At 41.6% G+C, this 72,089-nt stretch overlaps 1 protein-coding gene across 4 annotated transcripts; it reads right to left on the bottom strand.

Moving 5' to 3' along the window:
- Positions 1 to 26,032: 26,032 nt before the first annotated feature.
- On the bottom strand, positions 26,033 to 66,602 carry RAB11FIP2 (RAB11 family interacting protein 2). Of its 4 annotated transcripts, XR_009612829.3 has the most exons (6): positions 65,399 to 66,602; positions 59,259 to 59,701; positions 58,046 to 58,514; positions 54,382 to 54,984; positions 36,228 to 36,273; positions 30,334 to 30,391 (listed from the first exon to the last, which is right to left on the bottom strand). XR_009612829.3 is itself a non-coding variant. In XM_060641372.3 (5 exons), the coding sequence occupies exons 1-5, from the start codon at positions 65,749 to 65,751 to the stop codon at positions 30,164 to 30,166; spliced, it is 1,539 nt and encodes a 512-aa protein (XP_060497355.1). In that variant the 5' UTR covers positions 65,752 to 66,395; the 3' UTR covers positions 26,033 to 30,163. The 4 variants fall into 4 exon arrangements, 3 of the variants coding, with proteins under 3 accessions (XP_060497355.1, XP_060497356.1, XP_060497360.1); XM_060641372.3 differs by lacking the exon at positions 54,382 to 54,984 and having other exon boundaries at positions 26,033 to 30,391; positions 65,399 to 66,395; XM_060641373.3 differs by lacking the exons at positions 30,334 to 30,391; positions 36,228 to 36,273; positions 54,382 to 54,984 and adding an exon at positions 47,584 to 49,530 and having other exon boundaries at positions 65,399 to 66,408.
- Between the last annotated feature and the right edge of the window lie 5,487 nt (positions 66,603 to 72,089).

Here is a 72,089-nt window from a genome sequence, read left to right as displayed (position 1 = left end):
ATGCGGGTGTAGCCTTCGTGACTGAATTAGCGCCCTTATGACGAGAGAGCTTGCTGTCTGTCTTCAGGTACACTCACCAAGGAAAGGCCATGTGAGGATAGAGAGAGAAGGGCGCCATCTACAAGCCCAGAAGGGAGTCCTCGGCAGGAAATGACCATGATCATCAGACTTCCAGCCCCCACAACTGTGAGAAAACGAACATCTGTTGCTCAAGCCAACCAGCCAGTAGCATTTTATTGTGTAGCCTGAGCGAAGACAATATACCTTGTCTGATATTAATATAGTCTAATGCTACCTCTTCTTGGTTAGTTTTTTTGTTTTGTTTTTTTTCATCCTTTCAGTTCTAATCCATCTGTGTCCTTATATTTAAAATGTATCTCTAGTAAATAGCACATCACTGGTTTTATTTAAAGCCAACCTTCCATTTTTTATCTTTTAGTTGGACTGTTTAGTTCATTTACATCAAATGTGGGTACAGAAATGTGACCTTTCCATTTTTGTTCCTTCCTCCCTCCTTTCCTGGTTTCTTTTAGATCAACGAGGTTTATGTTCATCATATTCTTATGATGGTATCTTCCTTCTGTTAGCATCTTATTTTCTTATTTATTTTCTTATGGAAATTTTCGAACATAAAGAGAAACTGAATTATATAGTGAACGCACGAATGCCCATGACTTGGATTGAAAATTAACATTTTATTGTATTTGTTTTCTCAAAACTATCCATCTATCCATCCACTATTCACTCATCAACTCACTTTATTTTTTAAAGGACTTTTTTTCACTTTTTTTAACATGTATTTATTTCTGAGAGACAGAGACAGAGCACGAGCAGAGGAGGGGCAGAGAGAGAGGGAGACACAGAATCCAAAGCAGGCTCCAGGCTCTGAGCTGTCAGCACAGAGCCTGACGCAGGGCTCGAAATCATGAGCGGTGAGATCATGACCCAAGCCGAAGTCAGGCACTTAACCAACTGAGCCACCCAGCAGCCCCTATTTTTAAAAGGATTTAAAGTAAGTTGCAAACATCAATACACTTCACCCCTAATCACTTAAGAATGTACAAAATTACTAGAATTCAACATTTGTTTATAGTTTTTAGATAAAATGTGTATACAATGATATGAACATATCATAAATGTACCATTAAATGAGTTGTGATGAAGGCATACACCTGTATAACCCAAACCCCTAACAAGAAAGAAAATATTATTATTGGAATGTTCTTTCAGGACTCCTACCCTTCTCAGGCAATCCCCAATTTCACCTCTGAAGAGAAAAAACACTGTTCTCAGTTTGTTTCTACCATAGAATAGTTTTTGTCTCCTTTAGAATTTCATAGAAGTTGAATTATAAAATATATACTCTTTTGTATCAGGATTCTTTCACTCAACATAATGGTTTTGAGATTTAACTATGGTCTTATTTCTATGAGGAGTTTGTTACTTTTTCATTACTTAGTAGTATTTCATTATATCAATATACCTTCTGATAGCTTTATGGTGAGATATATATATATATATATATATATATATATATATCAGTATGTGTATATATATATATATATATATATATATATATATATCAGTATGTATGTATGTATATATACACACACACACACACACCCCATATATATGCCATATATTATATACCATATATGCCATTATATACCGTATATATGCCATTAAATAACCATTCATTTAATACCATTTAATTAAATACGATTAACCATAAAATAATGGTACTATGTATTATATACCATGTACATGGTACTAAATATATTATGTAGTAGTATTATTTTACATTTTTTAATGTTTATTTATTTTTGAGAGAGTAAGAGACAGAACATGAACCAGGGGAGGGGCAGAGAGAGAGGGAGACACAGAATCAGAAGAAAACTCCAGGCTCTGAGCTGTCAGCACAGAGCCCGATGCGGGGCTCGAACTCACAGATCATGAGAGTATGACCTAAGCCAAAGTCAGATGCTTAACAACTGAGCCACCCAGATGCCCCTACAGTATTATTATTTTAATGGTTACCCTAAACATTTTAAAAAGTTAATACATTTATCTTGAGATAATTATAGATTCAAATGTAGTTCTAAGAAATAATACAAAAAGATACATTTACCTTTACACAGTTTACCCCAATGGTAACATCTTGCAAACCTCTATTACCCTACAGTGAATGCAACAATCAGGGTATTTACAATGATAGAGTTGAAACACACAAGATTTCCACCCTTACAAGGATGCCTCATATTACATTTTTATAGTCATATCCACTTAACCTTTGCCCCAACCTCCTCTTTAATCCCTAGCATTAATTTGTTCTCTGATTTCTTTCTATCTCTTCCTTCCCTCCTTCCTTCCTTCCTTCCTTCCTTCCTTCCTTCCTTCCTTCTTCCTTCCTTCCTTCTTCCTTCCTTCCTTCCTTCTTCCTTCCTTCCCTCCTTCCTTCCTTCTTCCTTCCTTCCTTCCTTCCTTCCTTCCTTCCTTCCTTCCTCCTACCTTCCTTCCTTCCTTCCTTCCTTCCTTCCTTCCTTCCTCCTTCCTCCTTCCTTCCTTCCTTCCTTCCTTCCTTCCTTCCTTCCTTCCTTCCTTCCCTCATGCCTTCCTGCCTTCTTGCCTTTCTTACTTTTCTTACTTTCTTTCTTCTTTCCTTCTCTCTAGAGAGCGTGTGAGCAAGGAAAGGGGCAGAGGGGGAAAGAGAGAGAATCATAAGCAGGCTCCACACTCAGTGTGAAGCACAACACGGGGCTCAATCCCAGGAGTCATGAGATCATGATCTGAACTGAAATCAAGAATCGGATGCTCAACCGACTGAGCCACCCGGCGCCCCACTGTTCTGTAATGTCTATAAGTTTGTCATTGCAGAATGTTCTATAAATGCAATCCTGTGCATGTCACCTCTTCGATACCGAACGCTGACACTAAGTATAATTATCTGAAGATTTGTACTGGTTGTTGCATCGATGACTCACTCATCTGTTTGTACTGCTGAGCAGGGGTCTGTAGTATGGGTTATTGCCATTTGTTTAACCGTCCCCCTGTTAAGGGACATCAGGGATATTTCCAGAAATTATAAATAAAGCTATAAGCATTCATGAATGGCTTTTTTTGTGAACATAGTTTCTTATTTCTCTTATTTATCCTAGAATGCCCAAAGACTTGAGATTAACTCATTAAACCAGCTTGACTCACATGCCTTCCTTAGAACCAGTCGCTGGGGGAAGAGCACCAGGGGATAAATGTAGGTGTGAGTTGGCTGAAAGTACATCAGGAGCTTCACCTCAGGATGGGAAGCTGGGGCTACCTTCCCTGGAACCACAGGGAACCCCAAACAGAAACATGGGCTTCCAGGAAGGTTGGAACCTAGAGAATTGACCAAGGCAATATCCCTCAGTGAGAATTCTATGCAGAGAGTAGTTCTCACTCCTGGTGAAGGCCTACCCTCAACTTAAGCCTTTCCCCAGAAATTCTGCATGTGAATTTTGAGATCAGATGGCCACCAATCCCCCTTTGTTCCACACCCCTCAGCACATACTAAATGGCCCCGATCCTCGGTTCCTGTCCCGTAACTTGTGTTCAATGGTCCACCACGGTGAACCTGTTTCCTTCCCCTGTCTCTTCCTGTTTCCCTCTTTGTACAACTTTATTCTTCTTCACTCTGCATGGTTACATGTTCTGTCTTCTGCAGGGGCAGAATATTCCAGAGGGCTGACAGTCTCTTCTTCATGAGCATCAAAGTAAATGTCACTCTTTATAATTTTGGAATATTAAAGAAATGAGGAGAAATGGACCACCACCATTAGAAACTCTCCCAAGTGCCTTGGCGCTGGGGAATAGGTCCAGTCTTTTGGGGGCAACAGCTCAAACTTGCCTTACTTCAACTTAGTCTCCATTCCTGCCTCCCACCAACCGGGTCCCTTCCATAACAGTAGCTGACATTTATGATGGCTTTACGATGGCTTACTGCACATCACCCACACTTCTGAGTGTTTCACCTATATTAGCTCACGTAATTCTCATGGCAGCCTGATTACTCCATTTTAAATATCAAGAAACTGAGGCTGTGCAAAATTCAATGGCTGCTTAAGGCCACAGAGATAGCGAGCAGTAGAGTCAGCACTCGAATCCAGGCAATCGGCTCTAGGGTTCATGTTCTTCACCACTGTGCTGCCTCTTAACCAGTGTGCTGGCTTCTCCATCGTTCAGAATCGTCACAGCTTATCGCTCGCACTCAAATTTTTCAGGCTAACCGGTAACTTCCCTCGGTAATATGATTAATTATAAAAGAAGGTAACAAAGGACAATAATTATACACTGCTTACTCTGCTCTAGGCTCCATGCTACACATGTTAAATATAAAGTTGCTCATGTTATACAACAATTGGTAACATGTTCAAGGTCACCAAGCTAGTTAGTAGGGAAGCCTGGGCTTGAACACCCAGGTCTCCTGATGTCTACAACCTTGGCCATTGGCCTGTACAAGGGTTGCAGTTTGGTACCCTGGTCAGGCTTAGGTCAAGGGGAACTCAGAGTTCCTCTCTCAGGAAGCCAAGACAGGGCTACTGGGGGCTCAACCTTTCCCAAAACGGACATGCCCAATGGCTGGTTTCTTTGAAGTCCAGTGTGTAGAGGGCATCACTAAACTGGAAGATAGGCTCCATTCTGATCTGTGTAATAGAAGACCATGATAATCTGGCTTTGTAGATGAAAGAAAACATCCACATTATATGCAGTAGGAAAAGACATCATACATCACTCAGGGTGCAAACCAATGGGGCCCCACCAAGATGCCAAGCGGGGCGTCTTGAATTCAGATACAACGTGGCCACCTCAGGACTATAGACAGAATCAAATGATGCCCAAATTAAGGAAGTGCCGTGTTAAATGAGATAATTAGGTGGGAACCATTTGTGAACCCTGATGCTGCCTGGGTGTTTCGGTGATAGGGATCATTGGGTGTCTCACCACTGGCATAACCTAACCCTTCTGATGGTGAACTCTTGACCCCTCTCACCCCATCACCTCCTCCCTGTTCCTCCCCAGTCTCCCTCATCTCAGGAGTAGCCCTACCGTCTACCCAGGCCCTCCATTCGAAAACAATGTCTCCTCTCTATCTGCTTTCTCAATCCAATACGTGAGCAAACACAGTCAATTCTGCCGGCAAAATATATCTGGGACCCACCTACCTTATCGAGCCTCCATCCAAACAGCTCTGGCAGGAATATTCAACTTACTTTTTCCTTCGGGTCTCCTCTGGTCCCCTTCAAGCTCTTCTCCATGCTGCAGCCAGGATTGGAATATCAGCACTTAAATTTTATCTTTCGCCCACGTCCCATGCTTACCATGCTTCAAAGGCTTCGTAATGTATTTCAAGTTAACTCTACCCCCCTTACCAAGGCATACAGAGCCCCGTACCATCTGGCCCCTGTCTCTGCCTCCCACCCAACCAGGGACCCCCTTCCCAGTCCGCCCCTCTGTCATGCCCACCTCTCAGTCTCAGGGCCTTCAACTCCGCTCTCTTTCATCCTTCAGTTCTCAGTTCAAACATCACCTCGTCAGAGAGGTGCCCACCCGGTTGCTAGATAAAACACAGGACACCCAGTTAAATTTGAATATCAGATAAGTAACAAACACAACAGATTTTTCTCAGTATAAGTCAATCCCAAACATCGTGTAGGACATAATTATGCCAAGAATTTATTCATCATTTCTTTGAAATTAAGATTTAACTGGGCATCCTACATTTTTATTTGCTCATCTGGCAAACCTATCAACAACCTAAATAGTTATCTGTTTACCCATCACAATCTAATTTTTATTTTTTATTTTTTAAATGTTTTTTAATGTTTATTTATTATTTTGAGAGAGAGAGAGACAAAGTATGAGCAGGGGAGGGGCAGAAAAAGAGGGAGACACAGAATCTGAAGCAGGTTCCAGGCCCAACACCATTATTAATGCCATAGTATTTACTCTCAAATATTTTCCTTCTTTTTAAATTTCTTAAACGTTCATTTATTTTGAGAGAGAAAGAGAGAGAGACAGAGTGCGAGTGGGGGTGGGGCAGAGAGAGAGGGAGACACAGAAACAGAAGCAGGCTCCAGGCTCTGAGCTGTCAGCACAGAGCCCGCCGCGGGGCTCAAACTCACGGACCATGAGATCATGACCTGTGCCGAAGTCGGAGCTTGACCGACAGAGCCACCCAGGCACCCCTGCCTGCCACGATTTTAAATTATGTGTCGCGCTTTTGCCTGGTAATGTCTGCGTCTCCACTCAGACGTAAGCTCCTCATGGGCAGGGCTGATGTTCCTTTTATTCATCAGTTTATACACCATGATGATCACGGTGCCTAGCATACAATAGAAGCTCAATAAATATTCAATGAATGAATACGTGGGTATTATTTTGGCTGAAGAATTAGTATCCTCCTTCTCTTTAAACTTCTTTGCAGGCAAAGAGGCAAGTTTTCACCTCATTGAAAATACACTTCACAGACCAAAGGAGTGGAGTATGTAATCATAATCCACTTAGTGCAGCAATTAGACTTTAATGTGACTAAATTCAGCCCATGGTGCGTTGCAGAGACTACTAGGTGCTTAGTAAAGTTAATGCGATTTTGACACCTTTCCAAACGGTGAAACCACTGGGAAAAATAAAATCCGAGGGAAGCAATGATACAGAGATGCGTAAGGGGAAAGCCACAAGAGCCAAAAGTTCAGGTCAGAAGTTCAGAAGGAAAGAAAAGTAAAGACTGATGCCAGTAAGACAGAAAACACAGAATAATCCCGGGCAAGGGGGAGATCAGGAAGAAGCTTAAAACAAACTGAAGCCAAAGCAAAGATTACAGAGGAACTTTGCAAAAGCAAGAGGTCATAAGAGAAGCAAAAGTCAAATAAATAATGAAAACTGCGCTGGAGTCCTGAAAAACGTAACTTGTCGCACCGGAAGGAAGGGCTGGCAAACAAGGATGCGAAAGCATAGAAAAGATAATCGAGGCGAAGAGTTTGTTTTCAGAATTGGATTTGCTTGCTTATTTTTAAAGGGAAGGTGAGTGCAGATGTTCAGTTTGCCACGAGTGGCTGGTGTCCGTTTGCCTACCCACAGATAAAAATAAAGAAAGCTCCTTAAATCCCTGGCCTATTTTACGATAGCCTTGAAGACAGGGCGAAAGATATACTGCCATTGAATGAGGACGGCATAGAATTGATGCATCAAATGCTTGGAGATTTGTTGTTGAAACGTTCTTATCATTCTCTGATGGATGCGGGGCTGTTTCTCTGCTCTAGAGTTGGAGTCCCTGACATCCACACGGGGGTCTAGCGTTTACTGCGCACCTGACAATGTGGCTTACCTTGCCCCACCTCCCTCATGAAGGTCGGACAATCAAACATTTTCACTGCCTTGGATGAGGTCTTTGGGCTCCCTGGTTTCACTGAAAAGCGGCCAAAGTCATTGCTTTGTGGTGCCATCCAGTCTCTTGCCTTTGGAGCGATTTTTCCAAATGGGGTATTTCCTAGGAATGTGTGGGGTGAAGTCAAACCCTAGGGTCAGTTCAAACCACACCCTTTCCCCCCTCTCCTCAGTGGGAATACTCAGTCGAGACCTAGCTACAGCGGTAGATCAAGAATGACGTTGAGGGGCGCCTGGGTGGCTCATCCAGTGAAGCATCCGACTCTTGGTTTCAGCTCAGGTCAAGGTTTCATGATCCGTGAGTTCAGGCCCTGTGTCGGGCTCTATGCTGACGGCATGGAGCCTGCTTGGAATCTCTCCCTCCCTCTCTCTCTCTCTCTCTCTCTCTCTGCCCTTCCCCGCATTCACTGTCTCTGTCTCTCCCAAAATAAATAAATCAACTTTAAAACAAAAAAAAAAAAGAAAAATGATTTTCGGTAACAAGTGCAGTTATCAGGGCAACTTAGGGATCAAAGAGGTGTGTGTTCACCTCCACTCCAAAGGGCTGCCTTTTTGAGTCTCCACCAAATATCATAAATCTCCCTTAGCCCCACCCAAAACGTTGAATAAAAAGATTTATCGAACTCTCTTCTGCCTTGGGGCCTTTGCACATGCTGCTGCATTTGCCCCTCCCCCATCACTGGACCGAGCCTTCCTATCTTCAGGACTCCACGTAGAGGTCACCACCTCAGGGAAGCCCTTCCAGATTCCTGGGCTGAAGCAGATTCCCTGACTTTACTGACTCGCAGAGGTCCAGTCTTCTCCTTCTCAAACTTAACACTTGCAATCATGTACCACGTTGTCTGTGTCCTCGATGTTAACCCCCGAGTCCCCTGACCTGGAAACCCCATGAGATTTCAAGGACCTTGTCCTCATCCTCCCCAGCATATTCTCAGAGCCCAACGGTCTGTCTGGTGCACAGGGCGAAGCTGGTACACGTTACCCTATTTCTTGATCTGTCTAAATCCTAAAAAATAAAAACAGGACGTTAGAGATTGCTACAGTCCTGTTGCCTTACACATTCCTGAGAAACAAACTGGATGGCTTCACGTATTCTTTTCAATACGGAGTCATATCCACACACTATCGTTCCATGCGTAGCCCCTTCATGCATATTTTTAATTACGTTTTTTATTTACTCCTCATGCCCTGCTCCCATCACCCACCCACACCACATGCAACCATACCAATCGGCTGGTGTCCTTTGCTTGTATGCGGTCTTGTAAAACGCATGCTGTTGCTCTGCACACAAGTATTGTTGATTTACATAAATAGTTCTGTCGTATAGATCTTACTCTGTGTCTTGCTTGCTTTTTTTTTTGGTCAGGACTGTGTCTTTCGAGACAATTCATCTTGCCGTGTCGATAACTGTTCTGTGACTTCGAGTTACCGCACAGCATCTATGATACGTCCCACCGTATTTGGCCGGCCCACACTCTTCGAGTGGCTTCCAGGGTCCCCTGTAAGAAATAATACTGCAATAAGCCATCCTCTACCGGTCCTGTAGACTGAACTGAACGAGCTCTGCTTGGGATGCACTTTGCAAGGCAGAATTGCTGAATGGTCAAGTATGTGGGCTTACCCACACGGCACCGCCAGCAGTGTGGGACTATGCTTGTATTCCCGCGTCCCCAACAAGTTCCTTATTCCCAGCCTGATGGAAAGTGACACTTCATTGCTCTATGGATCCAAAGAGTCCTTCTAGAAGAGACCCAGTCATTTTTTTCCTTTTTTTTTTTTTTTTTTTTTTTGGAAAGCTCAAAAGACTTGAAACGCTCTTCGTGTTTATCCTCAGACCCGGAAGGGGAGAGTGATCCTCCTGACTTGACGTCGATTTAGTTCTGCACCAAAAACTCTTATCCCTCATAAATTCTAACTTCCACCTACTGGCAAGAAGGAAGGGATAAAGACCGCTTTCCTTAGCACTGTATCCTTCCATTTAATCAACTCAGTATGCTATCGCTAGCACAGACTCCTCGGGTGAGAATAATAACACCTACTTCCTACCACGATGATTTGTCAATTAAAAAAAACAAAACAAAACAAAACAAAACAAGGATTGTTCCATAAATAGACTCTAAAGCAAACCTTAAATGGCTTTTAGGAAAAGTCACAGCCCCAATTTGAGATGAAATCGCTCTGGACACAGAGAAGTCCCTCTGCTTTGGTAACAGAATATTGTACCGTGACGCTCTGGTCCAAAGTCTTGACGAATGGTGGCTTGTCGTTACAGAAATTATGTTCTTCCTTGTCTTTCGGCATCATGTAATCCCCCAATACTTGGGTGCTTAAAAAATTCTTTCCCTAAAGCGGCAGGAGTGATCACCACGACTGATAAGGAAATTTGTCAGCCTTAGCGTACCAGAATAGCCTCCATCAGCCTAGCGGAGACTTGCCTAGGGGCTGGAAGGATGCTGCGGAGAGGGGCTGGTGGGTGCACGTCGTGTTTTGTTTTCCGTTCTGACATCGAGAGAATATTATAAGTAATTTAATGTTTGCTAAAATATCGAAAATCCTTTTAATTGAATAAATTCACTGAAAAGCTTCATAGATTTAAATGGTCTTACGAGTCATTTACTAGAAAAGATTGATTTCTTTAAGAGGATCCAGCTGTAACTTGCCTTGAGCATTGTACGAATTCTTCAGGGGGGACGGATGGCTTTTTTTTTCTTGTCAGTCTAGTTGAAAATGATACTCCATAGTTCTATTTATCAGTGGGGAAAACTTGTTTAAACACATTCAGAATGCTGCTCCTGTTTTTCTTGAATCTAATCCTTCTGTTTCCCTTGTTAAGAAGGTTTAAATATAAACACGATCAAATTTGTTCTGTGTGAGCTGTTAAAACCCAACAGTAATACAAAGAGGACCAAAATAGCTCCACCATAATTCACATTAGAAACGCAATGCTATTTATTTTTAGGGCAGAATGATAACACCCAAAGAGATCAAAAGGAGAGTGAGGGAGAGAACGCTGTTCACAATTATGATTGATCAACCTGAATTTCATAATCCCAGACTACAGGTTGCTCAGGACAGGGGCCACATCTTAACCTTCCTCATAGACTCAGTTGTTCCTGGGAACGAACCTGGCTCCCCATAGGGAAGTGTTGATTGATTCATTGGAGTTGCAAGGACCGCGATAAATAACACCCCTTTCTTCCCAATCTGAGACACACGGGGGAACTGGACAACCGGAGACGAAAGTATCAGCTTCGTTAAAGATAAAACCAGGGGCGTCGTGCATGCAGAATGGGCTCCTTGATCCTTCATTCTGCAGTAGATAGAACTGGCCACTCAGTCACAGTCAGCTCTGGCCAGCTAGAGGTTCCTCTACAGGTGGGGGGTCTGCCCCATGGGCTACTATGTGACTGAGCCACCCCAAGAATGCATATGCCTCCTGGGGACAGCCTGCCTCTGAGTCAAAGATGCTCACCTCCCTTCCCGCACCCACCAATCTGGTAAGCCGGCCCCGCTCCTAGCCCAGAGAAGCTGGAAGCGTTCCAAATGCCTTTCCCTTCTGGAAGCAGAGTGGGAAGTGCTGCCTCTTTCGTAAAATGGGGGGAGGGAGGGGTTTTAAAGGGATATGTTTTATTATTCTATATGGGCTTCACTATGGCTAGAATTCTCAAGCCCACTCTTACTGTGGGAACCGGAGTATAACTATTGGCAAATACGGGCACCCCCCGCTTTTCCAAAGTTCACCTTTTGCCACTTTGCTCTTCGGAAAGAACTGCGTGAGTACCTGTTTTCGCTGAGTGAAAGAAATCCAAAAAGGATTTCCGTTTTGGAAAAAAAATAAAATAAAAAGGGGGGGTGTGTGGAGAAAGCAAAAACAGCGTTCAGCACTTTTTTTGTACGGAGCCCCTGTTCAGGCAGCAAGCACCAGGGCAGCGGGAGTGGCATTGCCCAGCTCCTTCCCTGGGAATGACATCAAGCCCTCGGCTCGGAACTCTGTCTATGACCACCTGTGCTTTGTCTTGATTTGTCTTGCTCATCTGTTAACATGATGCATCCTAAGATATCAGAAAAGCCCAAGATGGGTTATTTTTCAGGTCTGGAAAGACTCAAAAAAAGATTTTTTTTTCACGTCAGTCAATCGTAATTGATTCTTCGCTTTGTGCCTTTTTGGTTTATGAAAGTTTTCGTAGGAGCACTCAACTTTCGGATAGCGGGGGAAACCTGTATTCCTCCAACTAACTTTAAAATTTACGTCCTTGCTTAGATCCACATTTTAGATCTGCCTTCTATTTGGATTAAAGTATGTTGTTGTCAAAGGAGTGACTCGATCGCACTTTCATTTCTACATTTATCTTTTCCTTCTGTCCTCTGACATGATTTGGTATATACTCTTTTTGTAATTTGACGCCGGGGAAACTCACTAATTCTAAGCTCAGGCAACTGTTTGAATCAGGACACTGTTCTTTAATGACCTTAATTGGCTGGGAAGAGAAATCCTTGTTATAGTGCTTTCTATTCTGTTTTGGGTTTTAGAATTTCCGGATGTGTGACAAATATTAAACAAACGATCACTTTGATTTGGAGTTTCAGGCTCAGATCAAAGTTCCCATCATCAAACACTTGGGGAGAGGTGATGAAACCAGGCACGGCTCGGTGGTATAGAATGTAGACACACAGGCACGGGCATCCAGGGATGTTTGCAGAGGGGCTCCTCTGGGATTCAGATCAAGGAGGACGATACCTGGGTGTTGATGCACAGCCGTGCCTCCCCCCACGCTCCCGTCTTGGAGCGTCACCCGGTTCCTTTTATATTAGCCTCACCCTGGGTTCTGATCAGGGTTGGCTGTTCAAAACTGAGCTACCAGAATCATGAAAAGCACAAAGGCCCCTCAGTGTTTAAAAGGTGTTTTCTAGAATCTATACAGGGGAAGCACGTAAAACCCCAAAACCACCGTATTGCATCGTCAAGGAGCTTTAGGGCTGGAGGAGGCTGTACAGGTCATGAAACCCACCAGCCCCTCCAACCCCCTTCCTCGGTTTACAGCAAAGGGGAAACAGACACAAACCAGTTTGGTAACTTGAACAAAATTACAAAGCTCGTCACTGACTAGGTCAGGGCCGGATACTCACGTTTTCAGGTTCTCCAGCTTTACTAGTCTCTGTTTCTCAAACGTTGGAAACTTTAAGGAAGAATACCCAAGGGTCAGGAGAAGAAGTGCCAATGCCAACAGGCTACCTGTATTTTGTGTATGGTGCTAACTTGGGGAAGTACTTAACGAAGGCTGCATCTACGTTGCAGATAGTATGTTCCAGCCTGCGGTGTGACTGTCCCTCGGTACCCACACTTTGCCATTTCTCGTCTCCACAGATTTTACACTCCAGTCGCTGTACTAATAGGTCCAACACATTGGACGGATCGCAGCTCAAACCTGGGAAAGCCAGAAAAGAACTTACCCACGATTTGCTTCCTGACGTAGGTGTATGAAAATCATTAAATTGGCCTCAACTGTTTTAAGATTTATTTGCTTTTGGCGTTATTTGGGAGGTCTTGGGGATTCCAGGAGAATGATAGGAAAGGTTTGGGGCATTAAATTTCAAAGGGCGAGACGGAAAAGGTCAAACGAGGGTGAGGAGGGGCGACAGGGCCCCCAGGAAGGAAGAGACAGACGGCACGTTTCTTGCCACACAGGCTACTGACAAGTGGTAACACACACCCCCAGACATGCCCCGGCTCCAGAAAACAGATGCTGATGATTGAAAACACCTACCGGGGCACCCATGTTTGGAACCTGGGTCTGGAAAGGCATGGGGCCGTCTCCGCCGGGCCTTCCTGGTTTTGGAAAAGGCCAACAGCAATTTACATCATGACTATGAACTGGGCACCTGGGGAAGCCCCAGCCCCAGCCCTGGGGCAGGGAGGGCAGGAAAGGCCAGTGGTGCTGACAAGAAATTCATGACAGCCCCAGAGGGGAAAAAGGAAAGAAAAAAAAAAAACCCACCCAAAGAGGCCCAGGAAGGAAGGCTTTGCCAGGTGGCAACACTTCAGTTTAATTAGACAAAGGCTTCAGGGGTGGGGGTGGGGGGGTGAGGTCTGAAAGCAGAGACACCTGGGGAGCGAGAGGAAAAGGGGGGTCGGGGCAAAGGTTGAGAAAAACAAGCCACCTGGGACCCTGATGGAAACACTCCCCGCGGCGGGAGAAGGTGTAAGGAGGCCGGTCAAGGAGGCTGCCCGGGGGTCAGCCTGCTGCTGGTGAAAAGAGGTCAAATGAACCAGGACAAAGTGAAAACACTGATAGGGACCTTTACCAAGCGAACGTCCTCCCCCTCGGGAAATAGCGGTAACTGTCAAATCCGGAGGGATGGCAGAAAGTAAAGAATCTAAGCTAAAAAAAAATCTTTCTTCTTCTTTTTCATTATTTTATGCTTATGCTATCTGATACTCCTAAAATTAGATACTATTATTACTATTTAATACTGAGCGATATGACTAAACTTTTAATTTTAGTACTCTTTACCATCATGTTATTGGGTTTTGCTGTAGGTATTTCTCTACGAACAGTATGATTTTATGAGTCCAATCAGATTCCCCCCCCCTCCATTTTTTTCATTTGAACGTTTCAAACTTCCTTAAAAGAGTTACAAGAAAGATACACTCTGCACCCATATAGCTTTTGTCTCAATTTATAAATTGTTGCCATTTTGCTACATTTGCTTTAGTTTTCTGGCTGCGGGCTTTTTCCTGAGCCCGTTTTAAAGTACATGGCAAACACCAAAATGTTTCCATCCCAAATACTTTAATAGCCCCTTACCTAATAAGAAGGCCATTCTATTACTTAACCATCAACATACCTGAGAAAATTAACATTAATTTTACTTAATAATAGTTCATATTCAATTTTCTCAAATGTTCCCCAAATATATATATTTTTTGCCTTTTTTTTTCCTAATCCAGACCCAATATCTGTGCAATAGATTTGGTCATGTCTCACAAAACTATTTTAACCTGAAGCAACACTTTTTTTGTTTATTGTTTTTCATGACATTTAGGATTTCAAAGATAACTGCTTAGAATGTACTACTCCTGGATTTATCTGATTATTTTCTCATAACTAGATTAAGATTAAATATCTTTGGCAAGAACACTCCATAGGAGATAGCTGTTTTTCCCAGAAGGAAAGCACGTCTGAACTACATCTCACCTATATAACAGCAAACGTTCTCATCAGAGAGGCATTAAGCCTGATCATTTGTTTACAGTTTACTTTGATGTCACGGTTTCTCCCGTAAAAGATTTACAACAAATGTCTTGGTCACAAACCGGATCCTTAAATAGTTATTAAGCACACAGATATGTACTGAACTCTGAATTTGGTGCTAAGATTCCAGGCAAAAAAAAAAAAAAAAAGCAATCCGGTAAAGAAACTGAATTCTAGAACTTCGCCATCCAACTCCTACAGAAAATTTAAAGAGAAATTCCTAGACTGATATCTGCCGGAAATCTATGGTAAGAAACATGATGGGCAGTGCCTTCCCTGTGGCTCCCCAGCGGAGGCAGCGTCAGCCCTCATGGGGAGCCTGGGTCACAGGGATTCTGTGCTCTAAGGGGAAGGGCCCCATGTGTTGTGGATACCAGATGTGAGAATAGGGAAAGCTGACAGTTTTGGAAATGGAGGAGCCTGACTCTTGTTCTTGGCCAGATGGAGAACCACTCACCTCAGCAGGGCAGTGGTTTCCTTGAGGCTCTCCGCATGATACGTTCCAAATACAGACACCCCAAATTCTACAGAGTGGCTGAAGTCTATAATCAGATAATGGTGAAATATTCATGAAATTGATCAAAAGATGTATCTTATTTAATTCTGAAGTTGGCACCTGGATGTGATGAAAAATTAACACAGACCAAAAGACATTACGAAAAGTTAATCTGTCTCCTTATGCAAATACCCAGTCCTATTCTTCATAAATGACCACCATCTCATATATTCCTTGAGGAATGTTCCTGCAAACACACATACCCATACATATTTTAATAGGAAAATTACTGGGAGCTCTCTATACTTTTCTGTTGCCTCTCCCTTTACCCCTAACAATGTGCCTTGAATATTTCGGCATATCAGCTTATGTACAGATTTCCTGCTTTTTACTTGCTGCCTAGTACTCCATTAGATACCAAAAATGTTTGGCTGGTGGCCGATTTTCCGGTTTTGTGTGATCATCAACAGTGCTGCCAGTCAGCATTCCAGCAAGCGCTTGTTTGTAGATGTTCCAGAACATTTGTAAGATAAATTCCTAGAAAAAAAGTTAACTGGATCAAAAAAGTTATGCATTGAAGATATTAACAGATATTGTGAAACTGTCCTCCAAAGAGCTCGTCTCAAGTTTTGCTGCAAATGACCTCTCCTGGAAAGCTTGTGCATTAACACCGCCAAGTAATCTGCTAGGTGAAATACGGCACCTTCTTTGTTTTTTCTAATTTGCAGATGTTTATAAGGATATTTGGGTTTCTTCTTCTGCCTGTTTGTCTTCTGAATATTTTCCTAATGGTTTACCTTTATCTTACAGGTATGTGGCGGCTCTTTATATAATAGAAAAGTTAGACCTTTTTGTCATGTGTGAGGCAATCTTTCCCCATTTTACCATTTGCCCTTTGACTTTACTTACGGTATTTTGTTGTTGTTCAAATGTTTTAAAAGGCTCATGTAGTCAAATATATCTATCTTTTCCTTTATAGGATTCAGGCTTTGTGATTTGAAAGAAAGACCTTCTCTGCTCTGACATTGTTAAGAAACAAAACAAAAACAGAACAAAAGCTTCCACACTTTTTTGGTACTTTTCACTATCTATGTTTAAATATTTAAACCATAGAGAATTTATTTTGGTATAAAAAGTGAGGTTTGGATTTGAATTTGTATTTTTTCCAGATGGCGTTCAGTTGCCGTAAGTCTATTTATTGATCGGCTCATCTTTTTCCCATTGCTTTGATGCTTGGTTTTCATCTTTTGAAAAAGGTAATTACTCTCAATAAAAAGGCTAAATCAGACATCATTAGATCCTGAGTATGAAGATTTTTCAGTTAGTTTATTCAGTCTAGAAGCTACTGAAAAGAATGTCTGTTATATACAACTCTTAATCCATTGGGCAGTTTGGTACTTATTTTTTCTGCAAAGCAAAGAAATCATGTGTCATAAATGTTGGTGAAGTTTTCCTAAATAAAACAGACTTTCTTCATCTTTCGTTTCTAAATGATATGTTTGCAGTTCTGAGTGGAGAATGATAATGAGTTTTCTGCAACGCAGAAAAGGATAACAATAGTCCATTTACATCATTACTTCTAATTATTTGAGAATTGTCTGTATACTGGAGACAATTTAGTCTTTCTTTCTTTCTTTCTTTCTTTCTTTCTTTCTTTCTTTCTTTCTTTCTTATCTGGTTTGGAAACATCTCCCAGGTTTCGACTACATTTTTTCAAAATTAAACTTCATGAATTAACTAAGAGACTCATGGAAGCATTGCATATGAGCTCATCATTACTTCTTTGTGATACTGGATACATCTATCATTAACTATTGTCTCGTCTTGGTATCATCAGATGACATAAATTTCTACCGTCATAAAAAGATAACAGCTAACTGGTTATGGAGTAGACCCTAAAAGACTCAAAAATGCCCTTTAAAAATGGGGTGGGGGGGCGCCTGTGTGGCTCAGTCAGTTGAGTGTCCGACTTCGGCTCAGGTCATGATCTCACAGTTCATGAGTTCGAGCCCTGCGTCGGGCTCTCTGCTGACAGCTCGGAGCCTGGCGCCCGCTTCAGATTCTGTGTCTCCCTCTCTTTCTGCCCCTCCCAGCTTACACTCTGTCTCTCTCTTTCAAAAATAAATAAACGTTAAAAAAATTTTTTTTTAAATGGGATGGGATGAGGGAGCAGGGACTTCCTGAACCCTTGGTAGACATCACTGATTGATTACAGTACTATTTGTCCATCGTGTTCAACTCTGTATCGTTTGTGTTTAGAACAGTGCTTTGCACAGAGCAGGTGTTCAATTTGTTGAGTGGAAGGAAGGAGGATAGGTGGACACGGGTTCCGATCAATGGATGATGGGAGAGCCCAGATGAGGCTTTACCAATGTCCGTGACATAGCAGTAACTGTTCATTGATCAATTAACACTCAAGGGGAAACCTATTTACCATGCTGCACTGAGGTTTTCTTCTGGACTCATTTTTCCTGACTGTTCAATGAAAGACATGTACATTCAATAAAACACTTGAGTCAGAAAAGCCTATCTTGCTTAGTGTCCTCAGCAAGATGCTTTATTTATTTTTTGCATCATGATACAATTAAGTAAACTGTTCTTATATCTAGAATTTCCATAAGACTCCTGAACAAAAGTGGACCCATGTACTCTCTGTTTCAATTAGGGACCACTCCAGGTTTCTTTCTTTCTCATTAATTACAAATACAAGCCATATTAGGATGGGAGCTCCTCCCTTCATCAAGGACAATGGAAAGTGTTTTTATAATAACCATGGTTGCAATATTTTAAAGTGCAGATAATTAAAATCTCAGCATGCTACCGCATACAACAAAAAAAGTAAAACCTTACATCCTATTTCAAAGAATCAGCTACTGAGCCCCACCCTCCCTTCCCTTCTCTAACAGGCATCCAGGAAGGACCTGGAACGTGATGTGTGACCTGTAAGGGGTGGGAAAGCAAAGGTGAGCAGCTATTTTGTTCCGTTCAGCTTGCATACAGATGAGCAGGGCACGTAGACAAGGAAACAAGAATCCACAAAAAGTTATGGCAAACCCTCACTAAAGTAGTGAATCAAGGAGTTGATTAAGCACGCTTATTAAATTTTGACGGGTTGCCTATAATTCGAGATGAATTTATTTCTGCGTCCTGCCCGTTTCCCCAGGCAATGCGTTGCTACCTGTTGTTTCTCCTCTAGACCCAACTCCCACTACCTGTAAAAAACCCTTATGTTCATCCATTTCAAAGTGTGTGTGGGGGGGGGGGGGTGGGCTCCCTTATAAGATAAAATCACTATTTATAATAGATATTCGTAACGACTGTATGAATCTTGGTTAAAAAACCTTGCTCACTCATTCAGCAATCATTTATCGAGTCCCAACTATATAGCGAGCATGGTGCTAGTTATCCATCCGTGCTACGGTGTCATCCGAGACTCAGCTCTTTGCCAGGAATTCTTTGTGTCTTTTGGGGATATTAAAAAAAATATATAACTACTAGACTCAAAAGAAGGACAAATGAATGTGTAGGGTGGGGGTTTGCTGGAGGTTGGCAGAGATCAGACGGGGCAATTTGTATGGAGGGAAGTCAGTGCGATCGGAAGAAATGTATTCCTACGATGGAAATGTATTCATGGTAACTCATTTCACAAAACAGGTGGTTTACAAACATCCACACGATTCAAATGATGAAAGTAAACGAGTCAGGAGAAAGAAATAGCGTCTACAAATCATAAAAGTAGGAGTAAATTTATCATTGAGAAATGCAGACCAAGGGGCACCTGAGCGGCTCTGAGAGTAGGTTAAGCATATGACTCGATCTCAGCTCGGATCTTGATCTCAGGGTCATGAGTTCGGGCCCTGCACTGGAGGTGAAGCCTACTTAAAAAAACAAAACACAAAAATGCATACTAAGATTTGTTTAGTTACTAGGGAATGCCAAACACTAGTGATTGCCAGACTGAAAAATAACTTAGGTGGAATCTGTTCAACTCGATGATTCACTACGCAAATAGGAAGAACTCAGTGCAGAGAGAATTAAAAGGCATTTATGAAGTGATTGGCCAGTTTGTGGGAATCCGCAGATAAGAAAGTCCCAAACTACTTTAGGTGGATAATAATATATGCCTAGGGAGTCTGTAATAATGTTGAAAGAGTAAGGATCAGACAAAAGGTTGAAATAATATGTTAATATCCCATAATAGTGAGATATTTGCAATAGCGAAATCAGAAATTAAGGTGTGGTCCATTGCTGTGGTTTTAGTCTGGCTTTTTTTTTTAAGGTGTATTTATTTATTTTTGAGAGAGAGAGTAGGGGACGTAACTAGGGGAGGGGCCGAGAGGGAGGGAGACACAGAATCCGAAGCAGGTTCCAGGCTCTGAGCTGTCAGCACAGAGCCCGACATGGGGCTCGAACTCACCAACTGTGAGATCATGACCTGAGCTGAAGTCGGATGCTTAACCGACTGAGCCACCCAGGTGCCCCTTAATCTGACTTCTGACAGGAGATACGCTTTGGGAGTTTGCAGGACACCCACGAGTGAGGTCACTCCTGTCGCTGTGAGACCAGCAAATAACAGACACTAAAAAATAGGTTGAATTCCAAGGGAGCCTGGTTTAGACATCAAAACACAAGAGTTGAAAGCCGTTGGAGAAGGCCCCACTGGAGAATGAATACCAGGATTAAGATTTATAATCAGTGAAACATTCCCTAAGTCTGGTGGGAACTAAGTTTTGTCCCATGGATACAGCATTCTGGCACATTCTTAGAGGAGGCATCATGATAGGTGTCTAGGCCACAGCTCCTCAAGTGGTGCGACCCCGAAGTAACAACAAGCCTCCCAGGAATGCACAAGTCTCCCTGGAATCTCTCGTGACTAAAATAACATGCGGGTCGTGGAAGAATCCGGGTGCCTCCACGCAGCTGAGTGACTTAGGAAACCTCCGTTTTCAGTCCTTCACACGAGGTCCCTTGCTCTGGGGGACCCACCCATGGTACCAACCTGCCCCAGTCCTCCATCAATTCGGAGAAAAGAAATAAACAAATGGCCTCAACTCCAAAGAGATTAAAGACCTAGGATTCCATAATAGAGTCACCGCAGCCAGCTCAGTGTTTCTCAGACTGCCAAATTAAACCCGATGCTCCCCCCAAGCCCTTCCTCCAAGGATGACCCCGAGACCCTCAAGCCGTCCCTGTCACAGCCTCCCGACCTGGCCCGCTGCCCAACACGGTCCGCTGTCCATGGATCCCATGCGGCTGTTACCATCTCTCTGCGAGCCCTCCTCTCACTTAACGGAGAGCTCATATAAGCACAGTTCCAATTAGTATGAATTCCAGTGTTTTCATTTAAAATCTATTCGCTTAAAGTCAAAATGACATCTTAATGCCACTCAGCAGAGCAATTTGCCCAGAATAAGAAGTGAGCTGCTTTTTTGGAAAGACTTACTGCTAGATTTCAGTCCACTTTTTTTTTTTTTTAATTAAAATACATGGATTGTCTTCACCAACTCTTCCTGAATATTTCATGTGTTTTGTGCTTTACTTGCTGTACATATCTTCACAGCATGCATATTATTCAAATATTCCGAACAGATGGTCTCAAGTGCTACATATTATATAGCATTAAGTGAATAGCTTGGTAAACAAATGAGTCAAGGATTAAAATATTTTACAGCTTATAAATCATGAAAGATGTTCAATAACAGTACATTAATAAAAAAAAATCTTTAAATGTAAACATAAAAACATTTAATGCCGCTATTGGATCAGTCAACTGTTTATGACAAATGAATTACTTTTTTTTTTTCATTAAAAAAAATTTTTTTAAATGTTTTATTTATTTTTGAGACAGAGAGAGAGCATGAGCAGGGGAGGGGCAGAGAGAGAGCGAGACACAGAATCCGAAGCAGGCTCCAGGCTGTCAGCACAGAGCCCGCCGCGGGGCTCGAACCCACGAACCACGAGATCGCGACCTGAGCCGAAGTCAGACGCTTAACCGACTGAGCCACCCAGGCACCCTGACAAATGAATTACTTCTTAAAAGAGGTGGTCGTCCCGTAGGGTCTCAGATTGTAACCTAAACTAATCTGAGGCTGGCAACCAGTTTACCTGCGGGCCTGGCTCACTCTGGCCTGCACCCAACTTTGGTGGCTTCCTCTGCCATTTTCCTCTCATTAACCCCTCCTTCACAGCGAGGAAAGGAAAGGAGATAGGTAAGCCGATTTTGGTACTCTGTAGACTAACTTGAGCAGAATTTTGCTGAAAGAGGTTCAAGCTACAGGGTCACGGTGAGGATTCTGAACTGGCCGTGACTTTATGCCCTTGTGCTCTTAGTTCTCCTTCCACAACTCGCCAAGTTTGGCACCGATGTCTCCACGGGGGGAACTCGCAAAGACTAAACCCCAACCCCAACAACTTTTGCCAGTGTTCAGATGTCTCTGAATCCATTTTCCACTGTTAATGTTCTAGCCATTTTTCCACCAAGGGATAAAAACCCATAGACTCTCCCTACATTAGATGCTCTCTCTCCTACCACCCTTATTTTAAATCATGTTGCTTAAATTTAATGCATGATGGCCTTTTCCTAATCACTTGGTGTTTCTAATAATTGATGCAGGATCCTACAAGACTTTTTAAATTTCATTCTACATTTCCCTGGAAATGAGAGAAGTCAACCCAGTTTTAATTGTGAAAATAATATATGCTTTCACAACTATTTGACAAAATGGTTCTAACCAGCAAAGTAATGAGGTGGCTGTTAAATAAAGCCTCTGAGCTACAGTCATAAGCTGGCTTCATTTGTTCTGTTAAGGTTCGCTACCCAATTTCACACATAGAGTCACAACTTTATTCTACCACATTCCATATCCAGCAGAGAAAGATACTGCCTTCCTTAACCAAACGTAGAATAATCACCAAGTCAGAACAAAGGGAAGACATTCTGGCATTTTTACACGGAGGCCCATAGCCTCAATTGCAATCCAAAATCTCATCGTGCGAACCAAAACATCGTATCGATGAATCCATAGTATTCATTATGTGTCTCCTTTGCATAATGCACTGTGTTTATCTTAGGAGGATTCTACTCTATTAAGTTTCATCAATCTTGACGACTAAGTTTCTTTAATGTAAAGTAGTCACCAAGGAACTAAAGAAACAAAAAATAGGTTCATAAATTCAGGACTGGTGAGGAAAGTTACATTAAGTAAAAAAAAAAAAAAAAAAGATTATAATAAGCTACAAAAAGAGGGTGGGGTCTCTATCTCAGTGGTTCTCAAATTTGAATGTGGCTGGAGGGCTTATTCTAAGAACATTCTGAGTCCTACCCCCAGAGTTTCTGATTCAGTAGTTCTGGAAAAGGGCCTGAGAAAGTGCATTCTAACAAGTTCCCAGGTGATACTGACATTGCGTTAGGGACCACATTTTAAGAACCAGTGATCTAAACGATTCACCTTTCCTGATCTGGCTGGAGTCAAACAGTGTGGTAGAATTTTAAATGGCTGATGTACAAAAATCAGACAAATTATGGAATCAACAGCCGTTATATTTTCATTGAAATACGTATTTCATATCCTAACAAAGGCAACATGAGAACACAGAGTCAATATAAAGTCAGTATTACTGGAAACTCACATACCACATGACCTTAACAGAGCACAATATTATGTGCATCACTGATCTTTGAGACACTAAGGAATTTTAACACAATTTTTGCCAAAAGGCAAGGACATCATAGATAAGATATCGAAAAATCATAATTACCACAAAAAAGGTATATAAGAGATCCTGAGAAAACATTCTAAAAAGCTCTAAACACTAGAGCAGGGGCCTTCAGAATGCAGTTGGACTTACCTGGACTGTTATCCTTCTTAAAAGCAACTCGGGTTCGGGGACAGGCTAATCAGGCAAGGCTCTGTTCTTTGTTGTAGGAAGAAAATTTAATGAGACCCACCCTCCTGACAAATTTTGTAAGTGCACAAAACAGTGTTGTTAACTGTAGGCACAAGGTCGTGAGCAGAGCTCTAGAATCTATTCGTGTAGCATAACCGAAACTTTATACCCACCGAATACTCTTTCTCACCCCCTGCGAGCCTTGAACAGGGTTGTTACGTCTCCCACACAGCCCGCAGGGCCCTTGGCCAGCCCAGGTTTTGATGAAACACAGAACCATTTGGGGGTGGGGGGTGGGGAGTAAAACATACTCTGAATTGGTCCGACAATGACTCGATGGTACCTCAGAACCAGTGACTAAGGACGAGATAGTACACTGGTGACCGCTTGTTAAAAAAACCAACGAACTAGATGCTAACATCTGGAAATCATACTCCACGTAGAAATCTGTATCTTCATTTTCTCTAGGCAGATCGGATTTGGCGGCCCTGGCCCCACGTTCATTTCCATATGGCCGCATGAGCTAGAAAACGGGCTGTCCGGATTGCCGTTACTGTCCCCGGGAATCCCTGCTCTGCTACCCCGGGCCTGCCTTACTCGCCACCATACCCACCGGACCCTGTCAACCCTGGAGCTTGCAATCCGTGCACTGAGGCTACTGTACAAATGAGTAAGTTCGCTGGGAACCGAACACGACCTGTGGACTCGGTCTCCTACACTCTCTGGTCATTTGCCGGAGCCTAAGAGAGTGCACGTAACGTTACAATGGTGAAACCTTCGCTCCATTCTAATTCGTCAACAAAGAAAAAAAAATCACGTGCAAACTTGGGCACTAATATCAGTGACCAGCTGGGCACACCTTACGTTTGACCACAACGCACTACAATGGAAAACCCGCTGGAGAAATCTGATCGCTGGCTTCCCAGCATAAATGCTGGTATGCCCAACAAATGATGAAACCATTGAACGTTTGACAGATTTTAGGATGTGAGGAGTAAAAGAAGGGAGTCAGGCATTCCTAGTGCATGTAATTACAGGTTTATTAAAAAATGTCGCTTGTAAGTAGGATCTCTGTACAATCATAAAAACGTGAAAGCGTGCCATTTGTGTTACCGTGTAAAACTATTCGGTGGGGGGAGGAAATGTAGAATGTTAGACACCCAGGTCACAAGCCCCTTACCTTGAAAAACTGAACAGGAACATTTCTGAGACAGGCATCGCGTTACAACAAACGCTAGGGGGAGAATGGCCCCGTTAAGAGGATGTCCCTGTTCCTGGGGCACCCGGTTGGCTCAGTCAGTGAAGCGTCCAACTCTTGACTTCAGCTCGGGTCATGATCTCATGGTTCCTGGGTTTGAGCCCCGCGACAGCACGGAGCTTGCTTGGCATTCTCTTTCCCTCTCTCTGCCCCTCCCTTGCTCTCACTCTCTCTCCAAATAAATAAACACTTGGGGCTCCTGGGTGGCTCATCATGCATCTGCCTTCAGCTCAAGTCACGATCTCGCGGTTTGTGAGTTCGAGCCCCGCATCAGGCTCTCTGCTGTCCTTGCAGAGCCCACTCCAGATCCTGTCTCCCTCTCTCTCTCACAAAAACAATAAAAATTAAACACTAAAAAAAAAAAAAAATATGTGCCTCTTCCCAAATGACCCCAAATATCTTTGTCTCAGTAGACTAAGGGAACATACGTGTGGGGATAGGCAGAAAGGGGAGCAATGTGGGGGGAGCGCAGGGATACGTTAAACGGACCCTCCCAGCAGTTAGAGAACAGGAAGGTGTTCTGGTCTGCAGAGAAATCCCTGGCTCCAAACGTGTGCAACTTGTGGCCCAAACTACTACACACGGATCCCATCTCACCGTCTGGAGTAACACAACTGCCTCGTACGCTGCCATATACATAACCGCACCCAAGCCATCCTCCTTCCGTTCCTGCCTCCTGCAGCCAGCACCTGGACGGGCAGGTGTGCCCTGGGACTGCTGGGCCGAGAGGGTGGAAGCGGTGACGGGTGAGTGATTTCTGCTGGACGGTAAGGGGGGAGAAGTGCTATGGGTCTGCCAACTTACTCTCGAGTTTCACGCGTAGATTTTTCCTTAGTCGTCTTCACTTTCCTCTGCGAGCCTGTACGGTTCTAACCGTACAGGGCTGTTGTGAGGAGTAAAGAAAATAACGTCTAACGAGGGGCGCCAGGGTGGCTCAGTCGGTTGAGCGTCTGACTCTTGACGTCAGCTCGGGTCATGATCCCAGGGTTGTGGGATCGAGCCCCGTGTCAGGCTCCGTGCTGAGCATGAAGCCTGCTTAGGACTCTCTTTCTCTCTCCCTCTGCCCCTCTCCCCCACGCGCACTCTCCCTCTCTCCCTCTCAAATTAACATTTTTAAAAATGCAGAAATAGAAAGCCTTCAAGAGGGGCCTTAGCCTCCATCTAAATACTAAAATGTCATTCACTACCAAACCGTAAGTTCCAGTTTTGTGAGGGGATGCCTCACACACAGAGGGCACTCACACATCTGTTGAAGAACGTCCACTCTAACTAAGAAACCACTCTGAGTCACTTTGCAAAACAACTTCCGCAGTGAAGTGAGCTTAGGCCTTAAAATACACTTGCTATTGTAATACATCAAGTAAGAGGCATCCTAAGTACTTTTCAAAGGCAAGAAGGACTCACGTACAAATGCGTACATCCTACAGTCTTCTCTGCAGTAAGAAATTATGACAACCAGTGGTGCCCGGGGGGCTCAGTCGTTTGAGCGGCCGACTTCGGCTCGGGTCACCATCTCATGGCTCGTGAGTTCGAGCCCCGCGTCAGGCTCTGTGCTGACAGCTCGGAGCCTGGAGCCTGCTTCGGATTCGGTGTCTCCCTCTCTCTCTCTGCCCCGTCCCCACTCTTGTGCTCTGTGTGTGTGTCTCTCTCTCTCTCTCAAAAATAAACAAACATTAAAAAAAAAATTTTAATAAAAAAATAAAGGAAATTATGACAACTGAATTAAGATTAGACACTTTAATCAACTATAATAAATCAATACTTATATATTATATAAAATTCTGATTCATGCATCAGATTACATAAATTATACAGCTGTCACGTATGCAATGCTTACAGACTTTTGAGTTTGTACCTGCAAAATAATGTATACAAGTTTCCAGAGCTTTTTACTTAAGTGTAATACTCATCAGTTATAAATAATGCTTTTATCTTTCAAATACCTGCTAAATATATACACTTACAGATCTGCAGCATTTTTTTTTTTGTACCTCGAAAAACGAACCACCTGGGAGCTTCAAGGATTAATGAGTCCAATGTATCGTTTTTTTACAGACTTCCATTCCATCGTAAGAGTGGAAAATGTCAATGTCGACATAGGAAATAAATGAAATAAAACGTCAACTCTAGTTTAATGCTCGAAAGCTTCTACACTTCCTATTAGATACATCAGAAAACCCTTCATATGCAGATTAATTAGTTAAGGTGCTACCTATTGCATATTAAGTACTTCCAATGATTGCATCTGGATTATTCAGGTTATAAAGCTGTGGAAATGGGGGCTTGCGATGTGTGCTGACAGACCCCTACATCTCCATAAACCGGCGGCACCGTGGTCCTTTACCTCCTACTTCAAAGACGTCAAGTGAATGAGCATGCTTTATGCGCACGCACACACACGACACCTAGCATATCTAGAAGACACGTGAACACATGGACAGCAAAAAGTTTCGGCTGGATTTACAAATCCAAGGTAGGGTGCTTCTCCTAAAAAGGCTACAGAGGGAAAATAACAAGCTCCAGCGTAACAATGACTAGATACATTGAAGACAGCAGTTTTTTAGTTTCTGTTTTAAGATTCTCCTTGCTAAACAATAAGCACTCTGATGGGGGTGGGAGGCAGGAGGGAGGCGAGGCTGGAGGAAAAGGTGATGGAAGGATGTGAGGAAAGCAAGTCTGTCACTAATGCGCTGAGTTTTACTTAGGTGTCCATTCATGAAATCCTTTTCAATACGAGGCAACGTCTTCACAGCTGGAAAATTACAAGTAAATCTTCATTTACTGCCAAAAGCAATAGACGTAGCTGTGCATAATCTATGGATAATATGACATTCCCGGGAGGACGGCAAACTAGGCTCAATGTAGAATACAGCGGCACAAAGAAATACCTAAACGTTTTCATGAATGGGTGACGTGTCACTTTATATACGTTTCCCAGGTCTGACCCTGGTATTCAGAAAACGAAACCTGACGCATGGGATGGCAGGACAGACAGCGTGTTCAACTTTCAAAGCCAAATTGTGGAACTGGAAGGGAACCAACTGTAAAACACTGTTATGAAAATAATAGCAGAAATACTTTTATCGGTAACAGAAGTACGTTCGCCGAAGATAGGTTTAGGATAGATACCCATTCTGGGATTTCAGGAAATTCTCTCACAGTGGGAATGCCCTACCGCATGCAGTTTTCAGCATAAAAGCAAAAGTAAAATCTGTTTATAAAGTCTATTGTGCTGTGCATTATTTAATGAGCACACGTATTTTATTTCTATTTCTACGCTACTAACAAAATACACCATTGGAATGCTTCAAAGTCACATTTTGGAGAAATTAACTAAAGGTGATCTCGATGGCCTTTTTCCTACGACATTAGAAACTAAAACTACTCTGTTTGCACTTCTGTCCAAACACGGAAACACTGATGTGTTTACTTGGGAACTCATTTTTACTTTTTGACTTTAGCATATTGTAGTGACCAATTACGAAAACATACAAGAAGTTGTACTGTGGGTCATGAGTGGAAGTTCATAAACACTGGAACGACACTTGGACTCAAATGCCGACAATCAGCCATGACAAGTGCTGATTCAGTTTTCAATACAAGTCTTGTCTTAGATTTAAAAACAAAAGTATCGATTCAGTTATAACCAAATCATTCACATCTGATTGGTCTAATCCTTAACAGTTTCATATTGGCAAAGAATCTCTCCTCAAAAGTAAACTTCCTCATAAAAAGAGCAGTATTTGAGTAATGCTTTTTAATGAACTCGATTTACATAAAACATATCCCCGATACGAAACTGACATCTTTTGGCCAAAGCATATTGAAATATCGGCAGATAATCTATCACAATACTGCAAACACATGGACTTTAGTATTTTAAAAAGTGTAAGAAGAGCTTCGGTTGGACTAACATCAGAAAAAAAAATGCTGAAAGTTTTGTAATATTTAATAAAATGTTAACTAAAAGTGGTACCGTGTTAAAAAAAAATGACTCAGACCTCAAATGGGAAAATAAAATACTAATAAACCAAATTCTGAGGGTCATTACAGAAATTTATAAGTGGGGAAAAAAAGGTTGGTGGAAGTTATTTTTCCTTCTCCATTTCTTCATTTAAAAAGTTATTTAATTTTTGAAAAAAGAAAAAAAAATCCTAATTTTTTGTATGTAGAAGTTCTCAGAATTTCCAAATGTATGCTCTCATAGGAAAACTAAAGAGTCAGCTAACACAAATAAGCAATTTTAGCTTATGAATCTAAACTTGGCCAAGCATTATCTGATTCAGAATATTAAAATGAGCCAAACTCTTCTCTCTGCTTTGCATTGAACTTTCAATGGAGTCTTCATAGAGATAAATATTAGACAAAAATGAGGTTCATTAAAAGACTACAGAATAGATGTCTCCAGAGACAAGCAAATTTTCCCTTTGAAAACTGGAGACACAGATTCAGTGTTTCATAATTTATTTTAGATTTTTACGGGAAAAAATAAGCAGATGATTAGCGATATTTTTAGACCACTGTTTTCGACTGTAAATTTCAGGCTAATTTCGTACAAATATATCAAGATAATTCTCGGAAGTATTGGCATTTGGGGGGAACTGACTTAAGAAAAGGGCCAACATATAATTCTGTGATAAACCAATTCTTAAGGGCAGATGTAGAACTGTGTCCAGGGCCACGCTAGTGAAGGTCTGTTCCAACGATTCACTCTTCCTTCGGTGACTCTTCTTTTGGTTCAAGACCCAAATGCAACCATCTGTCCTATTATTTACGTAACTTGAAACTAAGCCTAATTCTTCATTCCTCGAATTTGCTCGTTGCTTTGGGTTATCAGGCATCAGACGATCACCTCCTTTTTTCCCTCAGAATGATTTTCAGATCTAACTTTCTAATATCTTTCGGGCTAGTGATCTAAAGGCATTCAGAATCTCAACAAAACAGACTACCTTAGCTTCTCTTGGACTTAAATGAAACTCAAACGTGAAGACAAGTTACTCTCCTGAAGCTAATCAAGTTTCCTAAAATAGGTCATGCTTCAAAACAAAAACAAAAACAAAAACAAAACTCACAAAACTTTGGATCATTCCTTTCAGAAAAAGAGCAACATCTGATACCGGAATAACACAGGGGAGCAGCTCTGTGAAACCAAGGTTCACAAAGTCAAGAGGGACCTGAAGCAGCTTCCCGGTAACAAACCGTACGTGATACGGTAGCGATGACGATTTTGTTTTGCATCGAGAGAGCACACATAGATTTTCACATTGAGAAACTGGTATCTTAATTTTAGAGGCAACCAGTTGTTCTTAACTGTTTTAAAAACACATGTATATATGAGGTATATGCATGTATTTTATACACAAAGATACATGAACATATATTCATGTACACATACGGATGCATATAAAACAGGAACTTTTTTTTGAGTGTTTACAATGAACGGTATTCCTGCAGCTAAATGTGTCTACAAACCGACTTCTGAGAAACCGGCCACGGCGTCGATTCTGCTTGAGGAGAAATCTATTCCTGAGGAATCACAAGTCGTGTACTTCCGAAGCTGCCCCTAGGCCTGTGGCAGGTTCGTGGGCGACACCAGCACCTAAGTGAAGCCGAAGGAACTGCTTATTCATGGAGAATCTGGCCCCTTTTCACTTTCAAAGTGTAAATAATTTAGCTCACTTCACAGGTCACTCTTGAGAGTCCCTGCTAGTATTTACACGGAACGTAGTTTTTCGCAATGAAGGCGAGTATGTAACGAAGCCTGATCATGTGGTTTCTCGCAGTACCGAGATTTCCTTCTTCCTTTGTCTCTTTTCTTCCTGCCCCGAACGCAAGCACAGTACGACTGGCTTATTAACTGTTGGCGAACTTGCCAGCTTTCCGGGACGGTTCGTATGGCACTCTGAGGATACTGGGCGTCTCCTCCATGACCCTTACGAGGAGGTTGTCGATGTAGTCCTCGAGTTCCCGGATGTGCGTGTCTTTCCTCCTGAGGAGCTCTTTGTGCTTCACCAGCTCCTGTAGGACCTCCTCGTAGGTCAGACCACGATACCCTGCGGTGGCATCAAAAGGGTTGCTGTCCTGGAACAGGAGAAAGGTGGTCATTTCAGTAGACAGAGCATGGCCAGGGGGAGGGGATGGCAAGGTAAGAATTATTTGGAACTTCAACTTTTGGTTTTTCAAACCCCGATCAAGTTTCTTCTGTGTCCTTGGCTAGAACCAATGTGACGTTCAGAGTGGCTAGCCAGTCCTGAGGCAAGAACTAGGGCGGACACACCAAAGCCTCGATTGTAATTCTAAATCTTTCTAGAACGGTTCCTTACGTTGTGGACAGTGTCCTAATAGATGAAATTGACCACACAATTTAGGATTAAGAGATAAAATGCTCTACAACAAACATAATTAAAATAGACAAAGACTAAAGATCTCTAAGATTTGACTTGGAAAAACTCGAAGTAGCTATGGAAAATTATACATTTGCACAATAGCTTAGCCCTCATGAACTGCTTCTACTGAACTGTGGTTTAATGCTGTGACTTTGGCTTTTTACTGAAGATGGTTTCAAAAAGCAGCCGTGTCAAATCTGCTTCTCCAATTTGCTGTAAAATGTTCAAGTCATTCAGAATTAAACCAATGAGCAGCCTTGTAAGAAGCCCCGTGGGAGTAATTCCTGTTTTAATTTAGAGGCAAACAAAGCTTTTTCTCCCCTCAGTAACTGGTCTATTTCCTCCTCCTAGGACTACTACGCACATAACTCATTTCCCCTTTTGCCCTGGTTATTAGGAAACTCAGAGTTCAACTACAATCATGTTAACTAACACTTAGGATTAGTGGGTCTGTGTTCTCTCATTCACTCATTTACTTATTTTGCTAACTTTATCCTATTGATGAACGTTCCTTTTTACACAAAAATAATAAAACAGAAAAAGACATGGATTTGACCTTTATTACAAAGCATTCTAATATCAAAAGAAAAACATCTGTCATAAATTTAATCAAAACAGCACTGGAACGTCACCTATGGTGTGTAGTATTTAGATTTTTCATTATAGTATATGTGTATATATGCTATATATATACACATATATATATATATATATATATATATATGTCCAAATATAAAGTAACAACTTTTATGCCTTTTTTACACAGTTGTGTCCTTAATCAACAACTTAAAAAAGGTTTTTATCACTTTCTTTCAAAACATTTCCATTTGGCTTTAAGGAAAAAAAACCCCCTGTAATACTGAGGAAACGGGTCTAGCTCTTAAGGACTAACTGATCTAATCTATCCAGTGGAGGGTAGAGAACGGGGACTGCTGGGTAAATGCAGAAAGGCTTTTGACTCTTTTTTTCTCTCCACTGGGTTAAATTTGTCTTTAGTCCTTTTTCAGGATCTACTTTAATTTGACATGTGTCTGGTGCTCACGAGGAAAGTCAAAGTGTAACTTTGTATCCCCTCCTCCCCCCCGGCACCTTGACTTTGCTGTCCGGAGAAACACCTGAAGTACAGATACCCATTCGATGCTTAGGTTATCAAAGTCACTCCCTTCTCAAGGATAAAGGAAAAATTCAGGACCCAAAACTGGTCCAACGCCATGGGCATCTGAAGCAGTGAGCTCTGCTCGTTTAAAGGAGGAAACGTGATTCAAGGCATAAGGGTCAACAGTAATCCGTGGAGAACAGCTGGAAAATAAGGTTCAGGACAGAGTGCCGAGAGGCTGAAATGGTAGGTTCCGACAGACTGTCAAGGATGCCGGATGCTCTTGTTAAGGACTTTTGAGACTTACTGCAATGGTGAGGAAGCCATGGAAGGTTTCTACACAGAGGCAGAGTATGATTAAAGCGAAGTGCTAGGAAAATTAAAATGGGAGCAGTGGGTAGGATCATTTGGAGGAGCTTAGTTGTAAAGCTACTGAATGAAACATTAAAGACAAGTAATAAAAGCCTCCAACAGATTAGCAGAAAGGACAGAGCGGATGCTAACGGAAAAGTGAGCTTCAATTCCATAAGATTATATTTAAAACAACTTATTTGAGCACTAGAAACTGGGAGCAGATACAACTTTATGAGTCATATTACCTTTGTCCCTAAAAACATTTAAGAATATTACTTCACAACAACTCTGGAGAGAAGTGTTGGTTTACTTTTTATTCTCTTCTCTCTCAATCTTTTGTAACAAGACGACTACACACACACACACACACACACACACACATACTCACATGTTTACTAACTTACATAACTGGTCACGAGCAGTTTAGAGATATAAAACTTGTAATTTCCTAACCACATTCTTGTTAAACATTTATTACATTAAGCAGATTTCTAAAGAAAAGATAAGCTACAGTAGTACTCAATACTGAGGTAAGTATATTTTTAAAATGTCTTAAAAATAAGCTAAACTTTCTTACTATAACCTCAGTAATTCTGCATAGATTTGAGACAGATACCGGCCTAGGCCTCACTTCCCTTATCTGATAAATGAGATGTTCGCCACGGTTCCTTTCAATTCTAAGATTTCCTGGTCTACAAAGCAATTTTTTTCTGAACTCCATTTTGAAAAAAGTAGCGACATCCAACTCATGTGACTTCATTTATCTAATAAAACATTTACCGAAAAACAGAGTTCTTGTGCGAACTGCAGGGGTTCATGAAATTGCACTAAATGGGGTTCATTACTGCCGAGTTGACTGTTTTATGTGTTTTCTTAGTTTAACATAATAACAGCGTCAGCCTGAGTCTCTCTAATCTTAATCAAATTACACATATATGAACTGATTCCTCCAAACTAATTAAGTGACGATACACAGTTAGAAAATCATTCAGATGGTTATATTCAACGCCACACCAGGACTATCAGATAATGTAATGGAAATCGTTTTTAAACATTTCTGTGAAGACAATGAGGGTGAAGAACATGTCAAAGAATCCTTATTTTGACATGTGTAGTTTACATTAAAGCCATGATATGAATCGATCTAACAATTTAATCTCTCAAAACAATTACCATAAATACCGCTCAACGCTTTAAAGCCATAATCTGGCGTAGAAAAGCCACTATTTGGCTTATTTTTTTCCCCCCTCCCGACCATCTAATACTTATATATAGACAGATTTCCTGGAAATACATTTCTGGCCTTCTCAATAAATTTTCCATTTGTCCTTTTATGTGAAAATTTCCCCCCAAATTTCTGCATTGAGTTTCTAGGCAGGAAAACATCTTAGAAACACATGTACTATAAACTATATTCTGGAAAAGAATATAAAATAATTAAAAACAGTTTTGTGCTTAGTTCCAGGTTTCATCCCACAGTTGAAAGCCAGTTAACCCTTCTAATTTTGGGCATCAGATGCTCACACTGACCGACCTATTCGGTTAATACATACAGATGTCTCCTCCTGTTCGTCGATACAATTCCCAACAAAATAATACAGACTAATATTAACACCTACAATAGGGAATGGAGTTATTTGCTGGTTACAAAAGTTCTTTTGCTTGAAGAGGAAAACTCTCAGGCAAATATAAAAATTAACTATTTTTCCAAAAGATATTTCTAACACTGTTCTCAGAAGAACTTCTAAAACTGAGAAACCTCCAAACTGGTGGAGACTCAAATAACCCCAGCAGGGCTCCTAGGTACTCAGTATTTATTCCTTCAGCACTCCGTACAGACGGCACATATGTTTTTAAGCTGTCTTCTCGTATTGAAATTTAACGTAAATTTGTCTTCTCTCTTCCCCTCTCACGACCCATCCTTTGTCATCCCCACAGAACTTCGGTTCAAAATTTCCATACGCGGATATCAGACAGTGGGGATTGGGTGAGAGGACAGCAGAACCGTTACGTGAAGTTTTCCAATCGGAATTTTAAGTAGCACAGTTGTACGAAAGGCTTTTGAGAATTACCAGGGAGCTATTTTTACTTCACACGTAGCCTAGCCTTTTACACCGGGAAATGTATATTTTTTGCAATATTGAAATTTAAACAAAAGCAAATTATCAGGACTCAAAATAACTGGAGATTTAAAGAGAGGTTGTCCTGGCAACCAAATATTGGTGGGGCACTAACTGCCATCCAAGGCGGCCAGGGGAAAGAGACAGAAAGATGAAGGCTTGGCATTCTCTGATCTTCTCATTATTGTTCTAATGAGGAACTTTGCTCTGGGAATATCATCTCAGCTACTTTCACATCTTTTGTCCGACTGCCTTCACCTCCCTTTCAGTTCTTAATTAGGCCTTAAAGAGCTCGCGCTGCCCTTTCAACTGGCTACTGCTCCTGTTTAAACACTGCGCTTTCACAGACAGGTGTTGGCACCAGCATGGAAGACGTACAAACTTAATTACAAAATACTAGGCCCAGAAGGGGAAAAAATAACTTGGGGGATGGCTCTTATTGGCGAACTTAATGTAAATTACTTCAAACATCTTATAATCTTCAACAGAAGAATTGTTCAAATGCTTTCCCTCAATAACGATCCGGAGAAGGATGAGCTTTCTCCTCTTAATTGCATCCTGCGGTAAATTAACAACACCTAGTAATCCTTCAACTGTCATTTAGAAGAGTTAGTATTCCAGAGAAAAAGAATCGCACATCAAGGATTCTTTTATCACCTTTAAATCCTTTAACTAAAACAATTTTCACATTTATATTTCTTTAAAGAATTCTAAGGATGCTTCTACGGCAATAAATCGCAAGATTGGGAAAAGTACATTTACAAGCACACAGAAATTGTAATTAAGGTTACTTAATAAACAATAGCTGCACATTAAATCGATTTTTTGATGTTGCATTTTGTTTGAGATTAAGTAACCGCCTGATAGAATTCATTTTACTATCTGATCAAAGGCTGACTTCATATATTCTGACATTTCTCGCCAGACTGCCATATTATAAAGACTCGAGTATTTATGAAACATCAAAACTTATAAATCATTTACATAAAACAGCAAAAATGCAGTACAGAGTCCTCTGCTTCTATAATGTTTTCTATAATTTTAAATACAAATAACTACATTTAGAACGGTTTATACACCACACCAGTTTCTTCTAGGCATATCACATCATAGAAAATTGCGATATGTTATTGCTTTAAAAAATTCTTATTATACATCTGGATCACACACATTAAGGACAGATGGTTCAAACAGCAACCACCAGCCTCTTGGAATAAAGGGTCTATTTCTGTTATTCAGTGGGAATCCAGTTTTCTACCGAGAACATGTGCCCATATTTTTGTACAGTAACTTACTCTCTAGATTTTAATGCTTTTAGAATCGACTGAAGATGCAGTGAACTCTGAACAGAGATCCAAACCTGGACTTCAAACACAATAAAATGAAGTTAAGATATCTGAATGATCCTTGCAAAATGTGAGTTACATTTAGACGGTCGCTTCCAAGCCTGTTAATATATTTGGTTTTGTTCTAAGAAGGTAAGTGTCCTAAAGGTTCTTTCAAAGACTCTCCCGGTTACCTCGATCTCTTGCCAAGATGCTTTTCCTATTGTTGAAAGTTAACAGGCAGTTTTAGTCTTTCTTCGATCTTTGTCACAACAACAAAAATCGTCCACTTTCTCCCCACGCTCTCATTTCAGAACCGTGATGTTGACCTTGACCTACAGCTTTCACATTAATTTTAAAAGTCTGTAAACAAAATGTGTAGATTCTAAATTGGCTTCAGTTATATCTCTAATACTGCTTGAATCTCTACACATCATAAAGTCACGCCCTATCGTACGTTAAAGACTGAGTTTGAATTTTGCTTTTCTTCTTTCTCCCCAGATGACCACATTAAGCTATAATCCAAAGGTAACTGAGGGGTTCAGGATGAAGGTTTTTTCAAAAATGTATGCCAGGCAGAAGGTCAGTTTGTGGTTTCTTTTCTGATGATGCACTAACCCCCCCTCGGCAACTTACCGGGATTTTCCTGAGGTCCTCATTGCTTGTTGGATTCATATGAAAACTAAGTAACAAAAGACAAACATCCATGTTAAAAGCGTATCACACAGTCCACAGTGGTTGAGGAAACAAAAACATAACGTTTTTAACCCACACTGCAAGAACAATTTCTAAAGTCCTAATTTACTTGGACGAATGAAACCTAATCCAGGATGCAGAAGAAAAACAGTATTTACTCAACATCCTAAAGTATCTATAATTTTAAACTTTAAAGGAAAACCCTCCAGTTATTATCAGAACTGAAGAACTATATATAAATAGATACAGTTTCTAAACATCTTTAAACATAAGCGATTTTACCTAGCAGGAGAGTTTATAAAACTGAATTTTATAACTTACTCATTTTACATACATGCACTCACCTCAAGCCTTGTACTATAAACTACGGAGAATTCAATAAATGTAGGTTGGAAAGACTGGAGAATACATGAGTTAAAGCAATCTTTTAAAAACATTATACAGGTATTAGAAAAATTAACTTTTATACACTATCCTCTCAATGAGAACGGAGTCAGAGTTGTATGAACGATTTCCGTCATTAATGTGATTTCCAAGCAACTGGCCTTCAAAATTTAAATACCCAAATGGACCCAAACAAAATGTGTTTTTCTTCCATGCGGAGAGTAAGAGAACGTCACAGCTGAATGCTATAATGATTTTCTTCTTTGAAACATGTCCATTAGGAAGGGGCTGTGACCAAAAAGAGGCTGAACTTCAAAGCCATCTGATGAGTAAATATTTCATCATTGCCATTCAAGTTTAACTCTGACCCGGCACTTAAGAGTATTGGACATTAGAGCCTTGACAAAGCATTACTGTCCTCAGAACCTTTTTATCCCCCCTCACCCCAACAAAAAGACTTAACTGTAAAGTATACATTTTTTTTTCATTATCTGTGCTTTATCAGCCAAATAATTGGAATCCTTTGAAGAAATTCACTTTTAAAACTTTTGGCGGTGTGCACGAAAAGTCTCAGCTGGATGCGGTGTCTGGAAAATCCCTATCGCTGCAGGTGCACGGCCCAAGCGGTCAATCTGCAGGGCCTCTGTGCACATACCTGCACGGGAGAATAACTCACAAACCCGACGTTTCATCGGCTAGGACTGAGATCTGGAGTGCAAGCTTCCAGAACTGATTGCTGACCTTCTCTATAGAATCCCTGTGGATAAATGTGGTATTTCAGTAGAGCCGGGTGCCACGGCAGAGCACATTAACACACGTTTTAAATACCTACAAACGAACACGCCGTCAGCAGGCTGACGCGGCTGAGCCACTCTCTCCTTCCCTGTCTTTGTGGTGTTCTGTATGGTTCCAGACTAGAGTCAGTGGTGCCAGCAAAGCCGCAAGAGCCTGACAAAAGAGTGGCTTAAGAGAAAATACCAAAAATAAAATCCGTTATCGTACGGCACGGCTAGGCCGGGGGTGCCGTGGGAGCAGCTAACACGTGCGGTTCCCGTCCTGCCCATTTTTCAGTCCAAGGCGGCCCACGGCAGACCAGTGGGATGACTCCCTTCCGGCCGTCGCCTCACAGCACACCGCTGTCCCAAAGAGGACAAGAGACACATCCAGCTGCGTTTCCCTCCGTCCCACTGAGTCTCAAGGACAACGCGATTTACAGTCGGGGCTGCAGCACGCCTCGGTGGTTAAAGGAGAGGAGTGACCGAGGGCCCCGGAGCCAAGTGGCGTCAACGCAAATCCTGACTCTGCCCTAATCTTGTCGTGTGACCCTGAGCAAGTCACTTAACGGTGCGTCGTCTGTAAAATGGGGCTGCGGACGCACCTGCCCAGAGACTCCTGGAAAGACAAAGAGTTAGCAACATGGACAACACCCAGCAGAGTGACCCACAGGACGTGTTCAGCAAATTACTGAGTAAACATCTACCCAGCACTTGGACTGTGCCAGATCCGATTCTAAGCACCTGACCAAAATTAACCCATTTAATCTTTACAACCCTCAAGGTGGGTATGACTTTCACTTTCAGAATAAGGAAACGAGTCGCAGACAGGTTAGGTAACTTGAGTGTGGTCCCACGGCTGGTAAGAGAGGCGGGGCGGGGTGGGGTATCTGGCCCTTGAACCTGTCCTCTTCACTGTGACACAGAGCCCGAGCCCTGCTCTCTGCTCACTGGGCACCGGCGGCACGGCTGAGGCCCGGAACAGGCAGGACGCGTGGATTACCCAGAAAAGAAACACCACCTCCCTTTGAGTGGGCACACGGCAGAGCTGTGGCTGGGGAGGTGGGGAGCACGCCCTCGAGAGTCCAAGCTTTCGACCACACGGAGGAAGGAGATGTCCCACCACAGCAATTAGCTGAGCAAGGCCAAAGTCAAGGGAAAAGCAGGATTCCAGATCAAGTGAAGGATGGGTTTGGCAGAGAGAGAGGGCTCCGAAGACAGACACCGTGGGGCCTGGGGCTGGGCGACAGCGGTGCCTTGGCAGGACACTGAAGAGACTGGAACGCAGGGCTGCGCTGGGGGGGGGAAGGGGGTAAGGGTAAGCAGTCCCTGAAGGCTTTGGGTGCAGAAGATGGGGCTCCTAGACCTGATCTGTGGAGCAACAGGCAGGGTTTTGACAATTTAAATCTTCCTTCATAAATGCCACTTAGACAATTCATGTCCCATGGTATAATGACAGCATTACAAGAAATAATTATGACCGTGCAAGTATCATAAACATTATTATGCTGATAGATATTTCATTCTGCATCTCAAGAAGAAATTACTGAACTGAGAAATACTGGTGGTGTAATTATTGTAACACAGATTTTTAGGAAGGAGACCTTTAGGACACACGTGTTACCCAAATCACGACACCACCACCACATAATAACCAATAGCTTTAGCCTATGGAACTAAAGTGAAACCGTGGCAGTCTGAAAAATGCCCGAGAGTTCTTAGGGATGATTACATCACAACGGTCGCAGGCTGGAAGGGAAAAGGGGGTCGTGCGCAACAATGCCGGCCGTCCCCAGGTTCCCCACTCTGGCTGAGGGCTGGGACTGTCCAGCGGCCCACAGCACAGAGCAGAGGGACAGGGCTCTTGCACGGGGCATTGTCTGAAATCCAAAGGCACAGCCCCTCCCCTGTGGCCGGCTTTATTTTCACACACTGACGTGTCAAACACATGACAAACTCAGTCACTCACGGCTGCCTTTTTTTGATCTGTCCTTCAGGGGGAAAAAGAGTTAACTGAACTGGATTGAATCAGCTTGGTGAAAAATAAAATGTCTCTATTTATCGAAGTGTGGCACCAATTTGTGTTATCTTTCTCTTTGGACTGCTGTCCTCCTGTCAGACAAGATACCGAATAATACAGTCTGACTGCTCAACTAAGCTGTTGACAGGTTAGGGAAAATGGTGTTTTTAACCAGGTATAGGATAAACTTAGACATGCTCCTACTGAAAATGTCTATACGAATTTCAACTTACGATTAAAACAAACTTAATGTTAGAAATCAAAACGGAAGGAATTTGGGTGTGATAAATAAAGAATTTTAAAGCAAATTTTAAGCTGATGAAAACATTTTGAATTCCCGTTTTCAAAAAGATTTTAAGCCAAGGAAGTATTTTACCTTAACATTCTAGCGTTCTTACGTAAAAGCTCATTTTTCACCTTGTGATATTTCCCCCATTTTAAAGAATTGGTAAACTCTTGACAATTTTGAAATTAGTAGTGCTCGAACAGATTTCAAGGAGCCATTAGTATCTCTTTCATAACATCACTTACTAATTTATTTTGAAGGTAAAATAAATACTGAGTAAGGAAATAAGTAAATTGGTGAGAACTTGAAACTGTCCTAAAATGTCTACTAGAGACTAGCCTGCCATAGACAGGCCAGAGAAGTCTACCAATCTTTACAAAGTGATCAAACCGATCACCACACAAATCACTAAGCATCTGGCAGTGATCATTTTCTTCTCTGTCCTTCATTTTCTCTACCAAATACCAACCTTGGGAGCAAGAGTATCTATGAAAGGGCAGACACTATCAAGAGCAAAAATGTATACAGGGCTTGTCAAGAAAAAGAAACGACGACAACAACAACAAAAACCCAGAGAAGAGCAAAGATCTATGAAAACTGATTAACTGTCTTGTTAGCATAAGACAATGCAAACTGTGTAAATTCCTGGTTCTAGGATTTTAAATCTTTCAGTGAAAAGTCACGTAACAATGCTTGAAGCACTTTTGAAGGCGTTTAAAAACAGGTATTATTACGTCTTCCATAATATCTCTTTCCAACCCCCATTACTGCTGAAATTATAAAGCTAAATCCATTTTGGCCTACCACCTGACTCACTGTGTATCTAGTAAGTGAATTCAAGTCACCTGCAAAATCCAGGAGGTAGGTGACCCACCTGGCTGGAAGGGGGGGGGGGGCAAAGAAGGAAAGGAGGGGGGTAATAATGGAGTCACTTTTCTCAAACACCATTCAATTCCTTACTGAGTGAGGATGGGAAAGAAGAAGAACTTTAAACCATCACAGAAGAACTTCTGACAGCATTTTCAAAGGACACTATCCTGTCGATCTTCTTGATTAACTGTAAGAGTAGGGACTAGACCCCCAGGGCTCCTCCTCGGTGGCAAATGTAGTTGGGAGAGGAGTATATCCTAAGAACTACACGTGACGTGTAACACTTTTAATGAATCTGAAAAGAGGAAAAGAAAAAATGCCCCATTTACGGTGAAGCAAGGGCAAAGGATAAGGTGAGCCTTACGACAACGGATACTTAAAAAAAAATTTTTTTTAACGTCTATTTGTTTTGAGAGAGAGAGCAAGCACGCACGGGGTAGGGGCAGAGAGAGAGGGAGAGAAGAGAGAGTCCCAAGCAGGCTCCACACTGTCAGCACCGAGTCCGACTCACGACCTGTGAGATCGTGACCTGAGCCGAAATCAAGAGTCGGACGCTTAACCGACCAAGCCCCCCAGGCGCCCCAACAACTGGTATTTTATTGACCTTAACTGTGGTACCGGGCAACTTTCAGAGCCCTTGACATGTTGACTCACTTAATCCTTGTGATGTGCTGTGTTGTTTCCGTTTACAGAAGAGGAAAGCGGCACAGAGAAGCTAAGAAGTTGACTCAAGGGAACAGAGTTACTAAGTCGAAGAGTCAGGATTCAAAGAAAAGCAGCCAAGCTCCGCCGCCCGACCTCTGGGGCCATGAACCCCGCTTCTCCCGCACAGGTGTTCTGAACTGTGAGCTCACAGAGGGCTGGTTTCAAATATAAGGTATGTCAACCTAGACACGGATCTTACAACTTTCATAAAAATTAACTCAACATTGATCACAGGCCTAAATGTAAAACACAAAGCTATAAAACTCCTAGAAGATAACACAGGAGGAAATCCAGATGACCTTGGGTATGGTAATAACTTTTCAGATACAACACCGAAGGCATGATCCATGAAAGAAAGAACAGATAAGCTGAACTTCATTAAAAATTTCTGCTCCGTGAAAGGCATTAAAGAGGACGACAAGCCAAGCCACAGGCTGGGAGACGATGTTGGCAAAAGACATCTGATAAAGGACTGTTATCCAAAATATGCAAAGGACTCTCCAAACCCAACAATAAGAAAACAAACCAACCCATCGGAAAATGGGCCCCACATCTCAACAGACAACTTCACCAAAGAAGGGATGCAGAGGACATTAACATATGAAACGATGCTCTACATCCTGTGTCATCAGGGAAATGCAAATTAGAACAATGAGACACCATCCCACACCTGTAAGAACGGCCAAAGTCTAGAATACTGACAACACCAAAGGCCCATGAAGATGGGGAGCACCAGGAACTCTCGTGTATTGCTGGTGGGAATGCAAAATGGTACAGCCGCTTTGGAAGACAGTTGGTGGTTTCTTACAACACTAAACATACTCTTACAATACGACCCAGCAAGAGCACTCCATGGCATTTACCCAAAGGCGTCAAAAATTAGGTCCACACAAAACCCTGCACACAGAAGCTTGATTCATAACTGCCAAAGCTTGGAAGCAAAACGTTCTTCGGTAGGTGAATGGATAAACTGTGGTACCACAGACAGTGGAATACTATCCAGTGCCAGAAAAGAAACGCCCTATCAAGCCATGAAAAAAAGACATGACGTGCATATTACTAAGTGAAAGAAGCCAATCGGAAAAGACTAAACTATAAGACATTCGGGAAAAGGTAAAAAACGACAGAGGCGGTAAAAAGATCAGTGGTTTTCAGGGTCTGGGGGGGAGGAAGAGATCAACAGGCAGAGCCCAGGGACTTTCAGAGCTGTGAAAACACTCTGTATCATACTATAAAGGTGGACACGTGTCATCATATATTTGCCCAAACCCACAGAATGTACATCACCGCAAGTGAACCCTAAACTATGGACTCTGTAGAGTTACGATGTGTCATTGTAAGCCCATCGATGTTAACAACAGTACCACCTTAGTGGGTGATGTTGATAATGGCAGAGGCTACACATGTGTGGGGGTAGGACACATATGGGAAATCTCTGTACCTTCTGCTCAATTTTGCTGTGACCTAAAACTGCTCTAAAAAAATAAACAATTTGTATTTTAAGTTTGCCTTTTGGGAATCGATCTTAATTCCTGGATTCCCCGCCCCTTCTGCTAGAACTTACTTGAAGAAAGAAATGACACTCTGTTAATCTTTTCAGTCCTGGCATCTGACCCAGTGCCTAGAGCATGGCAGATGCTTAACAAATAGATGTTGACAACAGCCAGTGCTTAATAGCAATGTCTAGGAACTGGGCTAATACTTGACCAAGGAAATCAATGGTAGGCCAATACAAATTTTAACAACAAGATTTCAAGTCCCCAAAGAGCAGAGGAAATCATTTGTCTGAGTAACAAAGATTAATTAATTATACCTAGACCTGACGGCATATTAATGGAATGTCTTTCAGTTCTTTTTAAGATAGGAAGAATTATCCTGAGGCTTATACACTGCTAATATGAATTGACCTAAGTTTCAAATCGGTGGCCTATAATAAAATCAGTTCAACTAGCGAATCTATCCAGTTTACCAATCAGGTCTACCAGTTTGAGTATTTGGCCACAATACAGATTAATTTGAGATTTTTCTGGCAAATCCAGAAAACACTGATTCCGTAGAGGTTCAATGTTAAAGGAGTTTAAAGAAATGTTAATGATCCTCTTTACAAAAGTCCTAAAAAATAAAGTATCCAAAGAGAGATTCCACTAGTAAACACAACCTTTAGCATATTTCGAGAGGGCTTCAGAGGCAAGGTGGAACGCAATATTTTTTTTTTCCTTCTTTTTAGGAAAAGAAAAAGTTAGCTCCAAATCAAATTAATGATATTTTAGATTAAAATACTACATTATCTCTCCTGGGACTGGGCACACACACTGAATACCTGAATGGCAAAACAAAACCTAATACGTAAATGTCTACGGGGATTAACTGTAATTTACTTATTAATATTCTCACAGGATGTCTTTCATGAGATCTCACAGGCAAGACAATTAAAACCTGTGGTCAATGACACCGGAGATCATGGACAGCAAATTCAGAGCAAGCTGCTTTCCAATCATGAATAGTAATGAATATATTGTTGAAGATGTCCTAAAATTTGAGGACTTAAAGAGATCTATGAAATTAAGGTACATTTCATCAAGAATATCATATTCAATCCAATTTAACTTGCCATTTTCTCCTGATGAAGAAATGAAATAATTATTTTAAATACAGTAGGTCAAACCATTCACAAATTTCCAAACCTAAGCCCTATGGCTTGTACGATCAAGGCCAACCCAGCACCCTTGATCAGCCTTTTCTTGTGAGAGGCTGAGGACCTGGGGAAAGGAAACTCCTCCCTGGAGGGAGGGGAAGGGGTGACAAGTTGGCCCTGGGTCCCTTTGGCCTAAGCAAAGAAGGCCAGAGAGCACACAATACTCTGGGCCAAGAGTACCAAGCTGGCTCTGTACCTGGGACAAAGTCAAGTTGCGGAGAGGAAGTCAATGGAGCCCTCTGGTCACCAGGGAGGCCTCAGAGGTTCAAGAACACCCTGCAATTAGGCCCCTGGCCAGAAAGCAGCAGCTTCCCCAACCCCAGTCATCTTTGCTGAGCCTTCAAGGAGGGACGCCCCAGGCAGCCAGACTTAACAGGGCCCTTCCATTAGGTGATCTGCACCCCAGACTCCTGTGCATACTCCCTGGAAGCAGAGCTGCTGGGGCAACTGGGAGATTTCTGGCCACTCTACACCCTCAGCTGAGAAGGCCAGCCCTGAACCTTTCCGGGTGATCAAGAACTGATTTCACAGGGCTACGAAATTATAAAATTTTGCTGGAAAATATATTGTCTTGTGTAAAAATATACTCCCTAGACACTCCAAAAGTCAGTAAATATAATTATTTTTATTGGAAATTATACATTATACTGTATCCCTCAGCCAGCTTTTTCTGAATGGTTCTTCATTATTAAAATGGTTCTTTATTATTAATAGTAAAAAAAACTAAGAACATTTTATTATTTTTTTTGAGAGAGAGAGAATGTGGGCACATAATCGGGGGAGAGGGGCAGAGACGGGGAGAGGGAGAGGGAGAGGGAAAGGGAAAGAGGGGAGGGGGTGAGAGATTGAGAGAGAGAGAGAGAGAGAGAGAGAAGAGGGAGAGAATCCCAAGCAGTCTCCGTGCTCACTGAGGAGCCCAAAGCGGGCTGGGTCTCACGACTGTGATCATGACCTGAGCCGAAATTAAGAGTAGGACACTCAACCAACTGAGCCACCTCAGCACCTCACGACGAACATTTTAAACACAGGAATCCACTGATTTAAAGGGTGTACCTTGTCCCATTTGCAAGCTTCTGACGCCACAGTAACTTCCTCATATTCTTGCTCCTACAAGCGATATAAATAAAATTACTTTTCACTGCCAACGGTTTCTATCCGAATTTAAAAACTGAACTTAGAAACGTGGCTTCACTGGCATCATTCTCTGATTTCCTGAGTGTCTCTTCCTGTTCCGGCCCATATCATACATGCAGTAGCCATGTCGCTGTTCTCTGGTCTTCCCCACAATTGTTTTCCTTTCACATCGCTCATATGCCAAAAAAATCTTTACACTTATTATAGCATTAGGTGCAAATTCTTCATTCTGATATTCTACGTTCCCATTAACAAGGTCCCATCTCCACGGCTACCTCCAACCTTAATAGTTTCAGGTAGGCTAGGTCCCTGATAGCCACTTAAAACACTAACTTTTAACTCATTTACTGGTCTCATTCTAACCTCCATTCAAAACAGCACTTTCCTCTCTCTTCAGAGATCCATCCTTTGAGGCTCTGACAATTCTACCGTTTCCATGATGCCTAGGCTGCCTGACCTCACCCATTTAATCTCCTGTCATTTTTAGCTCTCTGAGCACTTACTAACTGTACCACCAATTAGCACAATTAATTACGTATCTTGTATCTACCTGCCAATGATCCTAAAGACAGAGACACTGCCTTATGCATCCTTGTTTCACAGTATTGACAGAATTGTCATAGGGGCGCCTGGGTGGCTCAGTAGGTGAAGCGTCCGGTTAGTTCTAAAACGAACATCTTTTTTTAGGATATCACCCTAATGCATACTGTCTTATAGTCTAAAGATAAAAGGCACAAAAAGATGGCATTATAAGACCCTACCCATCCCTATTATTGCATAAAATAAACTGATGACAATAGAAAAATACCTTAAATTTTGGTTATATGTATTTTTTCTCTTATGTGAGGAATATTTTTTAAAACCAGAATGATAGAACATTAAACACATCAACTAATATTACTTCAGGCATATTAAAGAACCTTGAGTGGAGAAACCACTCAAGCACAATCTTATCTTCTTGGTGAAAAATAGAATATAGGACGCTTTCCCCAGCAAAGAATGAAAGAGCCCACCTCCAAATCTGGTTAGAAGGGATACACTAGTGCCTGTGTGAATTTCCTAAGGCAGCGACCCTTTTCCCAAAGGGCACTCTGGAATGTTCTGAGGAGTTTTCTGTAGGCAGCATTTATCTTTCTTTTTAAAAAAAATTTTTTTTAATGTTTATTTATTTTTGAAGGAGAGAGAGAGAGACGGAGTGTGAGTGGGGGAGGGGCAGAGAAAGAGGGAGACACAGAATTCCAAGCAGGCTCCAGGCTCCAAGCTGTCAGCACTGAGCCTGACACGAGGCTCGAACTCACAAACCGCGAGATCATGACCTGAGCCCAAGAAGTCGGACGCCCAACCGTCTGAGCCACCTAGGCGCCCCAGCATTTATCCTTCTTATTTTGATAGTCTGAACTGCCTTCTTTAACAATTTAATCCAAGCTCAGCCACATGAGTTTAGAAAATATTCACCATGATTTAAGGTAAAGCCAAAGCTTAGATATTTACCCTATCCTTATTAGAGCTATGCAAGAATTTCTGAACGCAAGGTCTCATAGCAATATTGATTATAATACTTTTGCCTTGCAAAGTAATACATTTTCTACTTAATACGGAGAATATTTTACTTAATGTGATTTAGTTTATCAAAGATTATTATGGAACATACATCTTGAAAGAAACTAGTAAAACTATCAAGTTTCTTGTTTTCTGCCAAAAGTATATCCTCCATCAATGAGAAACATGAGCCCCTAAATTCGACTTTAAGGTTTAAGTTGAGAATACATTATTACTTGGAAATAATGTAACTTATTTAAAGCGATTATTACATATTCTGTGGATGCCGTGGAAGATGCCCCCACTTTCCGGGTCACCCTGTGGCAAACAACCGTAAGCACTTCACGTGCACCTACATTATTCAATCTCTTCTACGACTCCAAGGTTACCAAGCTGGTTATTCCATTTTACAGCTGAAAAACATGAGGCTTAGAAAGGCTTTAAATAAGACCATACAGGTCTCAATCCAGACCTGAGGCCTAAATTTGAACTCTTAGTACCTCTCCTAAATTCTCTTCAGAATATTCTACTATTACCGTATTTATATTTTCATGTTACCCGGCAAGATCTTTGAGTGGAAGAAGGTAATCAAATAATACGTTCCGAAACAAATATTAAATTATGTGCAGTATGATTTCCATTTTTCATTAATGCGGGGCACTTAATTTCTTTGAAAATGGAAAAAAAATCTATATGAAACAAATATACTGTTTACCTCTAGGCATCAAACACGTGATGAACCTGAACACCCCCCCCCCCCCCACCGCCTTTCCCCCTCCAGGATCCACAACAATGAGGTCCTTTTATTTAACGCAGGGCTGCTGCAGGGCCCTGGCTAATTGGCTCCTTGGTCCCCTGAAGTAGCAAACGTACTTCCTCAGGAACCTACCGGGCAGGGAATGACAGACATAGAGTATAGCTCCAAGACTCCAACTAAAAAAAGAAACGGCAGAATTACCAAGTAGTTAGTAAAGAGCTAATGAAGTTAACAGTATACAGTCACTATTTATAAAATATCCTTTCAAAATGTGTCTCGCATTTTTTTTCAATGAGTTTTCTTGCTAGTTACTAAAATAACTGTCTCTCCACTCATTCCCCAACTTACAAAATCATCTTTGATGGCCGAGGTTAAGCTCAAAGGCCTCTTCCTTGAGGAAGCATTTCCCAATTTCTAGCCAAGTGCTCGTCTACCTTTTTTCTATAGTGAACTCCGTGTGCAACAACACACAGTTCATTCTGCCTGGATTATGGGTCACTGCTTACATATCCCTGTCCCTAGTTTGCGTGGCTACTAGGACTTTAGTCCACTCTGACTTCTATCTTCAAGCCACCCACCCTTAGCCCTAGTAGAGCTCATATGCATGTCTGTTAAAACAATTTTTAAAAACTGGTGAATTACGTTTACTCCAGGCCAAGTTGACTCATGTAATTGCTATTTAAGTGGTATTAGCACTTTTGTCAGAAAGGTTTCTAAGATTAAAATAAATACATAAAATACACACATTTTTATCTGATGTATGACATATTATATTTAACATACAATATCTATATATCACCTGTTAATGTTTGTATTATGTTATATAGTAGTATTGTATTATATTTAACACATCAAATCCAAGAACAATAATTTGTTCTTAAAATATAAGTTCAAGGAGACAAATGTCAAATATCTGGATCCTAATATTCTTAGAAAGTAGCTAAATGTATAAAAAGGAAATTGTTTCGTAATCAGAGTAGTTGCTTTATTTTCTATCATCGGCAGCCATTTAAAACAACCTGGCCACAGGTTAACACTCCTACCATATATTAAAATATAAAAACAGTACCTGTATTTCAAAAGTCAGAGCTTTACTGTTATGGCAAGAAGTAGCCACGGGTGAGGTCATTAGTCATAGTGGTGCAAAAGAAAATGTTCTAAACATAGAAGCTGGGGCCTGGACAAGTAGTGTATGCAGAAGTCAGGGCTAAGTATGAAAGAAACAGAAGTTATTCTCTTGAAAGAAACAAACAAAAGGGTTCCAACAAGGACACGATTTGGTAAACTCAAAACCGCTGGAGAGAAGTACATGCAGTCATTACAGTGCTAAGGTGAACACGCTTTAAATGCATTAAATCCATAAGCAATTACAGAAATCTGCATTGTTGTGTTCAAAGAAGCCAAGTGTGTTTCAGTATTCACAAAATCTCAAGAACTGTTATTACTGTGCTGATACTAATTTCCTTGTCTTCAATAACTCAGAACACGTGATTTCAATTTCTAAAATAAAGTTCTAAAATAAACAAAATAGCAACTCATTAAAAAAAAACCCAAAACTTGAACCTCTCCATTAAGACTAAAATGCCAACTTTGATTCAAAAATAGGTCTGACATTGTTGTAATATAGATCTTCCTTGACTTACAATGGTGTCATGGCCCAATAAACTCATCATAAATTGAAAATACCATAAGTTGAAAACGCATTTAATAATCCAAACCTACCAAACATCATTGCTTAGCCTAGCCTATCTTAAATGGGCTCAGAACACTTACATGAGCCTACAGTTGGGCGACATCATCTAACATGAAGCCTATTTTATCATAAAGTGGTGAATATCTCATGTAACTTATTGACTACTATACTGAGAATGAAAACCAGGATGGCTGTATGGGTACAGAGTGGTTGTTAAGTTGTCTGACCTCGTAACCGAGTGGCTGACCGCAAGCTGTGGTGGCTGCCGCTGTCCAGCCTCATGAGGGAGGATCCTACAGCATTTCATAGGCCCAGGAAAAGAGCAAATCTCAAAATTCCGAAGTATGGTTTCTACTGAATGCGTATCGCTTTACCACCATCACAAACCTGAAAATTCGTAAGGTGAACCATTGTAACTTGTGTTTCAACAAATTTAAGACACTGATGAAAGACACACCATTGGAATGATCCTTGTTTCTTCTGCTTTACCAACCCCCCACCATCCAGACCTCTGCATACAAAAGTAACATCTCCAAGATGTTCCTTTCTTTCCCAACCTCACTGCCAAGTAATCTCCACCAACTCTCGCCCCCACAGTCGTTCTAACTTTCTAACTAGCTTTTCTCCCCCTTCCCATTCATGTCCCCACCAGAGACCCCCAAGCTCCAGTCCCCCAAGTCCCTAAGATAATTACTCTGATCCTATCACAACCTAAGTTAAATATCTTTCACGGTTCCCCAGTGCCTATACAATGTCCAGTCCTTAGCATGGAATTGAGACCTAATACGTACATGCCTGCTTCTATGAACTCTAAGAGCAGGATTTATACCTTGATAACCTCTGAGTTTCCTGTATATAGTAAGTATCCAGAAATAACGCAAATGAAAATACCATTTGATTCTCAGATCTGAAATTTAGAGTAAATCATCTGGAAGGCCTGGATTAGTCACCCTGAGGAGGCAATGGAAAGAATCAGGAGACCTGCAAGGGCTTTCTTTTTATTCTTAATCTTCAGAGTATAACATGTTTATAATAAAGGTCTGCTGATTGTGGGAGTCTTCTGAACCAAAAATCGATGCATACCCCAACAATTTCAAATTTATGCAGGAAAAAAAACACACCAAATGTCTGAAATTGGGAATCTCTAGAAAGTACCGTAAGAGCATGACTGGAGGGACCTGTGAATATTATATAAAAGCTACACTGGTGAAAAACAGTTGCCTTTCTGGCCTTGATCCTGAGAGCTTTAAAGGGAATGAGGAAAGCAAGGTCAATTTGGAATAGACAATTTTAGCCGACAGGAGACAGGTAAAGACTAAACAGAACAGCAAATGTCTAAAACAATTAGAATCATATCATTTGTGTCTTTCCAATGTATTGTTCTCATAATGCACAGGTTCATTAATGGCGATTAACAAAGATTATTAATCTATATGTAGCAAGCTTCCCTGCTTGTTGGTCTTACAAAGAAATAATCCTCTCAAGTTCTATCTTAAAAATTAAAATTTACATATTGATTTACAAAATTTGGTGCACTGGGGTCACTAGAATATAATCTTAATACTTTCCTATCAGAAATCTCAAGGGGACTTATATACTATAGCTTGTATTTGATCATATCATAACAACTTGTTCTCTTTAACTATTGGACTCGCTGTGTTATCCTGTGTCCAGTGCCTAAGAGCTCGTTAATTACCTAAACTATATCTCCATAGGTCTTGTTAATTACCCGTCTCCTGTCTCAGAGGACCTTGTTAATAACTTGTACAGTCTCTCTAAAGAGGTCCTAACAACACATTAAAATTAAAGATGCTTTTCTTTTAGCACCTGTCAAGTGCTGTAAATTGAGAAATTTTCACATCAGTTTATTAGCCTACAGTAGTTTTTGTGGATTTTTTTGGCTGGTTTGCTTCTCTCACAAAACCTCTCTGTATCTTAATCTCTCAGCTCAAAATAACAACAAAAACAACAACAACAACAACTTAACAAAGTTTCGTCTTTTTTCGTTATGGAGCTTTTTTTGTTTTCAATTTTGAAGTCTATAAATATCAATTTGCATTAGTGAGTTAGCAAAAGGACGGCATGGTTGGTATCTGCAAATTAACCCATCGGGAAATGTACCAATTAATGAGAGCTATTATAATGAGTATTAGGATGACAAAGGGTAAAAAAAGTTTCAAGTGGCATCTGGGGAGTTCGGCAGGAAAGTTCTAGTTAGTGTTAAGGGAACTCATCATACTGCATATTCCGTGTTCCCAGTCACTGTTTCATTGGACACATTTCTGCAAATCCCGGGACACTAATGGATTAATGGCTCTAAAAATCACCTCAAAAGTTTTTGTTTTCCGTCTCATAAATGAGGCTACAAGTTTTCAGCTATGTAAAAGGTGTATAGCCTGTCATGAATAATAGGCAAAATTATCTTTAATATTAGACAAACAAAAAGTAAATTCTGCTATTAAAATAAACCTCATGCACTTTAAGGTTTACCACGCCAAAGACTGAGTTGTAAATTCACACGGGAGGGGGAGAAAAGGTCCATAAGGAGTGTTATAAAAATGAAGATTTTAAAACTATGAATGGGACTATTTCTTTAGGAGCATTTGTTCGCTATAACTTTTTAAAATCAAAATGTAGGCCGATAGTAAACAGTCTTTTTTTCATGAACATGTTCTGCAACTCCATAATAATGATTACACGCTTATAAGCCTATGGTGATTGGTGATTTGTGAAAATAAGAAACACATTTAAATATACATTCTAGGTAACAATTTTTTATACCTTCTAAGAAAGGTATGATACAACCATAGACAGGAATTGACTAGTTAAGGAAAGAAAGAAGGGAGAAAGGGAAGTAGGTCAATGTGATCCCAAAAGTAAAAGGCATTCTGTCATGCAAAATTACAAAATACTAGTGATAGATAGGAGTTCTTGATCTCAGACACTATTTCTGCACTGTCCTAAAAAATAGCTAAGGGGCACACAGGGTTTTCCACAGCAAATACTGTCAATGGAAATCCATGCATATATGCTCCAATAAAATCAGTAACACCCGGAATGATATTATAAAACATACCATTAAGTGAACATAGAGCAACTGAGACTTTTTGCCACATGGTATTCACAACTACAGTAAGGCGGAAAAATAATGAAGGGAAAGCATGTTCTTTGTGGGAGTCACAAACGGAAGGATATTCCCAAAACGAAATTCTCCAGTAAAAATACCTCCCGTAAGTTCTTGCTCTCCGACGAGCTTCCTCTCTTAACATCAAACATCAGCTCTCCATACAGGGTACGCTTATATTATCGACTGTGTATTTTTTTTTTTAATTTCAGAATAAGACCTACCCAACGAACTTTCTCCTTAACGAATTCCCTTGACTGGGTAGAGAGAGTTCTTCAATCCTACACTTTTTCACGGAGGCTCAGAAGAACACCCATCTCAGAGTTTCTCTTCAAGTTATATATAGTATATATATATATATATAGTATATATATATATACTATATATATATAGTAGCGTATAAACACACGCATGTTTTGTAAGTGTTGTTCATCACTACTGATGCCTAGGTTTTACCTGAACCCTGAGAAAAAATCATGCACAGAGGCCGTAAATATTAAACCGTCAGACATTTCAATGCCTACAATGATTTAGATGTGTCTTAGCTATTCGGCCAAATCTCATAGTCGTCTCCACATCCCTGTTACAGTCAAGCTGATCTCCTTACTATGGCCTCCGCCTCAGCAAAGGCCCTGTCAGCAAAACTGACATGACGATGTCACCTATTCAACTATGAGTTCACCAACAGGACTCCTAATTCCTATTCGTCAATGAGTACTTACTGAGCTCTTAGGAAATACATGATATAATTTAGATTAGTGATTGTTAAACCTGAGAATCAGTGGTTAAGTCTTAAAGATGTTGATTTTTATTTCAGGGCCCATTCCACTAAAGATTCTAACTCAGTATGAGATAGGACCCAACAAACTGTAAGTTGAAAAGAAGTCCCCAGGAGCCCCTGATGATCAGCACTAAGGATGTGCACCGATGTAGGTACTGTGGGGCACCCACAAAAGAAGAATTCAGCAGAGCTGTTACGAAGCTTAGGTAGCTTAGGAAGTCTGGATCTGGTGTTACAAATCAGTGGTTCTTCAACTTTTTCAACTAGGCTTTTTAAGCACACCTGTTACCATGGCCCCTGTGCCCTAACGATTAATAATAGTGCTAAGGGTTGTGAGAAGTAAATGCAAACACTGCAGTTCACTTAATACTCTGAGGATGGATCATTCAGACAAGGTTTCACCAGTTATGCTTCGTTAGGTGGCCTTCCACACGCGTTCAGGGACACAGGCTGCGCCTCTCTTATGGCTCTGCCCTTCTCAAAGATCTCCACTCAGTTAGCCTGGGGATCCGCCAACTAGTTCAGTAAACTGCCAAATAATAATAAATACCTTTGGCTTTGGCCTTCCTGGCCATACAGCCTCTGTTACAACTACTTGACTCTACCACTGTAGCACAAAAGTACCCGTAAACCAACGGGTAGGCTGTGCTCCACTGAAACATTCCTTACAAAAATAGGCAGCGAGCCAGACTTGGCCCCCGAGCCTTGTTTGCCAACGCCCTGGTCGAAGGTAGTGAGGAAGAGAGGCAACAGTATGTGGACGACTATCCAGTACGTTTTCACGAACAGACCTGAAGATGGTCGACATCTCTTCGGCTAACTCTTCATTAAGCCAGAACTTCGTCACATGTCCCCACCTAACTAAGGGTCTGTGTCCGTCTGAAAAGAAAGGGCATCACGTGTGCTGAACACACCCACCCCTTCCACGTTCCACTGGAAGACCGGCCCCGTGTTATAGAAGAAATGGCTGTGAACAGATTATTTAAAAATGGTGCAACAAACACGCAGGGGTTTTTTGTTTTCGGAAAATTATATACTGCTGATGCAAACAGGCACGACTTTACGAATTGTGGAGTTAACCACACGTTAGTTGATGCTGATGATGCCAAAGCACCTGTGATGTGTAATTACAAAAAGCAAGCGCAGCAATTTTAAATCACAGATAACTCGATACCCATCATAAAGCGATGAAACATCTTCCTGAAAATGGCAAGAATTCCAACTGCACCTCCCAGTCCACGTGCAGTAGGCGCTTTGCAGCATGCCGAGTGTTCAACGGCATCCAGGCTTTTCAGAAGCGGCACAGACCACAAAGTCAATGCGGTGTACTCACCGCACCCCATTCAGCTTCTTCCGGGTCCATCGCTGAGCCCGATTTCTTCACTGGCTGCACTGAGGCTGGGACGTGACTGCGCTCTGGCCAAGGGGACATCTGCAGAAGTGACGTACGGCACGGCCGGGCCTGGCACATAAAAGCGAGCTGCGTGGGGTCCTCCGCTAGCTTTGCCTGCCGCCTGACCTTGGAGACAAGGTGGTAAATGGTGGCACAAGAAAGGAGGAGCCTGGTTCCAGAATACTAGGGTGGCGCTGAACGGCTGCAGGGAGCAAAACACTGGCTTCCCTCGTCCCCGGCATCGTGAGTCAGGAGGCAACGACACGGAGCTGTATGCTCGTACCGTGAGAGGTGATAAGCCACTGAGATCTGGGGTTATTACGTTACAGCTGGTAACTTGCCTAACACTGGGTTCCTAAGGAACTCCAGAAAATGTGCTATTTAGGGTAGGAATATTACATTTCAGGAGTCCTTTAAACACACTCAGATTCTGAATAATGCTTAGTTGTACACAAAAAATGCACGTATCTGCCTTTGTGGCTCTGTCTTCCACATCCCAGAAGATCTTGATCTCTGCAGCCCACCCTGGGCTGGAAGAGGAGACTGAAGGAATAAAAGCACATTTTAGGAAACTGGTCTGCCAAGCTTTGTATTCATTCATTCAGAAATGTTTTTTTCTAACACCTGCTACCTGCCAAGCATCAGGCTGGAGACTCGGGGCAGAAACACGAATGCCATGGGGGCACTGCCCTCAAGTTCTCCACGGCGGCGGGAGGGAAAACAGTGACCAGCCTGTATCAGCGAACGATGGGAGGCCCGCAGAAAGGAAGACTTACGTAAGAAAATGCTGCAGCACACGGATCAATTACCCTCTCCGCCTCCCTAGAAAGAGCAGGCCGGGCTTCCAAGAAGAGGGGCAGGGACATGAAAGAGACTGCAAGTCAGTGACTGCGAGGACAAGTGAACCCCCGTTCTCTGTTGGAGTAATCCCACAAAAAGCCTGATTCATTTCTCCTATCAGTTTGATGCAAGACTGTAGGACCTATTCCAAGGACAGAAGCAAAATACCGTATTTGTTTGTGGTTTACAAGGTGCTTTCTTCAGGTGGATTTCACTTTTTACTAAGAAAAACTGTGATGTCTAAGAAAGTGTTTCCTGGCCCCTTCCAGTTTTAATCCTACGCTACGCACACGCAGGGCAATACCACGGCCTCCCTGCACCTGCCATCACAGGTGAGCCAGAGACATCACAAAGAACACGATCCAGTTCCACAGCTACCCAGTTTACCCTCAACTTTGCTCAGCATTCTCGCGGACACTAGTCCCAAGAGTCCAGGAGACTCTAAACAGATCGATTTAGCACAACTGGAAAAAAATAACCTGCAGCACACGTCCTAGTGATAGGAGTCCATAGCTTCAAAAGTGCCTTCGGTGGAGATATTAATATGAGCAATCTAAAATGTCTCCAATCACTGAGGGCTGATGTCGGGACGAGAAACAGGAACATACTGTTACGTAACGACATAACTACCTTGACCGTATTCTCCAAATTCCACTCAAGATAAAGCTGCTTTCTGGAAGTTTGAACTGCTTTCTTTTCCAAGATCTATTTATAGTCGATCCTCCTTCTTTACACTATAAATTAGAGCAACCCGCAACCCTTTTATTCCAAATGTGTTACATTTACCACAAACATGGTTTGTACACAGATGAAAGGTTAACTTCCCAGGAACCTGGATGGTTGTTATCCTCATACCTGACATCCCAAAGAATAGGGAGAAGAGAAATAAAATTTTTAAATCTTGTTTTTTTGGTTTTTTTTTTAAATGCTTGCGAGCGTTTTATGCATATATCAAGAAACAACTCTAATTCTGATAGAAATAGCGCTCGTACTGAAATCGCCCAAACAAAGCCTGAATCGGGCAAAATGCCACACTCACTTTTCAAATCTGTGGCAGTCCATGTGAACAGCCCAAGTAAAGGGCAATTAAAGAGCTGAGGACACTTATTTTTCCATATGCTGCCATAATTTAAAAACATTATTTTCCTATCATTTCCCATTTTTCTTGCTTTTCTTTGACTCTAAAATTATTTAAATTATCCAATCTCTAAGTTATCTCAGACAGTTGTTTTTAATTATCTTCTTCATAAAAAGAAGTTCAGTGAAAGTGGGGAGAAGCAAATATATTCCTATTTACCCCTGTAATTTAGGACTTAATATATGCAATATACTATGTAAAATCCCAAAATGAAATATTTGAGAGCGGCATAACAAAACTACGGACTCAATAAAACATTAATACCACATGATAAAAATCTATTTCTTTGGAGTGTAGTTTATAAAGAAAACCGAACAGTACCTTTTAAAGCCATGGCAAATATTTATTGCTAAACGAAAACGAAAGCAACACGTTTCCCGTGAAAATGTTAAATGCCTACTCGAACGCGTCATTAGGAGATCGGAAGACAGGTGGGAGAGTACGGTCTAAACGGGTGCTTGTTAGCACTGTATTTTTCGCTTACAGTGGGACAAAACAAAGCACTGCTTTTGAATAAAGTATGATATGACAGTATATAAAACATAATAACAGCTACCGTTCACGGGTTCCCTAGCTGGGCCCTGGCTTTATACCATGTACTTGATTTGTAACTTATCATCACCCAGTCCTACCAGGTAGGTATTCTTTTCCTTGTTTCAAAGATGGAGATGATGAGGTTTATAGAGGTCACAGAGGTAGCGAGCCAGGGTTCCCGCTCCGGTCTGCATTCTAGACATTACTGCCTTGAGGAAAAACTTCTATTTCCCACGGCAGACACTCTACGATACTATTCTATAATTGCTTAGGATTCCAATACATTCATCTTAGCCTTTGCTTAAGGTTTCTTTAATCAGCTGTTCCACGGTGTACTTCTGCAAAATCCATAATCTCATTTAAAGGTATATTCGCAGTTCCAACTTGTACTAAGGAATAAGAAAAGTACCGTTATATGCGTAACTGAGAACTCAGATTTTGAAAACCTAACCTTTATCGTTACCATGAGAGTGATCATTCCCATGACTACAAATCATCATATAGATACACTTTGATATATTTACAGTACCCACAAGGGTCACAAAGTTCCAGTAAACATTCACAAAGAAAAGCTACTTCTAAAGAGCCACTTGCTAAAGGCAGGTGACACCTACTATGAAAACCAGTAAGACCTAACATGAGCCAGCTATCCTTAGAGAATAGCCCACTGGTTGCTATGGTCCACTAATCCTCTCCAGAGAGCCCATGAACTAATCCCTGGAAAATAATATCTAGAAACACAACATATCACCTAAATTTCTGGCTTAAATGAACACCCACTGGTGATTCACTCTCACCATGTCTCATCAAAAGCTACACTGCTCTCTTCACAAGTTTCAGTTGAGTTTCTGGCTCACTTAAGTAGAAACAGACTAGGGTAGGGATTAAGAATCTTTTCTCCTTCTAAGATAAAAAGTTCAATTCCAAAGATGTATGCAATGATTCCTGGCTCCATAATTAATTATAAAAAGAAGAATTTTGTTCAAGTCAAATAAAAGGAATTTAAAACATTCAAGTATTTTTAAAGGGATATTTGATACTTTAAGGATGCTATTTTTCAAAATAGCCCAACTTCCCCCATGTTAGGCTTACCTTGAAGATGGCATTATATTTGAAGCCCTGAATTTTGTTGTAAACGGATTAGTTGACTCATAATCGAAATAGTCCTGACGATTTTCACTAAATGCATTGGGTGATTTCAAGTCACAAGGGCTATCAGATCCCCCATTGTTAAGTTTATCAGATCTTCTGCTATCTTTTTTTCCAGTCACTCTTTCAAACAGGCTAACTTTCTCCCTTTTCTCCCTTTTATTTTCTTTCCTTACTTCAACTGGTTTTGAAAATAAATTCATGCTGCTGTCCCAGGATTCACTGCTGTCTTCAAATGGATTTTTCTTTCTTGGCAGTGTTGCAAATTTTTGGGGTAATGAAGCAGTCACATTTGTAAATGGGTCATTTTGTCTTCCGAAAGACGAGTCACCTTCATCCACACTGCTGTCAGGTTGGTTCATTTTAGAAGTATCAAAGCTTAATGTTCTTCTGTGTGGAGATTTGAGACTTCCTGCAAACAATTTTGTAGTTAGTACATAATCAGTGACACATCGCATCATGCAACTTGACAGATTCTGTGTGCACACTGCTGCTTTTAGAATGAGAGCAATTAGCTATTTAAAGATATTAACCTTTAAAATAATCAAGGAAAACAATCTTAAAATGCTAAAGTATAGCAGTCTGAAGTAGGCAGGCTATTAATAATTAGCATATTGCTAGACAGTCAGTAATTTACTCAGCTCAGAAAGAAACAATAATATAAACACACTATAATGTCAAAACCAGAGGTTCTGGTGGGCATGATGGTGCTATAAATTCTCAAAGACGTTTTTCATCATTAGCATTAAATATACTTTCCTACTCCTGCACACGCAAGGTTTTTCTTCTAGGAACTTTCTGATTAAATGGAATATCCATTTACGTCTCAGGCTTCCGAGACTGAAGAAACAGCAATTAAGAAAAAAAAAGAGAGAGAGAGAGAGAGAGAGAGAGAGAGAGAGAATCCAGGCTATGAAAAGCAACTGGGACTTATTTTTGTTATCACTTAACATAACCACAATGCTGAATGCAGACAAGTTCTGCCTTTAATAAACATCAATTTTGAGGATAGTCAGCACTCAACAAAGATTTGATAACTAAACTTGAAAACTATCAAGACGTTGCAATTTTTAATTTTCTAATTTTCTAAGTGAAACTCTGAAAATTAAAAGGGTAGTTCAGATCACTGAGGCTACGATTAGAAAGTGTCACTTACCACTTTCCGGAACCGCTCCGAAGGAATCTACCTGGCGTCCAAGAAGATGTGTCTGACCAGCGGTGCCAGACTTCAGCTTCTCAGAAGATATGTGGGTCCCAGTCAGATCAGACATCGAATGTGCTGAAGAGAGTCGCTGAGGACCCAAAAGGAAAGGCTTTTTTGGTTTGGATTTCATCTGCATTTCACCACTTGAAAATTCAGTACTGGCATCGGGCACGTGAGAACTTGGAATGATGGCAGAAGACGTATCAGAAAATGTCCCATCGTTTTTTCTACCTTTCATCTTATCTTTTAATTTTGCAAAAGGAGACCTTGTTTTGTCCTTCATTGATAAATCAAACATACTTGCTGTCATATTGTTCCTCATGAATTGAATATTGACCTTTATCTCACCCCTGTTTTTGGCTCTTTTTCCTTGTTTGGATTCTAATCTAAACCACCTTAAAGAGAAGGAAAAAAAAAAAAAACTGGGTTGTAACATGTAACAAAGAGAGGATATGTGCTTGTTATGTACAAATAGCTTTTCAGGCTAAGCTATTCTTACAAATCAAGGCACTCTAAGCATGACAGTGATTATGTGTCCATCTGACGTAAATGTTGCTAGTGGCCCAAGAACACTGTTTAAGGTTAAAAGACACTGAGGTAAAGACTACTGAAAGAATTCATCAATACAAACTACTTTTGAGCACTGTAAAATGATAAAGGATCCCATTTTTTAACAAATACACATTTAGCCCCCACCCCCAAATATTTCTTCTCTAAAAACTACTAAAAGAATGTTGTTGATACTGGAGACCACTGCACTGGAGTTTGCTAATCATGAAAATTACATGTGAGGTGAATTTAGATTCACATGAAGTGGGTCAAAGCCTTCTCCTGAATAAAATCTGAAAAATGTGTAAAACGTAGGAAGTGACAATTAGTAATAACTCTTGTAAGGGTTTTGAAGAAAAGAGAAAGCCTAAATGCTTCTTGTTAGAATGGACTTGCTTCATTTGCTATTGCCACCGTAACAATAGCAAATAAAAATTCTCTTAATTGGGGCCAAATCTTCTGCTTTTAGTCAGTTCGCCGAATTGCACTGCCCGCTGTCAAATGACGTTACAGGAGTCCCCCTTATCCGCGGTTTCACTTTCCACGGCTTGTCACCAGTGGTCAACCGCGTTCTGGAAGAAGATGATCCTTCTGGTACTTCCTCAGAAGGTCGGCGGTAGCCTCATGCTAGGTCACGAAGCCTACATCACTCACCCCACTTCGTCTCAATCCGGAGGCATTTTATCATCTCACATGATCACAAGAAGGATGATTACAGGACAGTAAGAGATGTGAAGAGAGAGACCCCATTCGCGTTACTCTTATTACAGCATATGTTACGACTGTTCTGGTGTATTATGAATTTCTTACTGTGCCTAATTTATAAGTTAAACTTTATGACAGGCACGCATATATAGGGACAAACATAGTGTATCTAGGGTGGGGTACTAGCCACACTTTTAGGCAACCACTGGGGTCTTGGAACGGATGCCCCGTGGATAAGAGGGGGCTACTGGATAAGAGGCAAAGTTTATTTTGGTTTTGTTCACAGTACTTTTATCCATGAGAAAGTCTTCAGTTGTCAGTGTGACAAGTGGTCATTCTATAGGGAAAACAGCCAAAAGAAAAAGAAAAAAATTTGCAAAATCGAGCCTAGAAGAAAGTTTCTACAGTGTTTTCCCATTACTTAACAACGAAGCATAAACCGCACACAGGTTAGTACTTAAATACAGCTCTAATAAAGTGTAACAGATTTTCTTAGCTACAAAGGAACTCTGATCGAAGTTTACATTAGTACTTTCTCTCCTTGTTACTAAGAAGATACCCAAGAAGCAGCTTATGTTTACCACACACCAAGTGAAGACTGGTTCACGGGTCTTTCCAGGCAGGAGAGGAAATTAGCACATAGCATATATACCAGCCACATCTTAGCAAGCGGCACACAAGAGAAATATTTTCGTCATTAATTTGAGGCATTTCAATCAATTAAGATTTAGTTGCATCAAAGCAAGCAATTTATTAAAATAAAATATTTTATAGTAGAAAGCCTTAATCAGAGACCCTAAACTGAGAAAAGCCCTTGAGGCCAATGGTGAAATCTGAAGACACAGGGACTAGAAATAAGAAATGACAGCAATAAACTCTGTGGAATAGAAAACCCTGAACAATACAGAACTTAGCACTTGAAGAGCTTGGTAATGAAACAAGGTTCTATACCCAGTTATTAATTCCCAGTTTGGGATAATAAAGCCATTTTAAATAGGGGAGAAATGCTTCCGATGGAGGGAAATATTCTGTACCATCTTGGGATATATACAAAATAAGCGAAACACACTTTGCAAGAAACATACCAGAAACAAAACAAAAAACCTAAGCATGTAGGACTTTCATGTATATAACAAATCAAAGCAAATCTGAGAAAAAAAATAAACCAGTAAACCAATAACCCAATAAATGGAAGAGGGTAAAAGTAATCGGAACTCACTGAATTTCAGAGATAAGGCCAAACCCATCATCTAATTTAACATCCACTTTTCACAGATGAGGAAATTGAGGCACAAACGGTAAGTAACTTCCCAATGTTAGATTAAAGTTCAATAAGGAAAACATCCAAGTGGATGAACAACATGTGCATGAAAACAGTTGCTCTTTCTTATGTGATGAACCACATATGTTAGTAACATTAAAGGCAGGGCTGGTCACATGTTATAGAACACTCTATTTAATCAAGAGACAGTGACAGCCAAAGAGGAAGGCAGCACAGGTTTTCTACTGCTAAAGGGTAAGCTACTTGAAGAGTTTGCCTTGCACTCAATAAATGTTTACTGAACGCTTTTTCTAAAATTCTATTTTTAACACAACCAAGCTATAATTCCGTGTGTGTGTTGCATTGTTTTATTTTATGGTAGGGAACACTAAAGACTTAGGTAAGCTTTGAAGGATCAAGCAAGTCGGTATCTGAATACAAACTGTAAATACAGTATATTTTCCATCCTCCCCCCACCCCGCCCCAAGGAGAAAACTGCAAAGCACTTTTAACGAATATATAAACTTAAAATTTAGGCATGACAAATAACTTCGGCTGCTTTGTTTTGAAAGTGATATAATGGGGAAGTCTTAATGAGACCTTCAAGAATCATTCCAGAGATACTACTTATTTTCCCAGGCTTCAGAAAGATAAAATGAAGACACATCATTTGGGGCTTAGTGGATTAATGCTGATTTTTTTCACCTCTGGAGTACCGGGTTTCAACTGCGTCTGGCCTCTGTTCAATTTTTAGCGGGCACAGGCCCATGTTCAAAAGCCACCACACATGTGGGAACTATTCCCAAGCAATCGGTGCTGTGTGGTCAGAAACGGGACAAGATTGGCAGGAAGGGTGCCAGAGGCCAGGACACAGGTGCACTGCAGACTCACACAAAAGTCCTAAAATCTGCATGTGTTTGAGTCATACCTAACTCGAGGGACTCTGATTGTTATTACTTTTCATGAGCATTTAAAAAAAAAAAAAAAAATCAACATCACCCAGTTCTGCTGTAAAAAAAAAAAAAAAAAAAAAAAAAAAAAAATCAATAGATATTACATAACAGCATGAACGATTTTACCATTCTATTATTAAACATTGTATTATTTCCTTAAATCTTGTGCCAGAACCAACCCAGACACTCATAAAAGTGGGAGATACAGAAGTTCTCTTTCCATGCCCCACTCAAAGTGTTCTGGCTCAGGCCCTTTCCCTCTCCTTACAGGAGAAGAGAAGAAAAGAAAAGAAAAAAAAAAAAGGCATTTAATTTCAAATCATAAAAATAAGTAAAATAAGAGTTTTAGCCTTCATACTTCTCTCCCTATCCTGACACAATTGGAAGGCAAGCTGTAAATACTTAGTCTTCAGCGTCAAGAGTAAAAAGTGTCACACCCAGCAGCTTCATGGGACTTCTAAATCAGCTGGTGGCCTTCATCACTCATACCGGTTTTCTAAAAAGCACTTGGGGATAGGCCGACAAGGCTCAGCCCTGTGCAGAATATTAAATATCTTTCTTGCAATACACCGGTGGCTCAAGTTCATCGCTCACTGTGCCACGTGCACAGCTGTGCTGCAAAAGGAAGCTATTAAGTATATTAAAAACCCAGAAATATTACCAATAAAGATATCTCATCAAATACGTGGTCCTCATTTATCCACAAAGAAAATGGGATTTAAGAACATATGAAAATCGCTTCACATGCAATAAACATCACAAGCCCTGTTGATAACATTTAAAAGCGTTTTCCCCCTAAAAGTTCTTATCAGTTTTATGTAGTGGCCAATAGAGAATTCCCGTAGGGAGACTACGATAAGAGAGTGTTGCTTATGATCAAATTTATTGTCATTCGGATGCTGACAAAGATAAAGAGTACAACAAGAAGGAACTTTAAAAGCTTAGTTCATCCTCTGAGTTTCCGAATTCACAGTTGGGCCTACTTTCGCTCAGAAAACTTATATTGGAGAGAAGGCCTGAAATACATCATTCGATAACCTAAAAAGTGGCAAAAGTGCAGCACAGTATTTCAAGTTAAAATATACTTAAAAGTTTACATTCAAAGCACTTTAAATATTATAGAGTGAGTGTCATCCAAAGTTGGTGATTTGAAACAAATTATTTGCTAATTATCCACTTTTTTTTCAGTTTAAATTTGATGAAGAACTCCTCAGGGGAAACTGAACACCACTTTGTAGGTATCAAACAGTTATATCAACATCACTGATATATATTCAACTTTACAGTTTTTAAGCCCTTTCTCTTTTTCTTAAAATACTGTTATCTTTCGGTGAGCTTAAATGTTTACCATTTTCCCTCATGCACTCCCAGTACTTATCCCTCTACCCTTTTACCCTGCGTATATTAAATCTTACATACAGTTCCGATTTAAAAGACATTTTTTAATAAAAATAAAAATTGCAACCAGGAGAAGCCTGCAGGAAGATATGTACAGAAAATAGTAAGACACGGTTGTTCTAAAAATATAAGAAATTAACATGAACCTCAAGAAAGTTATGCTTATAAAAAGTTTTTAAAAGGGCAAATAAATTTCAGTTATGACTGAAACACCAAAGCTGCTTCGGAAACTTGAAGTCCTGTTATAAAGTCAACCTATATTTTTCTCTCATTAATTCCATTAATCTTAAGGGTCTCTCAGACCAGAATAATTATAGGCTTAAGAAAGGGTGAGTACACCTATCTCTGGAAATTTACTATTTTTCGACTTGAGACATAACACCCAGTGTTAAATTATATTATCCTTTTTTTAAATGAGAACGTATCTACTCTAAGCTTGAAAGTCACAGGTAAAAGGTCATGTTTGTATTGAAAAGGTCATCAAATCACTTCATCAGAACTGAACCCTTGTCTCCAATCTGAGAACATTCCACGTAGTCTAAACATGCCGACTTTACAGAACTAATTCCGAAGTAATACACTCCCTCCAATACGTTGTAAATTCAAAGAAAAATGTTAGTGTCTATTGAAGGTTGAGAATATTTGTACATAGTTTTCATTTTTTTTTCTTGTAACGGCTTTAGACTCCATCAAGCTGTACTGACCCTGAAAGATGGTTGAGCTAAAATAAAGGCCAAGTTTATAAAGCTGCAATGAAATACTGAGCTCTAAATTTGGTAATTTATCTTCCGACAGAGTTCAGTATGTGACCTGATATTGGAAGACTTAATTTTCTGATGTTCCAATTCCTGGAAAATTGTAATGTTTAATGATTATAACAATTTACACATACATGAAGTTTTAGTTGGTCAACACTGGGATCCAGTCCTCCTAGGAGTAGCGAAACAATGTCAATTTACTTACAATTCAATGCAAAATATTCAATTATTTAAGATGTTTCCCTTAAACGCAAAATGAGAGTAATGGATCCTTAACGACTCCATTTAAAAAATATTTCTTCACAAGGGCTACTTCGACTTCAGATGTGTGCAAATGTGGTGCCCAAAACTAGGTCATATTTCAGTCCAAAAACCAACGCCCCAGTTACACAAATAATTTCCAAGAACAGAAAATCCATAAATAAGATATCATCTCCCCCCAAATTCAAAATAAATTATATAACTTACTCTGTTTTCCTTCTTTGTTTGTCCTCAAAGATGTCATTGAGATTGATTGCCACCTGCCCTAAAAATTTATCCAGACCCACCAGGGACCTGTGCATAACTATGAGGAAAAGAATGTATTTCTCTGGATTCCCCTGCATTAGCAACCCAGGTAGCTCAAAAGAGGCCTCTTCCTTCCAGACTGGCTCAAGGGTTTTCTCGGCTACAGAGGTGGAGTACTTTTCCTTGCCCAGCTGAATTATAGTGTATGTGTCATTGGTGCCACTTTTGCCTTTGGGCTTCAGATCTTTGGCTTGGAGCACTGTGACCTGCACGTGGGTAGGAAACCACTTTTGGGCTTGCTCGGACAGCATCATTCTGTCCTTTTTCTCTGCACCGGGTTCTCAAGCGCAGGCGGTGCCCCTCCCGGAGGGAGAGCCTAATTCCTTAATCGCTGCATCCTAAGGGCACTTAACGGCGACGGGCAGCCTCACAGCTGCCCAACTTCGCCAGGGCTCACTGTCAAGCGCCTTGCTGGGGCAGCCCCGGGGCACGGCTGCTCTGGAGGTGCCCTCGCCGCCGCAGAAGCGCAGGGGCCCACCATCCCCAGGCCGCGCCGCCCAGGCCTCCGCGAGGACCCCGCACCTTCACGCGCCGCCGGCCGCGGGGACGGGCCCTGGGCGGCGGCGGCGGAGGCGGGGGCGGGCGGCTCCCGGGCCTGCGGGCAGGTGAGGCCTGGCCGCCGGGGCCCCGCGGAGGGCTGCGGGGGTGGGAGGGCGCCCCCGGCCCGGCCGACTAGAGCTCGCCCGCCCCAACTCGCAGCCCCCGGCCCCACCCCCCCCCCCACCCCGCCTGCCTGCTCGCGGCCGGGCCGCCCCCGCCTCCTCCGCACCCCCCGCCCGCCAGCGCAGGCCGGCGGGCCCGGCCCGGCTCCTCCTTCCGACCCCGGTAATACGAACCGCCGGCGGCTCGCGCGGCCTGGCTCCCTCTCGCAAACCTCTCCCTCTCCCTCTCCCTCCTCCTCCTCCTCCTCCTCCCTCCTCCTCCCCCTCGCCTCGGCTCCTCCTCTCGGGCGGGGGCGGGTCGCCTGGCTGTGGAGCGGGACGGGGGACGGGGCACGCGGCCGCCCCGGCGCCGGCGGGCCGAGGGCTGCAGGGCGGCGGGCACGGGGCTCGGCCTCGCCGGGCCGGCTGCTGCTAACACCCCGCGGGCGGCGACGGCGGTGGTGGCGGCGGCGGCGGCACTTCCGGGTTGGCCTTCTCCATGTTGATCTCGGGAACGCGACGGGGCGGGGCCGGGCGGGGCCGCGGGGTCAAGGGTCAGCGCCTCCCTGGTTGCCGTGGCGACCGGGGGCGCGCGGCGCGAGCTCCTCTCCCAGTGCTGAGTGCTCCTCCTGGGTTTCGCGCCCGCTGCTGCGGCCTGGCATGGCGTTGGGCTCTGGGGACGCGGGCACCTGCACGGGGCGGCTGGGGAAGCCAGGGAACGTTCCTGAAAGGTGGCAACCAAGGCCCGGGCAAGCCCGATCTAGGAAGAGACCCAGTTTTAATCTTTGGGAACCGTCTTGGGGGTAGCCTGATGCCTGGCGCTCGGCACCGAGCGGACCTTAGATAAATGGTGGTGGGATGCATGGGCCCTCTTCCTTGACCGAAAACACACTTTTCCCCAACCCCTTATCCACTCTTCTCAAATTCACTGGAAACGCATCCCCCACCCTCCACCTCAGTGGAAGAAGAGAGGGCAGCCGATAAAAGATTCCAAAACCGGCACAGGAATTTAATAAAGATCGTGAGAGACACTGGGCTGCAGTCAAAAGACCTGGTTTTACACCCATGTCTGCTACCATCAGCCTGTGTGACCTTGGACAAGTCATTTCCCCGCCCTGAGCTCCAGTTTCTTCAAGGGTGAGAAGACCGTGTCTAAGACCGCTGGCCACTGTATGGGTTCAACGTCAAAAGGACACCTCGTGGGCACAGTCTGCTAGACTATCCTACTTCGGAAGCCAAACCCAGAGAGGATTCTCCTTCACCAAGGGCTACAGACTATGGCCTTACCTGCGTCTTAGGGCAAAACCGAATGGACACCAGTGCTGCTGGAATGGAAGGGGTTTTTTTAAGAGAAGAAAATGGGGATCTGTTAATGCTGAGCTTTTTCTGGACTAGCCTGATCTGGTGGGGAAAGTATGGATGATGGCTGACCAGCCGGGAGCCTTCCTTGACGCTCTGCCTCTGCCAGAAATTCAGTATAGTGCTCGTGATGGGCACTTAGCCTCCTGAGGCAAGGAACTGAGATTCTGGGAGCCTCCGACTCGTTGTCCGTAACTTGTAGATAAAGTGGCTGTTGGATTGTAGATAGGTTTTGATTTGATTTGATTGTGAATAAAATAGTTTGGAGGAGTATTCTGAGATAATGTACGTTTCCTAGCATAGTGTGGCACCGAGTCTCCTTTGCCCCTCAATTTCTCAATGACAAGAGACCTGCATATACTACCTTTATGGTATTTCTTTCTGCTCCTGTTTTACCTTCCCAAGGAAAGTCTAAATTCTTTGAACTGCCTTGTGTGTATCGTGGATCATCCCTCCACAGTGGCTGACATTCAGTATGTACTTGCCCTGTTGAATGACTTACTGCCTTTTCTCCCTTTATAGGACTACTTTTGAGACCCAAGCAATATGATAGATGTGCATGTACTTTTCCGACTTAAAATGGCTGTAAAACGGGGCGCCTGGTTGGCTCAGTCGGTTAAGCTTCTGACTCTTGATTTTGGCTCAGGTCATGATCTCGTGGTTTGTGAGATCAAGCCCCTGGCACGGACAGCAAGGAGCCTGCTTGCGATTCTCTCTCCCCCTCTCTCTGCCCCTCCCCTGCTCACTCACACATGCTGGCTCTCTCTCTCTCAAAGTGAATACACATAAAAATAAAATAAAATAAAATGGCTGTAAAAGTAAGGTATTGTGTTTATTATTTTTAGGCAAGGTTTACAACTTTTCCATTTGAGGACATGATGTCGTCCATATTCCTCAGTGCCCCATATTTACAGGATACTAGCTGCAGCACTTAAAACTAACAAACAAGGTCTTTTCATTAAACGTTTTTTGAATGGAGGCGTGTGAAGGCCTAATATATTTGTACCACCACCAGAGCAGCCAATGAAAAACTTTAGTTAGGGAGGGGATGACCTTATACATTATTTTAATCTTGAAGAAAGAAGATATTGTCCTAATTCTAAAGGACGACCCCACAAATCTCAAAGACTACCCAGATTCTAGCACATTCTTTCAGGGACCCACTGGCACTTGCTAGTGTCTATAGATTTCCTCTCATCTATTGGAAACTCCCAGTTTTTTAGTTCTGCTTACACACAGTGACTGGTGTGAGTTCTGCATGAAGTAGGCACTCCAAAAAGAGACACTGGATGGATTTGCCACCAAAATCTTCAGGGGAATAAACTATAGATGAATCTTGAATAATCCTGAGCTGGACACCATCTAGAAAGAAAAGACCTGGTTTTAGGGCATTCTAAAGAAAGCATGCTATAAAAGTGGGGTTTCTTTTTTTTAAAGAGAATTTTCCATCTCTGAGACACAGTGTATGAAAAGGCCATGTGTGGAAAATAAAACAAAATCACCATCATACTGTGAATATAGCAGCTGGATCCCAGAGTGGGCCATTGTCAACGTTAAAGAAAAATATTCTTAATGATTTTTAAAGAGTGCACTGAATAGTCAATGGTGGAATTTCAACCAGGATCTCCGGGGAGAAATCATTTGACACCTGAAACTCACGGAAACAAAATACGCATCGTGAAAACAAATGTAAGTTCCGATTTTGTGTAAGTTGCATTTTTAGACGCCTTCATGCCTCTATTAAAGGCTGTAATTAAATAAACAATGGGCAATTAATTATAATAGTGGATGTGTGTTTCTAAAGAGCTTAAATTGTTTGGTAAGCTTTATTAACGATTATCAACTTGTTTACAAGTATCAATTCACTCATCTCTGAAATACAGCCATCTCCAGGGTAGGAGTTAGCAGCCATAGTTCACAACGACACAACCACAGACTCCAACACAATTCAAGGAATACTCTAAAGGCAAGAGCGAAACAACTGGAATTACTAACGTCTCTTCCTGTGGCACCGAAATTTCTTTTGAGTTTTCCCCAAACCTAGCTAGGGCCAAAATTGTTTAGATTTACTATCTGGCAAGATCAGAAGTTACGACCTAATGATCGTAAGCCAGAATAAGAAAGTAGCATATTTTTGCCCCAGGGAAAGCAAATAAACAACAGCAACAAAAATGAGCTAAAAAGAAGCCAGAATTACATTGTAAAAGTGAAGTGATTGCCTGTAAGACATTTCTCAATTGTTTACTAAGAGAGTAAAAACTTGTCCGTTGGATCGAATGTGTGGTTGGCTCACAGTGAAAAATAACGGCAATTATATAAGATCCGGGATCAAAGTGGTTCTGCAAAATGTTTATTGTCTGACAGTTTTAAACATCTCTTACTAATTTTAAGATACACATGGAAGGTAATTTAAGAGGGGAAGAAGGAGCGGTGCCTAGGTGGCTCAGTCGTTGAGCTTCGGAGTTTTGCTCAGGTCACGATTACATGGTTCATGGGTTAGAGCCCTGCATCAGGCTCTGTGCTGACAGCTCGGAGCCTGGAGCCTGCTTCAGATTCTGTGTCTCCCCCTCTCTCTCTGCCCCTCCCGCACTTGTGCTCACTCTCTCTCTCAAAAATAAATAAAACTATTAATTTTTTTTAAAAAAGGAAGAAGGATTACATACATAAAGACAACATACCAGAGTTGAACAGAGTCACTTGTTTTTATTATCCTATGACTAATGATATGTGCAGAAATATTTAGTATTGGGAAACCAAACACCAGGGCTTGGGAAAATAACACAGCTTAAAGGAGTAAAATGCTGAAATTTCTCATTTTAAACTGTTACAAAGCCAGTTGCAATGATTAGGAAAAATTTGACCGGAAAGTAAAGTCAATATTTATTCTCCAATAGTGGAAGATTCCAGTTTAAAATATTTACTAAGTGCTGCACCTTTAAGTAACGCCCCATAGGGAGACTTGTTCCAAGCACTGTGAAAGACTCTTCCCTTTGGGCAGCAGCATCTCTAAACTTGCAACTTGCAAATCTATTGTAGGACAATTACAATGCTCTTAGTGTTTAAATAACCCACTAGGTCATTCCCATATACATAATGTAACAGATGTTAATTATTTTTCAGTTGGAGGTTCAGAGACATAAGGGCAGCAAGAAGCTTTTCCAAAGTATCATTACAATCTTCAGACTTCGGATACACACACACACACACACACACACACACACACAACCCACGCACGCACATGCACTTCAAATATATAGATAACTTGTACATATATACATATGGCAAAATTCCAGAATCACGTTGAAGATATATACATAGATTAATTTTCACATAATCAGTCAAAAAATAAAAGAGTATTTGGCAAGCTGATTTACAATCATAATCACAATAAACTACTATTGGGAGGTGTTGATGACTGTTTTCATCGCTGGATTGGTGGATTTGTCTTCTGGGATTGGGCAGTATATGGGTTCAGCATATAGTGCACGAGAAGCAGTGGGGTGTATAACATAAAGAGCTCTAGTCAGCAACTTGGGTCTTAATCCCCAGTCTGCCTATTACTAGCTACATATCTTTAGGGAAGTAATTTTCCTTCCTTGGACCTCTGTTTCTTCATCTGTAAAATAAGAGTCTATAATAGGAATCACTAAAGCATTCTATAATATTTAATAATTCTAAGTAGTACGTCCACAACACAAAGAAGCAAATTGCATTTTAATTTTCTAATTGAATTCAGTCAACACACTAAAGCAGATTCCCTTTCTATGTAACTTATTCATAAAGGATCCTCTAATTCAAAAGAAAAAAAAATCTTCAAAATGTCTGGAGAGTCTGTCTCCCAAATGAAAATGATCATCACAGAAAGGAAGTAAATACAACTTTTATTAACAGACTCTACATGAGGAAATTGACACTAACAGCCCAGGATTTGTAAGAAATTACATATAAGTGGTTTTGGAAAGACTTAAACTTTTCACTTGTAGTCATAAACATAAGTTCTATTGATATTCTTTACAACTTTTTCAAGCTACAAAGACATGCAGACTGAGGGGGACAAGAATTTATGGACCAGAATAGATATTTACACGTCAGAAAGTTTTGTGTGGATGTCTTTTAATTTCCTCCTCATGCTATCATACTATTAATGTTGTGTGATTTTTGTTCCCTCAACAAATTTTACCCATGTTGGGGCAGCTGGGTGGCTCAGTCAGTTGGGCGTCCGACTTCAGCTCAGGTCATGCTCTCACACTCTGTGAGTTCGAGCCCCGCTTCGGGCTCTGTGCTGACAGCTCAGAGCCTGGAGCCTGCTTTGGATTCTGTGTCTCCCTCTCTCACTCTCTCTTCCTCTGCTCATGCTCTCTTTCTGTCTCAAAGATAAATAAACATTAAAAAATTTTTAAAAAATTTACCCATGTTAATGCACGGAGTGTGAATTCATGTACTTTAACTGTTATATGGTGTTGGGCAAGATGAATAAGTCTCATTTGCTCTTTTCTTTCTGAACAATGTTTCAATTGTTTCCAATTTTTTACTATCATAAACAATGCTGCAGAGATATCCCTGTAGGTCTCCTGTATACACGTGCAGGGAAC

Source organism: Panthera onca, chromosome D2 (assembly GCF_046562875.1).
Source record: "Panthera onca isolate mPanOnc1 chromosome D2, mPanOnc1 haplotype 2, whole genome shotgun sequence".
Lineage (NCBI taxonomy): Eukaryota > Metazoa > Chordata > Mammalia > Carnivora > Felidae > Panthera > Panthera onca.
This window is presented reverse-complemented; position numbering and strand designations above follow the sequence as displayed.

Bases quoted from the DNA above. Each gene is read 5' to 3' on its own strand.
- RAB11FIP2 (XM_060641372.3), bottom strand. From the start codon at position 65,751: ATGATGCTGTCCGAGCAAGCCCAAAAGTGGTTTCCTACCCACGTGCAG. The intron at 59,702-65,398 runs GTAAGTTATATA...CTTCTCTTTAAG, and splicing joins AAACAAAGAAGGAAAACAGA to GTGGTTTAGATTAGAATCCA. The intron at 30,392-36,227 runs GTAAGTTGCCGA...CTCCTGTTCCAG, and splicing joins AGGACCTCAGGAAAATCCCG to GACAGCAACCCTTTTGATGC.